Source organism: Symsagittifera roscoffensis, chromosome 4 (genome assembly GCF_963678635.1).
Source record: "Symsagittifera roscoffensis chromosome 4, txSymRosc1.1, whole genome shotgun sequence".
NCBI lineage: Eukaryota > Metazoa > Xenacoelomorpha > Acoela > Convolutidae > Symsagittifera > Symsagittifera roscoffensis.
The window spans coordinates 24,356,611-24,427,661 of record NC_087065.1 but is presented as its reverse complement, the minus strand read 5'-3'; the positions used below and the strand labels follow the sequence as shown (position 1 = coordinate 24,427,661).

Below are 71,051 nucleotides of genomic sequence, written 5' to 3'. Positions count from 1 at the left end.
GCTCCCTAACAATTTCTCAGCAGGCAGTTCTCGCGACGAACTTTTGATAGCGATTTGCAAAAATTCAGGTTTTTTCACAGATGAGGTTCAAAGATTGTAACTCTTTAAGTAATCACAGAAATATTTTAGCGTCAACCAGAGACCAGAAATAGTAGTTTCGTAGCTTGAATTGATTTGCAAAAAAGCTATTGGTCAATAACACGCCGATGAAATTCACGTGGTTTTAAAAACTTGAAACCATTCTCGAGAAGTTAAATTTTTTCAAGCACGGTATTGAGCAACATAACTTTTTGAAAATCTTTAGTTCAAAAAAGCTATTCAAGAGATGCAACTTGTAAATTTTTGAAATACTTCATAAAACGAACCCGTTTACATGAAAATTACTTTCTTTTCCATCTAAGTCATTTTCCTTACTAGTTTAGAAACAAGAAAAATTTACGATCTCTCAAAGAAACTATTGGGCAATGAAGCCTAGTAACGTTTTAAATAGTGGCATAGTTTGAATCGGTTCGCAAGTTAGTTTTCTTTGTCAAGTATGTTATTGAACGATAAAGTTATCTACAGTTTAAGTTACTATATTTCAAGCAAGGCATTGAGCAAAGAAAATTAGAAACACTTCAAATTAGTTTCATAGCTTGGATTAGTTTGTTAATGGGTAAATTTTTAAAGCAGGCTTTTGAGCAAAAGTTTTCTAATAAATCAAGTTGGTTTCTAAAACATAAATCGGCTTGCAAAACGTAAGGGTGAGTCAAGCATGTGATTGACCAATGAACGTAAGAATTTTTTACGTTTTGATACGTCAATATATTTCAAATTGTTTTAAAAGCTGAGTTAAGACTTTTTCAAGCAAAGTATTTAGCAAAAAAAGTTTCAAATATTTCAAATTTCAAACTGTTTCTATAGCTTGAATCTAGTATCCGGAAAAAGGTCTTTTTCAAGCAAAGTTAAGAACCTATGCAAAAAAAACTTTTGGAACCATTTGACGTTGTTTTTAGTATCTCAAAATTCATATTGAAAAATGGAGGTTAAGGGAAGATGAGCTTGAAATGTACCAAATAAAACAATACAGGTCGTATAAAGCCGAGCTAGAATTCTCGTCTTGAAAACTTTCGAAAAGATTTAAAGTTTCAAGAGCTTGCTGATACAACTTTTTGAAGATCCACTTCCGATACGCTATGTAAACAGCTAAAGAACAATTGTAGAAAACCTGTTTTGTTTTCCCTTATCATTCAGAAAAAAAATTAAAGTAAATTTGAGATGTAGCCAGTGTTTCACCAAGTAGTGTAGAGGGAGACAGAATGTGTTGATTTTAGTAGTCTGTGTAAATAAAATTTCAACACAATTGGATTAGGTAGAAAAAACTTAGTAGATAGTAATTTGACGCTTACACTTTCATGAACAAAAATTAGGACATTTTTCTAAATCTGCTAACTTAACGGCAAAAAATAGGGGGTGAGTTTTTGCAATCAAAACATTAATATAGTTCCCGACAAAATAAAAACCTGATAAATCGAAACTTTTACGACAAAAGCTCAAAACGAAATTAACCTGAATAAAAAAACTCCATAACTGGTACGTTTTTTCATCATTAATCATCGCTATGAATCTGAGACTCTTTTCTTCAAGGCTTTTGAGAATGTTTTCCCTTCGCGCCATCGTTGATATATCATGTTGGAGTATTAGAAAATAAGGGTAATAATAAGCCTATGTTTAATCACTTTCCGAGTTTCCTCGGAACAACCCAAATAGCTTTCGCATATGTTTCACCGAGGAAACATTTGAGAAAAGATGCCAACCTTTCAATTTTTCAAAATTTCACATACGTTTGGCATGCCCTTAAAACTACTGCACATTGACACCTCAACATAACTTTACGTTTTTGATGTATTTCACCATAAACATGCTCGTTAAAGGTCCCAAAATCAAGTTAAAATATTTTTGTTATTCAAATTTATGTTTTTTTAATTGAAGATACATCCTAGAGAGCGTTCGAAAGAGTATTCAAAGAATTATTGAAGCATTTCCGCCATTTTAGAGCAAAACTGAGTTGTATTGAAACTGTAGAACCAATAGATTTTTTGCTTCCAATAGATTGCTGTGTCGTGGCAATTCTGGGGTTAGAAATTCCTCGTAGAAGTCGAGAGACCGGAGTCTCGTTAATATGCGTGTACTGTTTCGAGGTTTTTTAGACACTTATCTGCCAATGCTAGGGCAAGTGCTTTGTCTTCTTGTATTTCTCTTGGCGTCTCTCTCTTCACTTTTTTACAAAAGATTTGACTGCAAAATTAAACTCAGAATTTTTTTAAATGCTACTGCATTAGCTCAAACATCCCACCGTTCATGCAAAAAGTGAAGTTTTCAAGTTTTTCTGATGTATAATTGGTGCTGTTTTCAGCAAACAGTATTCCGCATAATTTGAAATCCAAATGATCATCATGTGTTTGCAATTCATCCTTTTCCGCGGAAGAAAACTGGATTCCATATGACAATAAACTGTTCAAATAACTCAAATCAAAAGACTCCGCTTTTTCAAAGGCTGCAGAAACATATTTGAGGCTAACCAATTTCAAGTCTATATTTTGAAACAAAGATTTTCTGAACATTTCAAGATAAGGTTTCATTTGAACTCCACAAACATGCGAATCTTTCAATAACTCATTGTTACCGAGTAGTTCTTCAGACTCAATAACTCGGCTGTAAACATTCAACTTTCGGGGAATAAAATCTGAACTTTTCAAAATGGTTTTCAGGTCAACATAAGATTGCAGAACATCTTGATTTAATTTCCCACTTCTTGGAACTAAGTCAAAATAAGCCAACCGATAACTCAGAGACTCAACTCTGTTAAATGATTCTACAACTTTAAAACAATCGTTAGATAAATTTTTCTTTTCTCGAACGAAGCTCAAACACTTTGAGAAATCTTTCAAAATAGACTGATGAAATCACTGCAAATAAATAACGACTTTGGATACGCTCGAAGAAAGAATCAAATAAACAGGTACCAAACTCGGTTCTGAGAGAACTACTAAAACGGCGTTATCCTGGTTTTCGTTACATTGATCGAATTTGTTTTTCAAAATATGATCCAAATAATGGAAGTAACAAACAGAATTGTTCAGACACGAAATAAAAGATGAGTCTTCTGTCCAAATTAATTCGTTGTTAGTTGAAATAAAATTTCCAAATTCAATTGTTCGAATAGATAAATCGGTCAAATTATCTACTTCAACTACGAACTCCAAGGATTCGTTTGAACGTATGATTCTAGAATTAACACTCGCAGGAAAAATAGCTTGACCCCAACATTTGCAACGTTGATCATCCCTTGGGTTTGTCGTTATTAGGAAATCCTCGCTTAGAAGCACGTCGAAATAAACCATAATTGCATCAAAAGATCCATTATTTTCAATTTGAAAAGATAGCTTTTTGGGCTTTTCAAATTCTTTTAAATAATTAGAGTCTGCAAGTTTCTTAAAATCAATTTCGAATATTTCAAAAAAGCTATTCAAGAGATGCAACTTTTAAATTTTTGAAATACTTCATAAAACGAACCCGTTTACATGAAAATTACTTTCTTTTCCATCTAAGTCATTTTCCTTACTAGTTTAGAAACAAGAAAAATTTACGATCTCCTTAAGAAACTATTGGGCAATGAAGCCTAGTAACGTTTTAAATAGTGGCATAGTTTGAATCGGTTCGCAAGTTAGTTTTCTTTGTCAAGTATGTTATTGAACAATAAAGTTATCTACAGTTTAAGTTACTATATTTCAAGCAAGGCATTGAGCAAAGAAAATTAGAAACACTTCAAATTAGTTTCATTGCTTGGATTAGTTTGTTAATGGGTAAATTTTTAAAGCAGGCTTTTGAGCAAAAGTTTTCTAATATATCAAGTTGGTTTCTAAAACATAAATCGGCTTGCAAAAAGTAATGGTGAGTCAAGCATGTGAATGACCAATGAACAAAAAAATTTTTTACGTTTTGATACGTCAATATATTTCAAATTGTTTTAAAAGCTGAGTTAAGACTTTTTCAAGCAAAGTATTTAGCAAAAAAGTTTCAAATATTTCAAATTTCAAACTGTTTCCATAGCTTGAATCTAGTATCCGCAAGCAAGGTCTTTTTCAAGCAAAGTTAAGAACCTATGCAAAAAAACTTTTGGAACCATTTGACGTTGTTTTTAGTATCTCAAAATTCATATTGAAATATGGAGGTTAAGGGAAGATGAGCTTGAAATGTAGCAAATAAAACAATACAGGTCGTATAAAGCCGAGCTAGAATTCTCGTCTTGAAAACTTTCGAAAAGATTTAAAGTTTCAAGAGCTTGCTGATACAATTTTTTGAAGATCCACTTCCGATACGCTATGTAAACAGCTAAAGAACAATTGTAGAAAACCTGTTTTGTTGCCCCTTATCATTCAGAAAAAAAATTAAAGTAAATTTGAGATGTAGCCAGTGCTTCACCAAGTAGTGTAGAGGGAGACAGAATGTGTTGATTTTAGTAGTCTGTGTATATAAAATTTCAACACAATTGGATTAGGTAGAAAAAACTTAGTAGATAGTAATTTGACGCTTACACTTTCATGAACAAAAATTCGGAAATTTTTCTAAATCTGCTAACTTAACGGCAAAAATAGGGGGTGAGTTTTTGCAATCAAGACATTAATATAGTTCCCGACAAATTAAAAAACTGATAAATCGAAACTTTTACGACAAAAGCTCTTAACGAAATTAACCTGAATAAAAAAACTCCAAAACTGGTACGTTTTTTCATCATTTATCATCGCTATGAATCTGAGACTCTTTTCTTCAAGGCTTTTGAGAATGTTTTCCCTTCGCGCCATCGTTGATATATCATGTTGGAGTAATAGAAAATAAGGGTAATAATAAGCCTATGTTTAATCATTTTCCGAGTTTCCTCGGAACAACCCAAATAGCTTTCGCAAATGTTTCACCGAGGAAACATTTGAGAAAAGATGCCAATCTTTCAATTTTTCAAAATTTTACATACGTTTGGCATGCCCTTAAAATTACTGCACATTGACACCTCAACATAACTTTACGTTTTTTATGTATTTCACCATAAACATGCTCGTTAAAGGTCCCAAAATCAACTTAAACAATTTTTGTTATTCAAATTTATGTTTTAAATTGAAGATACATCCTAGAGAGCGTTCGAAAGAGTATTCAAAGAATTATTGAAGCATTTGCGCCATTTTAGAGCAAAACTGAGTTGTATTGAAACTGTAGAACCAATAGATTTTTTGCTATTTTCCAATAGATTGCTGTGTCGTGGCAATTCGGGGGTTATAAATTCCTCGTAAAAGTCGAGAGACCGGAGTCTCATCAATATGCGTGTACTGTTTCGAGGTTTTTTAGACATTTATCTGCCAATCCTAGGGCAAGTGCTTTGTCTTCTTGTCTTTCCCTAGGCGTCTCTCTCTTCACTTTTTTACAAAAGATTTGACTGCAAAAATTAAACTCAGAATTATTTTAAATGCTACTGATTAGCTCAAACATCCCACCGTTCATACAAAAAGTGAAGTTTTCAAGTTTTTGTGATGTATAATTGGTGCTGTTTTCAGCAAGCACAACTCCGCATAATTTGAAATCCAAATGATCATCATGTGTTTGCAATTCATCCTTTTCCGCGGAAGAAAACTGGATTCCATATGACAATAACAGTATAGGCGACAAACCATCTTCATATTTTACGTTTTTTGCTTTGTATTTCAAGGTCAAATCATCAAAACTGTTCAAATAACTCAAATCAAAAGACTCCGCTTTTTCAAAGGCTGCAGAAATATATTTGTGGCTAACAAATTGCAAATCTATATTTTGAAACAAAGATTTTCTGAACATTTCAAGATATGGTTTCATTTGAACTCCGCAAACATGCAAATCTTTTAATAATTCATTGTTACCGAGTAGTTCTTCAGATTCAATAACTCGGCAGTAAACATTCAACTTTCGGGGAATAAAATCTGAACTTTTCAAAATGGTTTTCAGGTCAACATAAGTTTGCAGAACATCTTGATTTAATTTCCCACTTCTTGAAACTAAGTCAAAATAAGCCAACCGATAACTCAGAGACTCAACTCCGTTAAATGATTCTACAACTTTAAGACAATCGTTAGATACATTTTTCTTTTCTCGAACGAAGCTCACAAACTTTGAGAAATCTTTCAAAGTAGACTGATGAAATCCCTTCAAATAAATAATGACTTTGGAGACGCTGGAAGAAAGAATCAAATAAACCGGTACCAAACTCGGTTCTGAGAGAACTACTAAAACGGCGTTATCCTGGTTTTCGTTACATTGATCGAATTTGTTTTTCAAAATATGATCCAAATAATGGAAGTAACAAACAGAATTGTTCAGACACGAAATAAAAGACGAGTCTTCTGTCCAAATTATTTCGTTGTTAGTTGAAATAAAATTTCCAAATTCAATTGTTCGAATAGATAAATCGGTCAAATTATCTACTTCAACCACGAACTCCAAGGATTCGTTTGAACGTATGATTCTAGAATTAACACTCGCAGGAAAAATAGCTTGACCCCAACATTTGCAACATTGATCATCACTTGGGTTTGTCGTTATTTGGAAATCCTCGCTTAGAAGCAAGTCGAAATAAACCATAATTGCATCAAAATATCCATTATTTTCAATTTGAAAAGATAGCTTTTTGGGCTTTTCAAATTCTTCTAAATAATTAGAGTCTGCAAGTTTCTTAAAATCAATTTCGAATATTTCTACCGCTCTCGATAGCAACTTATAACTACTAGAATTGGAGCTTAACATAACATTCTCGTAAGTAGCTGAGTCCTTTCGTCCAAAACATACAAACGGCAGCTTCACTTCATCCAAAATATCGTTTCGGAAATAAAAGGATCGTCGCACGATATCACTTTCAATGGGTACCGCATAAACAACAGCTCTTCTTGGAACACAGTCAATTTCCTCTATTGTTTTCGACTGTTGGGATAGTAAACTATTCAAAGTTTTGTGCATGATTGGTAATACGTGTTCACCGAAAAAAGCACAATCGAATATTTCGGTGACAATCATGTCAATTTGAGAATGAGGGAGAGACTCGGAGTTCACACAAAGTTGTTCAGCCAGACCACACACGACTTGAAACAAAAAGACGAACTAATAAGTTAAGAAGTGACCTGTTTAAAATTTTGAAGACTTCAAAACATTTACAATTATCTTCTATAAATCAATTCACGGCTTTTTTTAGATAAGCTTGTCAGGCGAGATTATGATTAGCGAGTTATCAGATTAGCTTGAATCAAATTTTCGAAGAAAAAAGATTTCAGAATCTTTAAACAATATACCTGAAATATTTAATTCTCCTGACTGAAATTGGTTTAGAACTTCTCTTGACATAGCACCCATTAGCTGAAACAAAAAAGCACAACTGAAGGAAACCACAAAATCATACTTTTTAATCCAGAAAACACACGGAGGCTGGTCAATGAGCATAATGGTGTCTAAGAGCAGAAAGGGCCCAAGAGCAGAACGGCATAATTATACGGTCTTATCGATAAAAACAGCATAAGAATCGTTAATATTATAAAGAAAATAAACACAAGCGAAACTGAGCTTCGAACTACTTGCGATACGACAACTGTGGAACACTTTAAAAAAGTATTTTGTTTCATGTTTTAATAAATTAAAAGTTTTCAAAGAGGTCCTAGTGCGGTTGACTTTGGGCATTCAAATATTGGTGCTATGAGTGTTATCGATCTCAAAGGTACTACCAGACATTTTAAGGAAAAAAATCGGTAAATAGGCCGACAGAATTATAGCCGACAGCCAATAAGCTGAAACTCAACTGCAAGCTGATCATTTTGTACAAAACTGCATGTCTCGCCCACATAGGATCCACCATAGCTATATATGTATTTTATGCAAAGAGGACTACAGGATTTGGAAACTAAACCGACAGAGCTTACGTCGACAACCTTGAAGCCGAAAAATCATCAGCAGAAAATTATAATCGGAACTCTATAATTATACATAAAATGGTTTCCGTTCAATATATAGAATGTACCAATAGTAACTAGTATCCAGAAGTTAAATTTGTATTTTAAAGAAAATGAGAATGTCAGCATTGATTAGACCGTATAAATCAAAATTGTTCTTTTTCTGCCCTTAGACCCTTTTCTGATCTTAGACCATTCTGCTCAAGGAACCCCTTCCAAAACAAACCTGTGACTTTTCGCACGCAACGATGTTTTTGAACCCCGCAAGAACACAGTATGCAGCTAAAAGTCCTGTCCCGGATCCCAAGTCGAAAACTACTTTGTCAGACGCTCCATTAGATTTGTCAAACACCTAAACGTGTATATTGAATCAAGAATGTGAAAAGAATCAGCGTGTTCGTGTAAGGAATGATTTTATAAGTCAAGAAATATATAGCAAACTTTTCTCAAAAAAAGATCTTTATCACCAAGATATTTTATTATTAAAAAATCTTCGATTTTCTTTGATTCCTTACTAGATATAGCTATTACTTGAATGAAAGAAAAAATACATTAAAAAGAATATAGCTAACATCATAATTACTTGTTTGATGGCTAATTTGTAAGTCAAATTCCTTCGCTTGTCATTCAGCATTCGGAAGAACCACTGATCAATGAAATTATTTCTAATCAAGTCAACCGCTTCTCTTCTCAGTTCTGTTACTTCTTCTGGTTCTGAGGTTCCACTATCATTCAAAGTACAGCATTTCCAGATGAGTTTGAAGGCACCTTCTTTGTCATCGAAGTTTGAGAGAAGGAGCTTCCCACATTCTAGGTTGAGTCTCGTATTGTTGGGGAACAATGATAGTGCCTGAAAACTTTCACAGCTATGAGAACAGAAAATGTACGTAGCGTTTAAAAGCTTATTGTTTTTACTTCCACCTAATCATCTTGGGCCTTTCTTCAGTGGGGTGGATATATAACATCCACTTTTCCGTACCCGGTCGGTCCGGTCCCCCTTTGAGGTGACACTGGGACCCCTTCAACAGTGATCGAAGTGGTATTCGAGTCAAAGACTTTCGTATTAAAGGCCGCGCGAGTTAAGGGCATAAGATCTATGACGTTGCAGCATGAGTTCTCATACTTGTGTGAAGACACCTCTTGAAGTACCCGTATATGTAATGGCAGTCATACAGATTTGTCTGAATCTCTAGTTGTTATCTATTCTCATTCCAGACTATCAGAAACCGTTATTTCTAATAACAGCTGAGAATACATATCAAAGATTAAACACAGGAGCGAAGCCGAGCATCGCATCACTTACGGTACAACACGCACTTAAAAAACATAAAAAGTCGAACAAAAATGAAAAAGATTGAAAAAAACTAGGTCTACCAAATTTTCGTTTGCCTCGATAAAAATTCATTCAAGGAAAACATGCGAAACAAAACACTTGAATATTAAATTAGCAACGGAATAAAACTTACGAAGCGGAAACAAAGCCGGCAATGTTTGAGCAGACATCAGCTGAGCAAAATAAATGATGAGGCAAACTACGCCAAAAAAACTTGAGCAGACAAACAAAACTCGGACAATTCAATTTTTACCGGAAAAATTTTCAAATTCATTCATACTGGGAAATAGCCTAGAAGGAAAGATGTTTACAGGAAAAAAGTCTAGTTCTCGATTACAAGACACTTGCTCTCGCGAGGAATAAATAATCGCGAGGAAACTGACTATTTAAGTCTAAGCAAAACATAATTTTCGCCACTTGAACTCTAAGGCCAGTTTCCCCCCACCTTTCTGAGACATTGTAGAGCGTGGTCTGTTCGGTCATCGTGGCAGAGTAGTTTACCAAAACAACTGGTCACTGTTGAAAACTCATCCTCGACTTCATCATCTGCAGGAGCAACAGATGTTGATGACGAGGATGATGATGGTATTTGACAAGAGTCCAAGGCCACACAGTACCAAGAGAAACTCGCATCAAACTGGTTGCTAAACAGGTAACAGTGAAAGCCTCAAACATTAATTGCAGATAAAACAAATGAAAAAATTGAACAACGTCTGTATTTAACGCTCAGCAGAACTAGTTCTAAAACCACTAAATCACCGGATCATTCAATTGCACTCAAAAATCCAGTAAACTCAGGCCATCAACATTTTCTGATAAAATTGTTCAGCCTCCTTTTACCTGTTCAGTGCAGATCGAGCTCGACCAATCAACTCTTTGTAAACTGAGGTCGAATCACGTGTTTCCGCTTCTCTCATTAGCTCATCCGGGTTCTGCTCATCCTCTTCCGAACTCATCTCTGAATCTTCTTCCGACTCAGAAGGAGGCGTCTGTTCTTCGTTTTCTTCTTGCCCATTTGATCCTTCATCAACACTTTTTAAGCTCGTGAAGTTAGATGAACACATTCGAACAGAAAACAAAGGCAGGTATACTAGAAGAAAAGAGCTCAGCTAAATTTGAAGACCTTTTGAAACCAAGCGACCGAAATAAGTTAAACCAGTAGCGTTTTCAGGGGAGACGCCCCCTCATGAATTCGCGACTCCTCTGACTACTCAAACGGTCTCGCTTTGGTGATATTTCTAGCGTAAGATAAATACTCAGCGGACAAATGTTATGTAAACTCCAGTTGAGCTACAACACAAATTTAGGAAAACATGACACTTTGAAACTCAAACACGCCCCTCCTCCGGAAAAACATAAGAGGATAAAAATAATAATTTTCTTTATATGACGCAAAATTAGGTCACTGATTCGCTCCAACATTAGCCGAATCAATTGAGGTCAAATGAAAATTTTAACCTAAAAAAAGGAAATTACAAAAAATCAGACGAAGTCAACTCACAAATTACAATCAAAACTTTCGATTAAAAAGAAATTGTTTACAGCACAAGACACAGCCGTGATATGTCATCTAAGCTGACAAAACAAACAGACAAACAAAAGGACGACAATTTTTGAAACGTTATATTTGTTTTTTGAAAAAAAAATCCTGACCAATTTTGTTGTCCCAGGCGTAGTCGCTTCCTCTGGATCAGGTGTGGCACAGAAGCTAAGAAGTCTGAACTTATTATAAACCAAGCTATCAAATGATTCAACTGATTTTGTTAACCAAGCTGCTAGCCTAAAAAGTCTGTATCTCAATTTTTAACGCATAATTTAAGCTAGCACAAATTACAGCACCATGCAGAAACATTTATCTCTTGATTTAATTAGTCGCTATTGTAGAAATCATAAGTGCATATATCTCACATTTTCAAGAGCGTTTAAAAAAAAATTTAGAACAAGGCAAGAAAACTCATTTCAAAATAGAAAATATGAAACATGTTTTTTATTTTAAATTGCTTGCCGCAAAAACAAAATTTTTTTTTAAATTTGAACTACTTAAAAACTTCAATTTACTTAATTTCGAATTGCTTGAAAAATTAAATTAACAGCTTTAAATTTTATTTTACCGCTGAATCTCTACAATGATGCTGGGGTTCAAAATGGCGTTGATTAAAATTGCTATGGCTCTCGGTTCCTATGTTCTCAACTCAGCTAGAAAGATACTTCTCTATGACAAACGGACTCTGAAAAAGCGGAAAACTAGCATTTCTTTACCTCAAACTGTAAAAAAACAATAAGAGGTTTTTTTGAAAACCCTGTTCTGCGAGTTATTTTGTCAAGCAAGGCTCTTTTTTAAGATTCAAGGCCGTTTTTACGTCTAGAACTTTCCCGTGGTGCTACTATTGCAGCCGAAATCGATCAAGGCTTTGGTAGATATGAAGCTAGAGGCCAAGAGAGACCTCGCGCTCACATACTATCACTCCATTGGCAGGGTATCGTATACACGATCTGAGGATCCTAAATTGAAAACCTTACCACACCGCTCAGTGCCTATATATGGTCATGAAAACCTAAGCGAACGTAAGGCCTGGCACTGAAAGAAAAGAGCTTTAAATAGATGGTTTGTCGCTGAGAAAAATTAAAGGTTGTCACTATTACAGAAAAATCAGCACTAAGGTACTCAAATCCATGGACGACAGGATAAGATAATTAACGATAAACTAAAACAATGATAGCCGGGTGCTGGGCAATTAGTACAGAACGTTCGACCACATTCATTAACTATTACAAAAAAAAATTTCTTTTTCTTCAAATTAGCGTAGTTTCTTCTGCGTGGTTTGATTATAGAACGATACAAACGCGTTGAAAGATAGGTAATTAGGCATAATTTACCCTAATTGTCTTCAAAAAAAGATCTACGAAAAAGAAAAAAAAATTTTTTAGAAATTCTGAAAATTTTTCTAAATTTTTTGCACTGAAAACTTTTAATTTGTATGAAAATTTTTATGGCAAGAGACCGCTTAGTGAAGCTTCCAAAACTGTTTGTTTTTTAAAAAAGAAATCGAGTTTTTTTTGGCCTAAATTGGCAATATTTATATGTAACGAATGTTAATCGATCGCTTTCCAGTCTCGAAATGGGACTAAAACTCAAAAATTTCAGATCGATTTTTTTTTGACACCCAGAAAAAATTTTGAAATTTTTAAGATCGTTCGAATCATGACTAAATGGGCTTCAACATGATGTATCACTCGACTCATTCCGATGATTATTTGTGGTACTTGATTTTGCCTGGAAAAAAAAAGAACTAAAACTTATCCGAATTCATAGTTCCTCCACATTTTTCAAATGGTCGAAACAATGACCGTTATTCGGAGTTCAAAATTCACAGTTATTCCAACGAAGACGGCAAAAATGTTGCTTAGTTTCGGGGATTTAATTTTCAAAAATGCTTGAATATAGCCGAACTTATAGTTAATTTCGCCACAGTAAAAAAATTTAATCTGACAACTGAAATAAATTACTTTCCAAAAATTCAAAAACCAAAACTGGCAAAAGAAAAATAAAAACTATTCAATTTTATTGGTCAAATGATTTCCGTTTTGAATAATTTTCTGTTTTTAATTTCCTGCGCAAGCTTTAAAACCGATAAAAGTAAAAAAATTAATGGTATTATACTGTTAATTATTAAAATGCAGAGTGCTAAATACAATGAAATTTTTTTTTCAAAATTCTTAAAATTTTTCTCAATTTTTTGCACTGAAAAACTTTTTAGTTGTATGAAAATTTTTATGACAAGGGAACGCTTAATGAAGCTTCCAAAACTGTTTGTATTTAAAACGAAAACGAGTTTTTTTTCGGCCAAAACTGGCAACATTTCTATAAAACGGATGTTAATCGATCGCTTTACAGTCTCGAAATGGGAATAAAATTTGAAATCGATTTTGTTTCGACACCCAGAGAAAATTTTGAAATTTTTAAGATCGTTCGAATCATGACTAATTGGGCTTCAACATGATGTATCACTCGACTCAGTCCGATGATTATTTGTGGTACTTGATTTTGCCTGGAAAACAAAAGAACTAAAACTTATCCGAATTCACAGTTCCTCCACATTTTTCAAATGGTCGAAACAATGACCGTTATTCGGAGTTCAAAATTCACAGTTATTCCAATGAAGACGGCAAAAATGTTGCTTAGTTTCGCGGATTTAGTTTTCAAAAATGCTTGAATAAAGCCGAACTTCAAGTTAATTTCGCCACAGTAAAATATTTTATCTGACAGCTGAAATAAATTACTTTCCGAAAATGCAAAAACCAAAACTGGCAAAAGAAAAATAAAAACTATTCAATTTTATTGGTCAAATGATTTCCGTTTTGAATAATTTTCTGTTTTTAATTTCCTGCGCAAGCTTTAAAACCGATAAAAGTAAAAAAATTAATGGTATTATACTGTTAATTATTAAAATGCAGAGTGCTAAATAAAATGAAATTTTTTTTTCAAAATTCTTAAAATTTTTCTCAATTTTTTGCACTGAAAAACTTTTTAGTTGTATGAAAATTTTTATGACAAGGGAACGCTTAATGAAGCTTCCAAAACTGTTTGTATTTAAAACGAAAACGAGTTTTTTTTCGGCCAAAACTGGCAACATTTCTATAAAACGGATGTTAATCGATCGCTTTACAGTCTCGAAATGGGAATAAAATTTGAAATCGATTTTGTTTCGACACCCAGAGAAAATTTTGAAATTTTTAAGATCGTTCGAATCATGACTAATTGGGCTTCAACATGATGTATCACTCGACTCAGTCCGATGATTATTTGTGGTACTTGATTTTGCCTGGAAAACAAAAGAACTAAAACTTATCCGAATTCACAGTTCCTCCACATTTTTCAAATGGTCGAAACAATGACCGTTATTCGGAGTTCAAAATTCACAGTTATTCCAATGAAGACGGCAAAAATGTTGCTTAGTTTCGCGGATTTAGTTTTCAAAAATGCTTGAATAAAGCCGAACTTCAAGTTAATTTCGCCACAGTAAAATATTTTATCTGACAGCTGAAATAAATTACTTTCCGAAAATGCAAAAACCAAAACTGGCAAAAAAAAATTAAGAATTATTCAATTTTATTGGTCAAATAATTTCCGTTTTGAATAATTTTCTGTTTTTAATTTCCTGCGCAAGCTTTAAAACCGATAAAAGTAAAAAAAATAATGGTATTATATTGTTAATCATTAAATTGCAGAGTGCTAAAAAAAATGAAATTTTTTTTCAAAAAGAACAATAAAAACGCGTTGAAAGTTAGATAATTAGGCATAAATTACCCTTATTGTCTTCAAAAAAAAAGATCTACGAAAATGAAAAAAAAACTTTTTTTTAGAAATTCTTAAAATTTTTCTAAATTTTTTGCACTGAAAATTTTTAATTTGTATGAACATTTTTATGGCAAGAGACCGCTTATGAAGCTTCCAAAACTGTTTGTTTTTTAAAAAAGAAATCGAGTTTTTTTGGCCTAAATTGGCAATATTTATATGTAACGAATGTTAATCGATCTCTTTACAGTCTCGAAATGGGACTAAAACTCAAAAATTTCAGATCGATTTTTTTTTCGACACTCAGAAAAAATTTTGAAATTCTTAAGATCGTTCGAATCATGACTAAATGGGCTTCAACACGATGTATCACTCGACTCATTCCAATGATTATTTGTGGTACTTGATTTTACCTGGAAAACAAAAGAACTAAAACTTATCCGAATTCACAGTTCCACCACATTTTTCAAATGGTCGAAACAATGACCGTTATTCGGAGTTCAAAATTCACAGTTAATACAACGAAGACGGCAAAAATGTTGCTTAGTTTCGCGGATTTAATTTTCAAAAATGCTTGAATAAAGCCCAACTTCGAGTTAATTTCGCCACAGTAAAATAATTTAATCTGACAGCTCAAATAAATTACTTTCCAAAAATTCAAGCCCAAAACTGGAAAAAAAAACTAAAAACTATTTAATTTTATTGGTCAAATGATTTCCGTTTTGAATAATTTTGTTTTTAATTTCCTGCGCAAGCTTTTAAACCGATAAAAGTAAAAAAATAATGGCATTAAACAGTTAACCATTAAAATGCAGAGTGCTAAATAAAATGAAATTTTTTTTTTCAAAAATTCTTTACATTTTTCTCAATTTTTTGCACAGAAAAACTTTTAATTTGTATGAAAATTTTTATGACAAAAGAGCGCTTAATGAAGCTTCCAAACTGTTTGTATTTAAAACGAAATCGAGTTTTTGTCGGCCCAAATTGGCAACATTTCCGTAAACGAATGTTAATCGATCGCTTTACAGTCTCGAAATGGGAATAAAATTTCAGATCGATTTTTTTTCGACGCTCAGAAAAAATTTTTGAAATTTTTTAAGATCGTTCGAATCATGACTAAACTAGCGTTTAACAAACCTCCGGTGTTTCGCAAAATCTCGACAACTCATAAACCTTAATGGGCCTCTGGAGAAATTTGGAGGCCAGATTTGCAACCACTGAGAGCACCCTACTATAGGGTCAGGAATTCAAAATTTTGAGAATTTTTTAAACCTAAGTTTCCCGAAAAAAAAAATTGAAAAACAAACGTCTTATCTCGGAAACTGAGAGGATTTGAGCATTCAAATTAGGAGGCAAGATTTGAGACGCCTGGGTGTACGCTGACAATAAGGTTGTATCTTCGTCAAGTTAGAAGTTTCAAATTTTTTGAATTTCGTTGTAGATAAGTTCTTTGAGAAATTTTGAAAAAAGCAAAAAACGTCACATCTCGGAAACTTAAAGCATTTAAGCAGGCGCATTTAGCAGTCGCATGTGGCAAGATTTGCAACTCTTCAGAGTACCCTGACAACACCGAACTAAAGCGTTGTGAATTTCAAATAATTAATTTAAACTTTCTGAAAATTTTGAAAAAATCACAAAAAAACGTCCTATCTCGAAAACTACAAGGATTTGAACAGTCATATTTGGAGGCAAGATTTGTAATTCCTTAGAGTACTCTGACAGCACGCAACTACAAGGTTGCGAATTTCATATTTTGAAAAAAAACTAATTAAAATTTTCTGAAATTTTTTGAAAAAATCACAAAAAAACATCATATCTCGAAAACTACAATAAACTGAGCAGTCATTTTTGGATGCAAGATTCACAACCCTTGATAGTGTACTCTGACAGTACCCAACTACAGGGCTGGGAAATTCAGATTTTTAAAAATTAACAATAAATTTTTCTGAAAACTTTTGAAAAAATCACAAAAAACTTCATATCTCAAAAACTACAAGGACTTGAACAGTCATATTTGGAGGCAAAAATTGTACTTCCCTAGAATACTCTGACAGCACGCAACTACAAGGTTGCGAATTTCAAATTTTGAAAAATAATTAATTAAAATTTTCTGAAATTTTTTGAAAAAATCACAAAAAAACATCATATCTCGAAAACTACAATGAACTGAGCAGTCATTTTTGGAGGCAAGATTCACAATCCTTGATAGTGTACTCTGACAGTACCCAACTACAGGGCTGGGAATTTCAGATTTAAGAATTAAAAATAAATTTTTCTGAAAACTTTTGAAAAAATCACAAAAAACTTCATATCTCAAAAACTACAAGGACTTGAACAGACATATTTGGAGGCAAAATTTGTACTTCCCTAGAATACTCTGACAGCACGCAACTACAAGGTTGCGAATTTCATATTTTGAAAAATAATTAATTCAAATTTTCTGAAATTTTTTGAAAAAATCACAAAAAACATCATATCTCGAAAACTACAAAGAATTGAGCAGTCATTTTTGAAGGCAAGATTCGCAATCCTTGATAGTGAACTCTGACAGTACCCAACTTAAGGGCTGGGAATTTCAGATTTTTAAAAAATTGTAATTTTCTGTTTTCTGAAAGTTTTCTGAAAATTTTTGAAAAAAATCACAAAAAACGTCATATCTCGAAAACAACAAGGATTTCAGCACTCATATTCGGAGGGAAGACTCGCAATCCTTGATAGTACTCTGAAAGTACCCAACTACAGGGTTAGGAACTTCAAGTTTTGTAAATTATTTTGTTCATTGAAATTTCTGAAAATTTTTGAAAAAACCTCAAAAATCGTCTCATCTCGTTAACTAAAATGATTCGGGCATTCAAAATTGGAGGCCAAATTCGCAACCCCTAACTCGATATTGGGCTGCTTAATTTAAACTCGTTAAAAAACCACTAAAAATCAAATTGGAAAAACGAAACAAAATTCTTAACCATTGGAATATATGATATAGCTTAAACATGCAAAAACAATACGTTGAAAAAGCATAAACATGGCGAGATAGTGAAGCCCGCATTTAAATATATAATAGATGGGCTTCAACATGATGTATCACTCGACTCATTCCGACGATTATTTGTGTTAATTAATTTTTCGTGGAAAACAAAAGAACTAAAACACACCCGAATTTACAGTTCCTCCACATTTTCAAATGGTCGGAACAATGACAGTTATTCGGAGTTCAAAATTCACAGTTACTCCAACGAAGACGGCAAAAATGTTGCTTAATTTCGCGGATTTAATTTTCAAAAATGCTTGAATAAAGCTCAACTTCAAGTTAATTTCGCCACAGTAAAATAATTTGATCTGACAGCTCAAATAAATTACTCTCCAAAAATTCAAAAAACCAAAACTGGCAAAAGAAACAACTAAAAACTATTCAATTTTATTGGTCAAATGATTTCCGTTTTGTATAATTTCCTGTTTTTAATTTCCTGCGCAAGTTAATTTAATTTAATTAAAATGCAGAGTGTTGCTGCTTGCCATGATTGGACAGAAACTGAGCTTCATATCATATCACATGCGATGAGAAATTTTAAAAAGTTAGATAAAGCTTTGGTTTCAATTGAGTGATCAGAATGAACTGACACTCCTAAGTCAAAATTTACAACATAAAATGCTACATTCGAAAAGACATTCGATAAACAACACGATTCTTTCCGCAAAATTAACGAAACTGATCAAATAAGATGAAATTAAACAAATAAGAAACTAACGCAAGTTGCAGCAAAGAGCCAAAAATTACGGATTGATTACATCTGGCGTTATAGTAAAAATGCTATTTAATATAGCCTAGTCACTTAAAAAGATCCAATCTTGCAGAAAACTATTGAGACCCAAAAAGATTCCCAACTCTCCGTAAAAACAATCTGAAATATTTCGAGAAAAATTCAACACATTGATTTTTTCTAAAAACGCTCAAAAACCTTGCCAGTAAATTTTCGACTTCATCTTTTAACTAGAACGAAACACAAATTGTTACTCACAGGCTTTAAAAAATCATGAAACGTAATAACCAGCGACAAACAAGATTTTAAAAAAAAATAAGCCAAAATCATTGAAAAATCTGCAGTCTCACAAACTATTGCCCAAAATTTTTTTTCTTGTTTTCTTTTCCAAAATATTCCTTCCTGAACATTTTACAATAAGCATCGAACCAAGAATAAGAATTTTTGAACATGAAGTTTTTGGAAGTTCTTCATTGGAAGTTTTTGGAAGTCCTTCAAAATTATCAGTCTAACAAAGACAAAATCGAAGATTAAATTTTTAAAAGCTACAACAACATTTTTTTTTACTTTTCGAGCTTCGTAAAAAAGCCTTCTGATTTCAAAAATAATCAAAGACTAACGATTTGTTGATACAACTAATAATCCAATTCTAGAAAACGGAATCCACATGTTTTGTCTTTTGCAAAGTATTGACTGATAGCCGAAATTGATGGTTTCGTCCATGTCGAGAGAACTCTCATATCAGAGGCAAAACGATGATGCATTAAATGATTTTAACAATACTCTCTTAACAGAAATTTTTCCAACAAAAGGTAAGTTTTCTAAATAATAGTAATAAAAATCATAATAGTGAGAGTTAAATCAACTATTTAAAAACTCAATGTGGCATGCAGCACAATGTCTAAACTGATTTCTTAAATTAAATTTCGCGATAACAAAAGACATGCTCTCAATTCTTTTGTAACTTCCAGCCGACAAGTAGTTGGCGAGTCTTCTTTTTAGAAGTGCCTCTAAATAAATGTATGCGACAAAAAGTCATGGTTCCCCATTATACAACAATGGTTCTCCAATGAAAATTGCTTTCTCAAAAAAAGCTCGCTCGCCATATCTTCCAATACTTTCGTCACAATCTGCTTTTTTATGTTGAGAACTCGGTTATAACAAAACTTTCAACAGAGAACTCGGTTATAACAAAACTTTCAATAGAGAACTCGGTTATAACAAAAAGCCTAAAACTCAGTAAAAGTGCCTAATATTTCAGTCTCATCCCCAAAACATCCCGATTTTAACAATTTAATTAAAGCTCTGAAGCGCTTAACAGAATACCAGATATTTCAAATTAGGCAACGAAACGGGCTCAATTGAATTTGAACTAGATTTACCTAAAAACCAGATCAATTTCAAAATTTTATTTTGAGTATGGAATATTATACAACCGTTTCATTGCCTATGTTTCAGATCTTAAACTGCATCGAGTCTTGGATCGCTTTGGATCTTAGACAGCTTCAATCATAATAAAGTATCACAGGAATGGTTTAGTCGAATGCTGATTGAACTGTATTTCAACAGACTCGTTCCATTATTACAAGAACCACGCTCGGGAACAAATCTTCCATCCACTGATACTATGATGGTTCACGAATCCTCTGACTAAACCTTTCTAACGTCTCCAAAACATCAGCTCCAACTTTCTCACATCCAAGAAGTCCTAATTTTTGATGTTAGCCATTTGATTCGAAGCGCGAATTCATAAACGCATGTTGATTTTGCATGTTGGGCTGCTGACGCGCCTGCGAACGCATGAAATCGTTGAAACTAGGACCCGGAACATTCGCTGCATTTCTGTCAAATGTGTTCATATTTCCGAACAGTCCAGCCAGCAGATTATTTCCATCGCTGTCCGAATTCTTTCTTTGGACTGTACTTGGGCTGTTCTGCAAGTTTGCCGACTCGAAAAGCGATTGCGCAATACTAGACCCGGAATTCTGTTTATTCATCATCATGTGTTGCTGCATTCCCATGTTACTGTTGGTGGTTAAGGGTTTCTGAGTATCTAACGACATCAGGTCAGGGGGGTTCTTATTATTTATACCGTTTAGTCCTGCAAATATAGGGCTATTCGACCAAATTGGATCGAAGCTCGGCAAGGAGGTTGGATTTGAACCCTGGCGTTGGAAGTTTCCTCCAGAGTTTCCTGGAAAACTGTCGTTTCGAACCAGTTTCCCTGGATTCGCGATAAAACTCCTTTGGTTCATGTCTTGATTCATAGAATTCTGCCGAGATAATGATTGATTCATAAACTGCGGAAATCTATCACTTGTAATTCTGGAGTCACCAACCGGCTGACTGGGAGGGGGAGGGTTATTCAAGAAAGCGGGAAAGAAGGAGTCGAAACCTGGAGGAGCGTGTGAATCATTTTTACCTTGAAACGAACTCACCGATCCTTCGTTCATTCTTCGAGAGTTCTCGTTATTGGCAAATAAACTTACACTGTTAGCAAAATTTGCGCCGTTAAGATTTTGCCTCTGGTTGCCATTCATCTGGATATTGTTGTTTTTATTCTGCTGTTTCGGGACATTCTGGAAGGACGCATTCATCAACGCGTTCGGAGGAAACGGCGGAAACTGATCATTACTCATCATTCGCATTGGTTTATTTGGCTGCATAGCGTTATTGTTGCTTTGAACATTTGCAGGCGCAAAATTCATAAACGGATCTTCTGAATTATTATTGTTGCTTGCGATTCTTGTCTGGTTTGGTATCGCATCCAACGGCAACGGTGGAGGCGGGAACGGCGGAAACAACCCTGGTTGCAAAACTGCCGATGGGAACAGCGACTCGGACTGGCTGTTATTTCCTCGATTATTACTCGAAACGCCACCCCCACCCCCGATCACTCCAGAATTCGACATATTTAGAAAATTATTGACCATCGGCTCACGCTTTTGTTGCGAATACCTTGGAACACCTGGTGGCGAATGTGCATCTTTCTGTTCTTGCATTTGGTTCTGAGAAGCTGCAGAATGGTTCATGTTTGGATTCATTTGCAGCCCCGGGAAACTCATTGCCATTCTTGGCGACGAGAAACGAGGACCTTGCGCCACCGGAGCACGAATGACTGGCGTGTTAGTAGGCAGCAAGAAACTTGGCTGTCGGTTAAATGAGGACCTGTCTCCTATTCTTTGGTTCATTTCCAAACTCGGGAAGTCTTTGTCAGACATCACATTCACATTCTTAGAAGGCGAAGGAGTACGATCAATAGTCTTGGGCGGTTCCACTCCGAAGGTGACATTTTTTGATCCATTGCTTCGATTTCGATCCAGAGAGTTAGAATTGAATGACTGCTGATTGAGAGCTATTGGTTGATCTACTTCTTGCTCAATTCCTTTTTCTAAAAAATTGGGTTTATTTGAAGATGTCTTCTGAGCTAGCGCGCCATTCGTAGTAGTTGTATTCTTACTAAAATTTGATTGAGCCGCCGAGCTTCCAGATTTCGGTTTGTTTTCACACTTTTGGGGACCTCTATTAACTCTATCTTTGCTGAAAAATCGCTTTCTCGACTCAATTTCGTCTCTGTCAACCGTAGCAGTAACAAGCGTTTCAAAACACAGCTTTCCATTGACATAAACTGCTTCCATCATTTTAGGCCGTAGCTCACAAAATTTCTCTCCATTCAGGCAAATTCTTCTAATTCTCTCTTTGATAGCATCGGAGCCTTTCAGAACACCATTGCTATTACAGGGCAAGGACAACTTGCTCAGTGATTCTCGCAACGGAAGGTATCCTTGCACCTCAAAATCTTCAGGCAAAGGTTTAGAATTCAAAACTTCATCCAAATTCACATTTAGGTCTTCGCTTGCTTTCGAGATTGAGTTGAGAACATTAACCAGAAGGGGCCAGATGAAATCGCGTCTCTCAAACTCTTCGAAACTCATCACAAATGAGTTTTGACTTATCCAATCGGTCAAGATCTTCAATGCGGGCAAAATGGGGCTTCTAACCAACGCTTTTCCTTCGATGGGTACTGATAACTTCTTCAAGAAAACTCCAAAAGTAGAGAAAATAAAATCAAGTGCAATCGATAGAAAACCTTGTTCCACTGAGGGAAGCTCCGCGGAATCAAAACGCCGAGAATCAACTGCAAACTTTGCCAAAATGGAATCTCCAGAATGCAAAATTGACCAAATGTTAAACACCAACACGTAAACTAATCTTACCAGAAACTTCCACGAAACTGTTCCCGAGTTTTCGCTGAAAACTGACAAAAAGTTGGTGGTCATATAATCTTTTGCGTCTTTCGCAAAGCCAATGTCTTGCGAAAAGAAAACCAAAGCATTGAAATAACAGAACACTTGCTCGAAAATATTTAAATCGGGCCCCGACTTTTCTGCTAACAGCTTTTCAGGAACCTCGTATTGAGACATTTTTGTCAACGTTGTCGTCAGATTCGCTACAGCCCCTAGAAAAGCATGTTTCACAGTGAGGCTTCTCGTCAAATAGAAAAACGTGGACAGAAGATCTTCATTTTTAGTTTGCAGAATGATCCCCAGTTGGTTATATGGTCTACCATTCAGCGGTCCCAGCAGAATCGCGTTTTCATAGTAACCCTTCGCTTGTTCTACCAAACATCGGTACCTCGCAATGTCTCCGAGATGAATCAAACAGTCCTGCACTATATATTGACATGAAGATGCTTTTGGTATCTTTGAAACATCATTACCACTTGCGACTTGACAGTCAGATGCAAATAAGCCCAATGTTCTTGAGTCTGCGAAACCTGGAACGTCCTTTAGTTTGAATTTATAGCACATCTCCTGTAACATCAGAACATAAAACCCATTAGAAGACTCCAAAAACGACGTCAAAGCAGCTTGCGCTTCCGCCCTTTTCGGATTCTTGCGATCCTTCGACTTCTGCTGTTTCGCAGTTATGAACTGTCGAAAACAATTGTTCCATAATTCAATGTCAACTTTCCTTCCAATCGCGAAATCAAGGTCATCAAGTAAGACTTGTCTGTATATAAACTGCAACTGATGGCGCAAATTTGTCAAAGCGCTATTTTCAAGCTCCAGCTGGTCTTTCAATTGAATCTTGAGGTCATCTGCATCTTTTAGCAGCTCCACTGTGCTTTTGCTTCTACTTTTTGCCATCGTCTTCAAGCTTCTCGCTTCTTTAATCTATCCCACCTTTCACTTCTCAGAGTTGGATTTTGAGGATCTGAGTCGGCTATCGGAGATCTCTGGGTGCCAATAGCGGGGTTCTGTCAAGGAGGCACTGACGATCTGACCTGGGAAGGGGTTGCGGGCCGCTGACAAGAGGGCCGTCTGGGCAGAAAATCTTGGCAAGTCGTCATTCAAGACATAAATCTGAAACAAAGTATATATTGATGCACTGCAAAAACACCTAAATTAAGTTGAAGCTGTAAATATGAGTCTCACCCGCAATATGATTTAACTTAATTTAGATGTTTTTGCAGTGCATCAATATATACTTTGTTTCAGATTAATGTCAGCGGGTGAGACTCATATTTACAGCTTCAACTCATAAAACCATGAAGGTTCTGATAGCAGTTATACATTGAAACAAATATAACACAAAAGGAATGGCAATAGTTTCCCTTTTTAAGAAGAGCCTCGATAATAGATTAAAAAGTTGTATATGAAAAGTTCCAGATTTCAAATTCCACAAAACGAGAGTCTTATATTCCAAAATTGCAGCTCTATAACACTGTGTATTGAGAGGCAATTGTGTTGAAACCATTGAAGAACGACAAGACAACCCAAGAGAAAAGTTACTTTTTCTGCAGTAAACAAAAGCGAAGTTTTTAATGAAGAGTCTATAGCTCAAAAAAGTAAGTTCTGTCTGGCAGCCTAGTATATCCCGATCAATTGTTCTTAAAATAGGCATCTATCATTTGTAAAACTAAAATTGAAGGACTAAGAACTGAAAAAATTCATCTGAAAACTAAAAACTTAAACCTCAAAACTCAAGTCTTACTTGGACTGCTATATAATAGAAAGGTAACTGACAACAACAAAAAAGTCGAAAAAAAGTTGAAAAAAACTAGGTGAACCAAAATTTTCGTTTGTCTCCATAAAAGACAACTAGAAGCCGAGTCAAACTGGAGGTACGTGTATGATATTTTAGAAATTGTTATACCGATGCGTAACGAGATGCGTTATTTCAAAAATTGGACTTTGCCCAAAACCTTAGTGGTTTCTCTACTAAAATAAGTTAGAAGAGTGAAAAAATTTGAGATATTGAAATTTTCCTCCGGACAAAATTTCTCCTACGAAAATTAGGAGTCGCCGCTTCTGCAGTTCAAAAACTTGAATCACCGAAGTCAAAAACCTTTTTTCTGCAAAAAGCAGGTCTTGACTTCTACACTAGAAAAGATTCCAATTAAAACAGGTTTTCTTGATTGAACAGCTTTCTTTCTCAGCGGCCAATTTATAAAATTTAACTTTTAAAGCATAAATGAAATGATTGAATGAAGAATCAAAAACCATTCTTGGACCATAAAACTACAGAAAAAAGTTAGATAAGACAATAAAATATAAATAGAAACCATTTAGGCCGAATAAAAAGCTTCTAAGTGAAAAAAGAAATGAAAATATACGTCACGTGTAGAAAAGTTACAAATTACAAAAGCAAATCTACAACCCTTGCAACTACAAAAAAAATAGAATTCTGCTCAAAAAAGTTCGTGATGTGGCAAAGGAGCCGACAAAACAGATGACAGAGATAGATGAAAGTATGGCAAATCAATTTTTCTGAAAAAAGTTTAAATATTGAAAAAACAAGGACCGACTGGTACTCGAACTGGAGAGCTTAGGGTTGAAAGGCAATTGCATTACCTCTCGTTTATGTTTTGACTGTTGTTTCAAGGTTCTACAATGGAGCAAACTCAAATTTTTACAGATTTGTAAGATGGGAAGAAAAGTATAGTTACCCAGAATAAAAAAGTTGCTCTCGCAAGTGTATTAGAAATCTTCAATTATCGGAACCTTAAAAATATCAGCATAAAACGATTTGAGGGCTGACTCGCAAGACACGGCATTCACGATAGGTTTGAAAAACTTCAATTGTGTTAATTGATCTAAGAAGTTTTTTTTCGAAACTTTTGAAAAAATAACACAATGTGGATTTCAACAACTTTGAAATATGTTCCTTTCTCTTTTTTAGTCCACTTCATTACAAAATTTCATAAACAATCAACCATTTTCATTGATTACAGTCTAATGCTAGAATATCCATCTACAGGCTCAGGAACTTCGCGGCATCCACCGACTCATGTCACAGTACTGCAGGAAAATTAGGGAAGGGTTTTGTGAACATTTGAAAGGATAGCGATGAATAAGGGGTGCTTGTGAGCATGTTGGTGATGGATGACAAAGAGAACTGTCTAGGCGGTAAAGGTAAGTGTTTAAAAGCATACAGTGAGTGCTTACAGTATTTCTGGAAAAGAATCGTTCTGAAGGGCCAATTGAGGTAGGACGGATACAGATTTGTCACGAGGGATACTGAAAAGTCAAATTTGGGGGAGAGGCTTTGGCATGGAACTTGTTTACCTGCCTTTTGTGGCTACGTTTTAAAATACGTTTAAATTATTTCAAGGGAAGAGACCTTGTTTCGGTCATTAAGATATGGGGTAGGTTTTCATTCAACGGAGGGTCGGATAGAAGTTTTGTAAGTTCTTCCTTGAAGTGATTCCTAACAGATGGACTTACTGGGCGAGTGAGAGAAGGTTAGTGTGAAAAAACTGTCAAGTGGTTGGAAAGGTAAAGGGAGATAAAACTTGAGGGGTTAAAAGAGTGTGGTAGTTTTTGACATTTAGTATTGCAACTTCACTGTGCAAATGGGCAGTGGAACCCATGAAAGTAGAACCAGCAATGACAAGAAGCGCTTGATTTTGGGTTTTTACTGGATAGGTGAGACCAGGAAGCGTAATCAAGTATAGGTCTGATAGGGCATTATAAGTTAAAATTAGTTTCTCAGGTTTGAAACGAGGTTGAGCCTGCGGCAGACGTTTGCAGTGAGAAACAGACTTTGGAATCGGTCAAAAATGAACGCCTGAAATTCTGAGATTTTTGCTCAGCGGTAGAGTCTCATTATTGAGACAACAGCACATTAATTAAGTCTTATTTGTCAGATAAAAAAGGGTTACTGATCCTTCAGAGGACTCAAAAAAAAAATTCGTGTCTAACCGACTATCTAGAAACACCATTGAAGACAAAACTTATTTAAACTGAACTTAATGAGAAATCCAAAGTCAAACCGCAAGAAAATAAAACTTGGAGGTGAAAACATTTTGATGTTACTAACATTTGAACAAAAAACTCAAATCGTCTCGACCAACAAAAATTTCTTCAATTCGTTCATTTCTTGTTGAGTCGTTAGAACAAAAAACTACATAATCATCCATAAACTTATCATTTTTCGAATCTAGGCTCAGTAATTTTTTCATTTCCGTGATCCGTTGTTTTTATGCAAGGTACGGTCCAAGCCAAGTTCATAGGCTCCCCAAAGAGCAATTTTGAAATCATAAATTCAAATTCCTTTGTGTTGCTTATGCCTATGTTTCCACGACAAAAACACATAATAAACTAATTACGATTGACTGTTTTATTGACGGCTCCAAAACAAAATAAGTTTTCATTCAGCCAGATCATTTTAATAAGTTTCATCAACCATGCGTCAACATTAACCAATATCATAAGATGCGAAAACGACAAAAACGAGCAAAAAAATTTAGTGAGAAAAAAAAAAACTTACAAAACATTTTTTCAATTTCTCGGTTGAAAACTAGACTGACAATTATTAACCCTGACTAACTGACATGTTGAAAAACTGGGCCTCATATCGAATGACAAACCTCTAGAGAAAGAAAACCTCTGCTGCTGTAAATTGACCTGAAGATCTAAGTGCTTCTCAATATAAGATTTTTTACTTTATGCATCAGTTTTATGCAGCGTCTTTTCCTCAATGATTGACAGATTTTACAAAACTATTAATTTGTTAACAATCAAAAGAAGGCATTGTTCAAATAAATAAACGCAATCTAGTAATTCAAATCGTCCTCTTCCACATACGCGTTTTGATTTGGATCGAGAGAAACGACATTGTCTTCGCCAGTTTGAAACTGTTCGTTCATCTCTGGTTCTGGCGAATCTTCAAACGGTTCTTTCGGTCCAAGTTCGTCGGCAACTTCTAACTTCTCCTTCATTGACATTTCCAAGTAGACGGTAAAATCTTTCATCATCTTCAACAAATAGTTCGACTTGTTATTCAAATCTTTCGCACATGTTCGATATTCTTCCATAGACTTTTTCAAAGTTTCGAGCTCCTCTGATATTTCAGATTGTCCATTCAATTTAATCTTAGTCTCTAGTTCGTCAATGATGTCCACCAGCTCCAAATACTTATTTGTACAATTATTGTTGATTTTATTCAACTCGTTGTTTTTTTCTTCTATCTTCTTCAACTCCGCGATCCTTGAGGAGTCCTGGTTGAATTTTGTACCTCCTAGACCAAACTTGTTGTTTCGCAAATACTCGCTTACATTTTCAACAGGTTCGACTAAATCAGAACTCATTGATTACTTAATAGAATATTGAACCTTCGAAAACAACAAACAATTATTTTAAACCTTGGAAAAACAAAGAAAACTAGTCCATTAATTGCTGCAGATTTCGCTCCGCTTTCAAAATAACAAAAATAATTTTCTAAAAACGTATTCCCTAGAAAAGACAAAATGTATCAAGGACAGGTTGCTGCGCAAGAAGTACAGAATGTTCCGATTCAAAATGGGAGGTCAGCCTCATTAATTTTTGTCTAATTTAGTCTGAAACACAAAAAAACTCAGCTTAGTTTTTATCGATACAATGTTGATACAATTTTTTGATTGTTTTAAAGAATCCCACTCGCAATCATTAAAACATTCATGTGATAACGAAATACTTACTGAATCTTTCAGACCATTTAAGAATTTCGTTGTAGATATAGAAGCATTCATTCGGGATGCAATCTTCAGATGATATCAGGCCCGAAGAAACATTCATCAACAAACACAATTGTTCAGTATTTATGTCCAAGTTCAGCTTACGGCAAAACACAATAGAGGCAGCCGAAATAATATGATTCAGGTATGTCAAATTATTATTTCTAACTTCTCCCTGAGCTGCTTCGGCGATTACATCGGGTTCCGATTCATCAAAGGATACCTTGCGTGATTTCTCTGATAGCGGCGTCACTCTTCTGAAAACAACATCCGGATGTTTACGTTTCTGGTATTCGTAAATAGCAGCTCCATTGGTTAGATGGAACGCAATGAACTTGAATGCCGAAATCTGCTGACTAAAAATCGGAGAGTCTGGTGTGATGTCTTCCAACGGATTGTGAGCTGGGGGCGGGGCAATAGAGAGAACAGAGTTCACTTTGCAGTTGGGCCATGTCCCAATTCGATCTAGCGCGCAAGCCAATGGGCAGTTCCCTAGAACAGTATCGCAATAAAGCAGTTAACAACTGAACTAAATCCTATTTATGAAGTAAATAAAGTAGAAACATAAAATTGATGCAAAAATGTACAAGAACTATTTCGCAAATCGACTTACAAATAAGAATTGCCGGACAATGACACAAGGGTTCGCGCGTTTTTTTTTTGAAATAAAATAAATAGTTGGCACACAAGTTTTTTAGTGCAAGTGACAGACTAAGAACATTAGTGACGTTTATTGGTTAAAATTATCTGTGCAAATATACCGAAAAAGATATTTGCAATGTATTAGAATTAATAAAATTTGAAGCTTAGGCGAATCGGAAGAGTTTATTGAAGCTTCAAAAATTAGTTTTTTTACTGAACAAACTGCTTCTTGATTTACTCACTGGCTTTACTTGCTCTATTTAGGTTTTTCTGGATAAAAAGTAAATTCACAAAATTGATCGAATCACAACAGAAAGGGCTTTGAAGAATATATCACTCTAACTATTCTAAGTTTTGATGCCGTAAAAAAATACGGAACGAACTCATGACGACAGCATTCCGGCGTTTTGCTCGGCCAGCTAAAAAAAATTGAATCACGCAAAAAAATTGAGGAAGACTTTTTCGAAATTTCAATAAAAACTGAACAGGCTCTCTAAAATAACAACACTTGATCCTGCAGATTTATTTGAGGTACCTATAATCCCGTGGAAAATATGCATAATTTTCAAATTGTCACTGACCGCCACCGAATTGGAATAAATTTTATATTTCAAGTGTTTTGCTTCATTTAATTCATTTTTATTGAATGGCAACTACTTCTTTTTAGAAATTGACTTTCGGCTAATTATGTTTTCGGTCCTTCGCCCATGAGTTTTTTCGCCCAGTCGGTCCTTCGCGCATGAGAATAGCCCCCGTACGAAACTACTACGACCAATTAGCTAGCCTCAATTCAATTGGGAACGATTTTGTTGAGCGGGATAACTCACCACGCATAAATAATTCGCGTTACGCTCTCAGCATTAAGAATAAACTCTTCGAATAGCGCACAATTTAGTCCAGAATATGGCAAATTTGGCGATTTTCAAACCTCCAGAACTTTACAAAATATTATCGGAGGTGAAATATCTTTTTACATTTGAAGGCAGGAAGTCGATATCTTCAATGGGGTTTAAATTTTTGTCGAAAAATATTATTTCGATCGGTGAAAATTGACTGAATAAAAAAAACACACCGATCATAAAAATTCGGAACAATAAAACCGTGCAGGGTAAAACTTGTTTCAAAACCCTTTACATTTTTGAGTTTCGGTTTTTCATAATTTACCTTTTTATAGATATCACGTACGCTTAAAACTGAAACTTAAATTACAGGCGAATAAATTGACAACGAAGCCGATTGTTTCAGCCAAAAACGGAACAAAATTTATTCTAACAGCACGCTCAAAAATTCTCAAAAAGAAGTTGGGGACTGATTTAGCGGACAATTTCTAAGCCCTTTTTAAGAAAGCGTGGAAATAGTCCAGGATTTTTGCAACCAACCAGAACAAAATAATTTACATTTGTAAGAAACAAAACGCTAAAAAGAACTTAGTGAATTGCACTGAGAATAAAGAAATGGGATTTTTCAAAACCAAAGTTCAGCAAACGAGAGGTATTTTAACGTAGTAAAAAACAACTGATTTTGTTTTTCCGAAGTTTTTCGAATGAATATCTGATCGTTTATTTCCGATCTTTAAACAAAGAGGCAGAGCGGCGCTTCGCAGCAATTGTGATTCAAGAAAAACTTAGCATAGTAAGCTAGCAGACATGAAATTAGACAGAATCTACTAAGTCGAAAAAATACATCTACCACCAACTTCACACAATTGCTGTTCAATTAGAAGGAAACATAACAAGACACAATCACTGCTGTTAAAAAAAAGCATTGAAAATCACTTACCGAGCGGCAACTAAGCCGACAAAACTTAGATAGAGGTCACATTCAAATGACGCAAAATGAGGAGGATCCAATTAAGAAAAAACTTTTAAAAAAAGAGTTGGCGAACTTATAACTCGCATAATAATATAGAATATAAAATGTAATAAAGAACTGAACTACATCAAATTAGAGATCTTCAGAGACTTTCCATTTATAACTTTATAACCAAATAATTTATAACTTTTTGATAATTAATAATAACCATTTGATAGAGCTCACCCATTTAACAAAATTGTACCGGATCAGAAAGTAAATCAATCAATGGTAAATTTGAAAAAATCAAAACCTATTTTGTTAATGGCGAGCGTAATTTTTTTTTTGCAACCAGCAATTGGCTTCGAAGTAGGCTACGTCAAAAATCAAACACCTGAATTATAAAAATAAGCGTTAACAACTTTCCAGATTTTTTCTGAATACCACCAAGCCTTAACAAGTGAACACTCAATTAGTGCATTAACACGCAAAGAAAAAGAAACTCTCAAGCAGACCCGTACTTTGATCGCATTTCTACAAGCGATCTTGAGGGCGCACTTTAAAATTACTTGCGACAAAACGGCGGAAGCTCGAAAAGAGAACAAAGAAAAAAAAACAGAATTATGTTTTTCAAAATCAAAAATTATGGCACAGAGACGAGGTCCGCTTTCGTAAAAGAAGCGAGAACTGCAAAAAAGATTGAGAGTACAAGAAAATACAAAAAAAGGAAACTACTCAAACAAATTAGCAAACAAATTTAAAAAAATAAGCAGCAATTTTTTTTAAAATCGTATCTACTTGATACCACCCGCACTTAGATTTAGCATCCCAAATCCTGACACATAAAATCGCTGTTTTTAAATCTAACCACCGAAAAAGCGGATGCAAACCATGCGATTAAATAGATGATGCCAAAACGCTATGCAGCAAAGTTCCACCAAGTTCTTCGGCATTGATTTGGTTGAGTTGCATTGGAAAAAAGGACTGACGGTATTACACAACTATGCCAAGCTCGCTGGCAAAAATAAGTTTCGAACCGACCACAAGCAGAGTCAAATTTCTTCATAATTACGCCAAAGCGCTTTGCTGTCTGGTAACCTTAAAAAGCAGATAAAACTTAAAAGCTAAGCAGCAAAAGTGCTTAATGGTTGATTAGTATTTTAATCAAATTAGCTTGGGAAAAGTAGATTTCTAACATAACAAGCAAGCGTTTGCAAGTGCACTTTGGGAACTAAAATGAAAGAACATGGACAAAAAAGAAACTTTTTCTTGAAACACTAAAAGCTTTAAACGAGTGAGCTGATCCAGTTCATGAGAAGCTGAATTGTGAGACACAGATGCGAAGCGGAGCTTCTCACCACTTGTGATATCACAAACATCATTACATGCTAGCAGATAGAGAACAGGAGGATCCAAACGACGCATCCTTTAAATGGTGGACTCGACTGCCTGGCTCGCGAGGTTGCAAATGGCGTCACACCCCCTCCCATGGGTCGAGTTGAGCTCAGAAGCCTCCGGTTTTTCGGTTACGGAGCGTCTGAAGCCGGTCAGGCTGCTCCGTCTGCAAATACTCAACTTACTCCTTCGCTCGGGTATTTATCCAAACCCTGGTCCCTACAGTTGTTCCCCGTACAACCAAAACATACACCGTAACCAAAAAAATGTCTGGTGTCACATGTGGCTGCAGAGATTTTAAATTCAGCGGCTTTAAAATTTGAAAAGATCATAACCGCGATTTTTACTGCACCCTCTGCACTTCTACGTAAGTTTTACGTCTACCCGGAACCAATTCTCCCGGTAACAATTTTCCCCAATCACATAACATCGAATCTGTTGCCTATACCGGCCCACCCTACTCGCTCCCAGAACCCACCACTGACTAATCCCATTAACTCCTCGACCGTTTCCGTAAACGACACCCAACTGACTAGAGGAACCCTCAGAATACTGCTACAATTCAACTGTAATGGAATATTTGGGAAAGTTTCCAAAATCGCAGCTTTCCGAGCCCAGAATCAAATACATATTGCTCGCTTCCAGGAAAACAAGTTTCAAAATTGCTCGCTTCCAGGAAAGTGGTAACCTCTCCCAAGGTCCTTCATACTCACTCATCTGTAAAGACAGAAACAAAGAGGGTGGTGGCCTCCTCATTGCTATCCATGAATCTATACAGTACGAAAAACTTACTTTGAATACCTACGGTACGCTAGAGGCTATGTGTATTTTTGTTAGCCAGCTTGTCGAAACTTCGTATCAGTGACTTCTACATACCCTCCAGATCTAGTTGTCCTCGCACTTATACCCCATCCCATACTGAACTCCTAGTTCCTGCTGATGGACTGGTACTGGGAGACACCAACGCCTAATCTTCCCTTTGGAATTCTTATGTCGAAGATAAACGTGGTCAAGTACTTTCCAATGAAATTACGGAATCCACTTTTGCGCCATTAAAGGACAACACCCAAACAAAAGTACCTTTTAATTCTGATCCACAACCTTCCTCTGCTGATTTCCCAATCGTTATTTTTTTTACTTACTGCATCCTGGACCCCAATCAAATCCCTAGGCTCCGACCACCTCCCATTATTTATCGAACTACCTCTCGATAACGACATACCTTTTTCTCAGGAAAAAACATACATAAATTTCTTGAAGCTGATTGGCACCAATTTACCAGGGAGAAAGAGGCGGGTTTCCTCGCAGCGGGATTCCCTCTTCAATTGCGGCGGGCGATAACATATTACGGGATCTGGTGCTCAGGACAACACGCCACTACATCCCCGCTGGGCATCACCGCAACTACTTTCTCTTTCTCTGGAGTCCACTTCTCTTGCTGCTCTCGTTGCACATCTTCCTAAATTAACTCGCAACTCATAATTCAGACAGCAAAAGACAAGATAATTAAACAGCGTAAATTTCTCCAGACCTAAATTTATCGCACTGGTGCCAGAATTTTCTGGAGAATGGCACACTCCCTAAACGGATCAAGCCCTGTGGTAGGTAGGTACCCCATTACATTTAGCTCTAGAACTATAAGCTCAAACACTGATATAGCAAAAGCGTTTAATAAGCAATTAAAAATGCTAGGAACTATGTCTCCGACAAATTATTCAGGCTAGCAAAACGCAAACTTTCTCTGTCTGATAGTCCAATTTTCTTCCCTCAACAAACTAAACAAGCCATTGCGGATAGCAAACCCTCACGAGCACTCGCTCCGGATGGTCTCCGCCTTTGTAATTTCCACCTCAAACACCTCGGACCTCTTGCACTTGATTACTTGACTTACTTAAATAACCTTTTCCTGTCTGACAGCATTATCGCCCAAATGTGGAAAAACTTCAAAAGCAAAGTTATCGCCCTGCCCAAACTTGAAGAAGACTAAAATTTCTACATCGTACAGGTCTAATTAACTACGGTGCGCGCAGTCAAAATTTTGGAGAGGCTCATTCATCCCATTTCAACAAAGCATCTCTCAAATGCCACACACCAACACGTGTTCCGCCCACTTCACTCCACCACAACCGCACTAGAATTCTTTATTAGTGATGGCTTTAACCAAAACCGCTCTCCCTTACGTACTGTTCTCGCCACACTTGACCTTTCCAAAGGATTTGATATGGTGTGATACTAGTGGAACACATTCAAGACACGCAGCTGCCGAGAGGTATAGTTCGCTTGCTAAGCAACTACTTATTGTGGTCGAAAAGCCACCACCATTTTTTGTAAGCAAGTATCCCCGCACAGAGTTGTTCACTGTGTTGTTCACCAGTGCTTTGTTTTTATCACCATTTCTTTTTAGATTTCAGCTCCACGACGCCCCTCCGCCACCAAAAAACGTTCACCTCACCTCATACGCTGATGATTTCCACCCCTTCGCCCCGACGTTGAGGCAGCTGCGTGCTCATTATATGATTAAATGCACCGACTTTTTTTTGATTTTTTCACCTCCAGTTAGCATTTGTGTCCTCTTAAGGATAAGTTACCCTGCTTTTGTGATAAAACAAAGATTTCAACAAAACTCCTACTGTCTTTTTAAAAACGAGCCTCTCCCCCCATAAAACTCAAAGGATTACTTTAGATCCAACCCCATGCTTTGCCTCCCATTGCAAGTGATCTGTCACCACACGCCGCCAGCAAAACTTCTATTAGTCACCCGCAGATCACCTAAAATCAAGCCCTCCGTGTTATCAATGGATCAATTCTTATAAGCTCCACTGCACACCTGTGCAATGAAGTCGAATGCCTGGAATTTCCAAAGCATTGCTCCCTTTTAACCTCTCAATTTTTTAAGAAAGAGAAAAGCCACAAAGCCAAAAACAAACTGACACAGATGCAAAACTGAACTTCGCACCACTTCGGATACAACAGGATTAGAACAGCATGCTCTTCAGAATCATCAAAGATAAACTCCAACAACAAAAAAAAAGAACAAGAAAACTGAAAAAAAATTTTTTTTCAAAATTAATTTATTTATCCTTGTTTAGCTGGTTTTGAGCAATCGATAAAAAGCGCTTTACTTCAATGGTTTTAAAAATTGAAACACCCGTATCTGCTAAAACTCCGTGCACACAGAACAAAGCAAATATTTTTAAAAAAAATTGCAGCTATGTCCTCGTTTTTTTTTTACTCAGGTACTTCCACTAGTGGTGTTCAGAAAGATAAAAAAACCAAATCTAGAAAAAGAGTGAGTTCTTGATACGAGATCTATGCCGACAAAAAACAGAAAATTCCAAATTAAAAAAAGAGGTTCCAGCCCGGATTAAAACATCAGACCTTTATCGTCTAAAGCTCGTGTTTTACCTTTACATGAAATGCCCCGGCCGAAAGATTAAATTTGACTTTTTTGTTAACCAATTTGAACAAAGAGGCGAAGCCGAGCTTCGCACTACTTGCGATACACCAGAAAACAGTCACAAATTAAACAAAAATCAGAAATGCCGATATATACCAAAACGAATTTTAAAAGAAGTATCACAAACTTACACTAATACAATATAAAGTAGAAAAAGGATCATAAGAGAAGCTAACCAAGCTGTAAACAAACCGAGAGTACCTGAGAGAAACCCCTTGAGGCCGAAAATTTAAAAAACTTGAAAATTAATAAATGTTGTCAAAACCCCATACCCTTCAAAATACATACACACACAATGTTTTCCACTCATTAAACGACAAAAAAATGGGGCCAAATAGCCCAGAAAAGATAGACTAAAAGGATTATACCGAGAAAAGGAGAAAAAAGAAACATAAAAATTATTTAAAAAAACAAGACTCAAAACTGATAAAAAGCCCATCAACTTCATTACGCACACACATACACATTTTTTTTCTTACGGAACGACGCAAATTGAAGCCAATAAGCCACAATAACATCAGCCCAAGCCAAATTAATCGAGAAATAAATTTTAAAAAACGAAATAAAAACAAGAGTTTGTAAAACTACAACCAACCTTATAAGCAAATTTCGAATAGGACGGATATTTAAAAAGTTCACGTGCTCAAAACAGATTTGCTGCGATTTGCAATAGAGAGACGAATGCCGTATTTCACAGTGCAACATGCTGAAAATGGAGCTCTCGAAATTGGAAGTCATTCTGTTGACCAAGTTTACGGGAAAAAAGTCTAGATTGCAGTACCCGATTGCATTACCCTTGCTTTTTCAAACGAATTTTCAAGAAAATTAGCATGTCAGCAGCATATCAACATAGCAGCAAGTGATTTCATTGATGTAGTTAAACTAGTTGTCAACCCGAAAAAGTCTATATTTTGATTTGATAACGCTTGCTATTCGCAAGCGTAAAAATATTTCAAAAATCCATAATTACAATTATTTCAATGTTTTGCCTAAAATGATCATTAATGAGAAAAACAATTTCAGAAACACTGTCGCCGCCGAGTGTTCAAAATATTTATCGAGCGGTATTTAGGCCAAAAAAAACTGAGAATTCCCGTTGAGTCGAAAAAAAATTGTTGTCATGAAAAATTTTTGAAAGTTCTCAAATTCTAAAATTTAACGCTTCCCCTCCGAAAGCACCAAAAAGGATCAAAATTCTTTCAAATGACACAAATTCAGGTGGCTGAGATGATATCGATACATTTGAGGCTAAATAAACTTATAGCGGAAAAAAGGAAATAACAAGCAAAAAATCAGATTTAAAAAATTAACAATTTACAGGAGTCAATCCAAAATATTTTCAATTACTATGAAAATTATTTAGAGCACAAAAAAAAACTCCGTGATGTGGCAATTAAGCTGACGAAACATAAGCAGACAAACAAGCTCAAACGTTCTTTTTTTCAGTTTGAAAAACAGGTCGTGGTAAGATTCGAACCAACGACATTAGACGTCCCAGTCTCAATTTTTATCTCTAAACCAAGTGCGTTAGAGAAGCTTAGAAGTCTGAATGAGTTCATTATTTACTAATCTTTCAAATGGCTGGCAAATTGTTAAACCGAAAAAAGTCATTATTCCGATTTGATGCAATTTGCAAATAAATAAACCTCTATTTTTCCAGCATTTCAAAATCTTTCATCCAAAATTGCTCCTAACAGAACGAGAAACTCCTTGAAATCCAAGCTTTTCAAATCAGAATACTAGTTTGTTAAGTGGTAGTTCAAGTTGTTCAATAACACAGGCGTTAGACGGATTGCGTAAAAATATGGAAAAACCCTTTATTGTATGAAAATTGGCGTTACAGAGTGCTGTTCCTACCTCCTAATCCACCATCAATGTGATTTTTGCCGTCAATTTGACGTGGGAAATTGAAACACACCGGCGCGTCACACGAGGCAGCTAAAACTTCATACACAACTTGTTTAGGTGTTGAGTAAGAGTCAAGTATTTTCAGGACATCTGGTGTATCAGTGTCTTGATTCAATTCCAATGTTACCGCCCCTGCAATGCACCCATTGCTCTCAATTTGATCAGTAGTTGAAAAATCAAATTGTTTTGCGAGTTCCTCGGCAATACTTTCAATGGAGTAGGGATACAATGGAATACCGAATGAGACGACCTCATTCAATTTCTTCAATGCCCAGTCTCGTTTTCTGCGCTTGTTAGGTGCTTCATGAGCCTGGAAGACGTTTGGAAGGAGCGCTTTATACATTTCGATTACCTCGCTCACTGACATTGGGCATCTTTCTTCATTTTCATAGTTTGACTTCTTCCCTCCGACCAACGCAAAGGCAATCAGGGATCCAGTACTAGTTCCTGAAAACAAACAAGCAACACGTACTTTACATACATTATCAGTCCATTAAGCATTCGGTAACAAAAACCATTAATTACTGAAGCTCCACAAACTCGCAGTATCACAGTTAAAAGCCCTAAATCGGATTATAAGAAAGTTCTGGGTCGAAAAAACACTACGTCTTTTCTTTTCTGTTGTGCTTAATTTTCAAATTGAACTTTCTTTCTAATTAATTTGCGAATTTTGCATATGATTTAACCTATAATTACTTAACTTTCAGAGCTATTAACCATGTTTCTCCCTCTCACTATTTAAAAAAATAAAAAATCACTATTTAAAAAAAAATAAAAATTAGGTTAATTTTGAGGTGGCGCGCTCCGAAAAAAAACAACTTTTTTAAATGAAAACTTTCAACAACCCTGAAACCACCATTAATGATTATTGGACTGTTTTATAAATATTTCTGTTTTATAAATGCGGCTTAAAAATGTTAGCAAAGTAGTGCTTTTGCAAGCTGTTTGAGAGAACAGTCTTTGGTGCTTTTGCAAGCTGTTTGAGAGAATCTAATTGGGAATTCAGAGAAAAAGCCGGAGTTCAATACGCGGATCCCAGATATAAGCAATTTTAAACAGTATGTCAAGAGCGTCCAGACTTCCAATTCAAAATAACATATATAAACTTTTTTTTTGGATCAAAACTCGCTCTTAACAATCAAGACTTGATCTCACGAGCCAAATGATCAAAATTTCAAAAAAAAAAATTCACATGAAACCAAACGATCCAAATAAAGGCATTTTTCTAACAAAAACAAACTAAAACTCTTTTTTTTTTCTGATTGTCCTATTACAAAAAACCGCATCCAGTTTCTTGGAAATGGGTGCTGTCTCGATAACAGCCAGGTGTTATCATAAACACAAATAAGCCTGATTCTCTTTCCCGAACTATTCAAATTCAATATTCCATTTTTCTTCGTAACCAATTTTAAAGTTGAATGAAACACATCAAGAAACTGAATGGATAATAGATTACTTATTTGGTCTCTTGGCAAAACTAGTTTATATGATTGGTCCCACTTATTTCAGTTGAAAAAAAAGAACAAACCGAAAGAGCTGAAAAATTGATGCCTTGCAAACTTGAGCTATATGAATTTCAACCAAAATCTATTTGAGCATGAAATCCTATTATTACTGTATGAAATTTCCCTTCAAACGACGCAAGATGAGTTGAATCAGCCTATCTAATAAAAGCCAAAAACTTCAACTTCAGCGCAAAAAAAATTTCAACCAAAATTTGATAAAAACGGGTATGCATACAGTTCCCGGTTTATTCCAGGTTGCATACCCTTTTCTGTCAAACGATTCCCAGTTGCAATACTCTTTTCTGTCATATGATTCAAATTTTATCATGCCGTATTTTTTAAAATGGATCATCATGGAGGGATATGGTGGATTGAAATCACTTCCGGCAAAAGAAAATATGGGTTTTCATTAAAAACTAAACCTAAAGTAACCATTTGGCATTTTTGGATCGTACAACAAATAACAAAAGAACCCGCATGGGCAGGGGCGCATTTAGGGGGGCGAAGTTTGGTCGGACGGGGTCCCCTTTTGTATTATTTTATGAAATACATTTTAGGCCGACCAACCCTAAAAATTTTCTAAAGGCGCCTTTAACGCCAATGTGTACTAATTTTGAAGGGGGAACGCGCAGAAAAAACGCAATTTTTATCGTCAAAATTTTCCAAAAATGCCAAAAAACTGCAAATTTATTTAATTACTTATGTTAAAGATATTTCCTTTATTTCACACTATGTCAAGGTTAGCCTGAGGCTGCACTAGGTAATCGTCTCGCCGTGAATTTAGGCTTATGTTTTAGACCCTTAAAACAAAAAAAATAAAACAACGTTTTTACAAAATTTTTCGAAGTCTTTGAAAAATCACTCAAATTTCATAAAAAGTACTATTTCTCGAAAACTAAGAAGAACTAGGTGGCATATTTCCAGGATAGATTCGCGAACTCAAAACAGCTTCTGATAGCTATTAATCAAGGATTTCAGTTTTGGTCTTTTGAGGGGAAAAATTTAATGAAATATTCTAGATCACTATAAGATCAATATTCTGTACTACTAGATCACTATTATGCGCAAAATCACTATTGTCAAGAATGTAATTATCCTTAAACTTATGAAAACAAAACGTCGTGATTATTTTTACAGAATAGGTGATCATATGTACAAAAACTCTATTTTCTTGTATTAGGAACTTAAGTTTTAATTAAAAAATGGAGTTCAAAAAAGATGTCGGGTGTCATTATAGAGAATGACCAAAAAATTAGTAAAATATACACGTAGAGCTCATGAACAGCAAGCAAATTATTGTCGATAAATGTTCGAGTAATGCTCTCAAATTTTCTTGTGATGTAAATCATTCGAAGAATTTTGCCAGCATCATTAAAATTTGGTTAAATGTTATAATTTTTACAACCGCAAACCAAAAAGCCATATTGCATTAATGAATTGACGTTTGAACTATTTCCGATTAAAATGTCTCAAGTTGGAAATAATTCCGCAATGTATATCCAATTTTGCTTTTATTTTTTGTATAAGATTGTGAAATGATAAGTTAGTATTTGCAAACTACTCCAGAATTATGAACAGTGTTATTTAGTATTATATTGAGGTAAGAAGCACTTTTACTCTTATCAAAACTAATTAGAGTAGTTTTATCAGAGTTTAACGTCAGCTTGTTGCAATTCAACCATAAAAAAAAATTTCAGAGCAAAAATTCGACAATTTACCTGCAATGTAGTTGAAAACTTCAGTAGGATGAATCAACTGAGCATTTGTGCAATCAGCCTTCTCAATGCACTCCTTGATAAACATTGACCTTTTTGCCTGGTATTCTTTGTATTCATTCAAATAACGTAGTACTTTTTCTGGCTTGTAGTACATTGAAGATGCTAGGTTCATGACATTGTCCAGAATAATGGCTTCCATTAAGCCCCTGGAGCCGCCGCCATCAAAAGCAAGGACATTGATGTCCCCCTCCAGCACTTTCTCACCGGACATTTCAACAAAACTAATGGCTCAATCAACTGATAGTTTTAAATATTCAAATACACGATTTTTGTAGCCGTTTCTTATGTATGGCTTGAAATAAATCTTACAATAACGTGCTTTTTCAACAGTGTTAGATACGTGGCAGATGTTTCCCAGGAAATACAATGGTCTTTAATAGAAAACGTTTTAAGCAATACCTTTGCTAGTAGTTTACTGAATTAAATATATATTACATAAGTTTCCAGAAACGTTACGGGAATGCGACTCTAATTTCCTCACAAGACGTGCGTTTAACAGCATTTTTAAAAGTTTTAAATATAGCTGAATCACCTTTTAAAGCAAGTAAACTACACAATAGAGCAAATCAAATGGTATTTGAATTTGTGTACGTGCGTTCAACTCTACTTCGATTGCGTATAAGACCAACTTAGATCTACAGTAGAGCCAAGCTAGAAAGAAACATATGGTGGCTTAAAAAGACCAAGAGGCAAGGCGTCAATTCAGAGTTCTTCTTATATTATTTTATGACAACCAGAAAGAAAATCATCAATTGATTATATCTTCTCCATTCGAGATTTTGAATTTATCCAAAAATAAAACCAAAAATACTAAGTTTCACCTGTACAGCTTTTTCAAAAATAGGCAGAGCGCAAAAAATGAGACCTAAATCGGTACCAAAATTATAAATTTTTAGAGAGAGGGTGGCCAATTTCTCGCAATATTGCACCCACAAACCCCCGAAATAAGTGGGGTGTGAATTAATTGCACATTTCTGTCGATCTTTGCAAACTTTGAGTCGCTGATATCAATACGGAATAAAAAAGAAATGAAAAAAGACCACTTTTCCCACTTTCTCAACGCCAGGATCTGAGATTCAGCCAGTAAAACATCGACAATAAGCCTACAAAATAACCAACTGTTTCAAAATTTACTTCATATTGTGAAAAAGACGCTATATTTATAGGTCAAAACATCGTACTTCGTCAAAAAAATTATACTCAAAAAATCCAAAACATTAATTGTCAAAAAACATTGTCCTTGGGCCACCTAAACAGTGATAGGGATTAGCATCCCAACTTGGACCAAAAATTGTAGCCTAATTGAAGCAAACCTTTGACGCAAGACATATTAATTTTTTAGTCAACCAACCCGGAGGCCTAACCCGAAGGTTAATTATTTAAATTGAAAAGAGCGCATATAACCAGCACCCAATAAGCTATGACTTTCTTGCAATGGATCACCTCGCAAATTGCCGCGCACGTGCGTTTTGATCCAGCAATCATATGATTGCTGGGCAGCGTCAGTACCGGAGCGCCACAAGGCCACTAATACCAGGAAAAAAGGCAGAAATAAGAGGAGTAAATAAAAGAAATTAAATCAATAAATTCTGAATGAAAAACCAGCCATATTAATATGTTTAAGCAAATATCTCAACAAGCTGCACAGGTTTTTGGTTACAAATAGACTCTTTGTGTTTAAATCACTTAGTGTTCAAATCAAATAAAGGGTCGAAACAAACGTAAATAGTTAGTGTGTTTTTGATCCTTCCCTCAATTTTGCGAAGTAATCCAACTTACACTATTGGCGAACTTTTGGATCACTAAACTTTATAGTCCACGCATACTCTTGACTTACTGATATCTGGATCTGTCACATCTACCTGCCATATCTGGATTTGCGACAAAGCTCAACGACTGGCAAATACAAGGTCATGCTTCCCTAACCACCCATAAAATTCTCTAACCACCCATAAAACAACCGACTAGCTTCGCAAAGAGCATCTTAACTTTTTCATGCATATGCACTTTTTATGATCAGACGACCAGTAAAGCAAACAATTCAATAACAAGGTGTAGTGGTAAAGAAAATTAATTCTCCAAAATATATTTCCTCATTTAGGCACAAATAAATTTCTGAAAAAAGTACATCATTAGAAAAGCGAACATAACAAACAGCACAGCAGTGTAGCATTTATTAAAAAATTGTAATTGACATTTTACTGATTACGTAATATGACATAAATTATCCCAAACCCTAATAATCGTAGCGCCTTCAATCATAAACCTCGTCTTAGATGACAATTTTTTGCTCTTCTGTAAAACATAACTCAGGATTATTGCCTATTCAAGCCTCGGCAACAACGCATGAATACATAAATTTTATTACGCGCTGACTCAAGACTTAAATAGCTTTCAACTTTGACCCTATGGAGCATATCGGTAATTTACTAGGGTCGCCGCAAAAGTGAAATGAGTTAAATGAAGTCGTCAAATTCATCGCCAACAGGATCGTCAAAAGGCTCATCATCGCCATATCCATTGTACTCACTAATAGCATTTCCCACCTGTTTCAGCTGCTTTTTGCTCTTGTTTTTCCCCTTCTTACCCTCTTTTTCCCGTTTCACCTGTAACATAAATAGCTAGCCTAGATCGCTTTTTTCTAGCTTAATGGTATTGTTGTTTGTATAAATCTAATAATAACGATTGGTCGACACTTCGTTAACTAGCGAGAACACGACAAAAAGCAGCTCTTTAAAATGCAATAAAAAAGATAGAAAAAACCTCGAATTAGTAAAAACTCGGGTAGGTCTCGGAATCGATCTTGCAGCCTAAAGATTATGAGTCTCATGCATTATCCAATCAGCTAAGCACGCTTAATACATCACAAACATTAGCAAAAAATAAAGCAGAGAACAGACGTGATTTTAGCAAAAGTGCCATCCAATAAGTGAACACTTTCAATGAACACTTGCTGATCGCTAGTGTAAACAGATAATGTGAAACAAGGCATTGGTAAGTAGCTCCCGCTTGCCCCTCTGCGATTACAATAGGAACGGGTGGTATAGCACACATGAAACATTACTTGCAACTTATTCTACTGTCACGAATTTTCACCTCAAAATATCATTCGTAATCTGTTATTTATCGCCGTGATTTTACATTTTAGTGCGCCTGTTTAAGTGCATATCTAACAGTGGAACAAATCTGCAGAAAAAAAATGCAGCTCATGAGAAAAAATTCAAACCTTAGTTTTTGCATATGATTAAAAAACTACTTATTATTTGCTACAGCGACACACATTTTTTTAATAGAAATTTTCTTCTTATATCGGTTGGCCTAAGTCTTGCATCTGAGCAAGAATTTTTTTCTTTGATGATTTGAATCCACCGGCAAAAATTTATTTTCTCTGCTCAGATTGCCGCAAGTCATGAATTATCGCAAGTGTAAAGAGATGAAAAGCAACAAACTATTTAACTTGATTTTCAAGTTTTCAAGTTAATCAGAAAGAATCGATATGCTATCAATAGATGGTTGGCATAAAAAGCGCTTTCAATTAACTATTTAAAGATAAAACAAGGTAAGATAATAAATAATAATCATTAATTCGTTTCAAAATATTAAACAATTATCGAAAGGCAGTGAGCCTGTCAAGGACGCCTCAAGATTAAAATCAGCATTTATTCTGTGTAACTCAGAAAAGACCAGAAAAAAACGCTCTAAAACAAATCTTTTTAGGTGCAATATATTTAGAATCCACTTGTTTTCAAATTTCACCAGAATAAGTAAAATAAGATCTTGTTGTTTAGCATAGGCAAATCACGAAATTGATGTATCAGTTTCGTCAATTCTTTTTCCTTTAGTTGCTTAGATTGAGTAAACTAGAAAAAAATCGAAACAAAGGCTTATGAATGTTAGAGAAAGGACATCAATTAAGTTAAGAGCAATTATTACAATAAGAAAAAAACACCTAAGCCATTGCGCTCGATGGACCCTTAAACACAACATATTAGTTATTTAACATGTGTCAGGAAAAAAATAGAAACAAATGTTAAAATTCCCTGATGACTTTTAGTAAGTAACCATTCTACTCGAAAAATATCGAAAATTAAAAAAAAATATAATGAAAACGCGTCCGGCAGAAAATTCACAAATCACAATTTTGGTATTTATCAGATGAAAATATGCTATAGTTAAGCTCAGAAAACTAACTGAAACGATTCGGATGTTATGTTTTGAATAAATAAAAAAAAAACATTCTCATTTGAACAACATATTTTATAAACATGTTAGTCTTTAAGATGTCGCTCTTTTTTTCTTTTTTTTTGTTATTGTGAGCTAAAGTTGTGATCCGCTCGGAAAACGAATACAAGACACGAGCGGCTGACTTCCCATCAAAAAAATCTAACCGACGTACTACCCACTGAACTTGGAATGCAGATCCTGCAAGATTGTTGCAAACGAATGCAAATTTTGTAAAAATCTCGCAAGAGTTGCTTTATCAATTCGGCAAATGCAAATCTTGCAAGACACTTGGGCTCGTTTCTATAGCAATTGGGCGAACAAAAAATTACTTGTAAGATCTCGCAGGAGGAGAAAAAGAAAAAATAATAATTTTGTATTACAATGAAGAACTTGCTTATGCTTATTTCTGGCAAATGGGTGCAAATCTTACAAAATGAATGCAAATCTTGCAAGAAAAAGTAAGAATAATGTGATTTCCTGCAATATATCTCTCAAGATTTGCATTCCGATAACACTTGGGTAACTTTTTAGATACAGTGAAATGGTGTTTAACACCATTAATATCTGTTAGTAAACAATGCGCAAAGCACGCTCAAATTCGATTCAAACATCATCATTTAAAAGCTGCTACAATAATCCGATACTGCAAACATCCGCAACACGAATATTCGATATGACAAAAAGAAGATAATAAAATGTCTGTAAAATTCAAGAGCAAAAAATTGAGGATCTTTGGCAGAATAAAAATGGCTTTCGGATATTTGCTTTTTTTTCGTTTGCCCCCAAAAAGCTGATTAGTGAATAATTGGCTTCAAAAGCATAACAGGCAATGGGAAAAATTAATCGAATGATTTTTAGTGTAACGCTGCGCCCCACCAGTAACAAGTCTACAAATTACCTTCTCATTGGACATTGCCAATAGCATAGTGCTCAATTTTCTCGTATCTTCTGAGTTCAAACCACTAGCCAATTCTCGGAAAAGATCTTCTGCAAACAGGTAGAAGTGTGGGGAGTCTTTAAAATTTAACAGCTTATTGGTCAACTGGAAGCGGAATTCCACAAAATCTTCTAACCCTTGGGGGTTGAATTTCTCCAAAAGGCCCTGATTCGGTGCAAGTGATAAATTCTCTACCCCTAGCGCATCCTGTGCAATTAGCAGATCACTTTCTTCCTGCATTTGTCGCTTCTCCGCTTCTGTGTAAATACGCTCGGCTTCCGCTTTTTTCTGCATTAGTTCACGCTGCCTCTCCTCCCGCTCTCGGATTTTGTCTTGTAATGTTTTCTTCTTCTTCACCTTTAAGGAAAACTAATTATGCGTTACAATTTTCCAACACGTCGGTGCTGTTTTTGAACTCAAATCTAATTAAATTTAAGGTTTTTCGAGTCTACGTAACCTTGACACTTAAGCAGATTAACTTATCTATTTAGAATAATTTACTGTTACTCCTCATTCCTTACAGGTTTTGAGGCGTCATCTCCTCCGGGCTGTCCAGCCGAGTCCTTCTCGTCACTGGAGTCGGCATCCCACGCATCCTTCACATCTTCATCCTCTCCGTCCCACGCGTCTTTCGCACCCGCCGCCCCTACCACAGGGGGTTCATAGTCTTCGTCGTCCCAATTTGACATGAAACGCTACCTTCCTCAAATCTCCTTCCCACGCAAAAATATATATAATTCTTACTTTGTGAAACTCAAGATTAGGGCTCTTTAAATTCTACTTCTGGTTTCTGTCAAGAAAATCGGAGACCTGCCACAAGGTCATCTGAAAGTTTGAAAAATATCTCTGATTGAGTTATTATTACAGTGCTCGCAGAGTCATGGTAATACTTAAGAAACACGGATGGACGGTTGCAAATAGCACTGAATGTTCCGACCACAGTGAATTTTGAAATAAAATCAAAAGCAAAGACATATTTTCAGTTTTCTTCCTGTCATTTTTAGAGAAGAGTGACTAAATTAACTGGAAAACTGCAATAATGAAAAATAATGATCGCTAAAATAATTATCAACTTGTAGAATTAACTAGATGCGGCCAGCTTCAGTTAATTTCGTCTAATTTAGTCTGACAATCAAAAATATTAATACCAGTTTTTCTCAACACCGACGATTTTTGAAAATTTTTTAGAATCTAAATCACGACCAACAGGATTTTAGCAGGATACCACACTTGACCCCCAACGAGCTTTCCTAGAGCTAGTGAAAATTTGGCTGGGAAAACGGTTCAAAACAAACCGCGTTAATCCATGGCTCCTATCCACTCTTCGAGAGTGGACAGAGCAATAACACCACAAGTTTAACGGGCCAGTCATAGTCAGTAAACAGGTGGTTCAAATGAGTTTCTAAGCCTCTTTAATGAAAACTAGCGTGTAACGCACCTCCAGTGCTTCGAATTTTTAACAACTCATCAAAACTGCATATAGTCGAAATAAGATCTGAATTCTTTTAGTGTTCCCTGACAGCACCCAATTAAAATGTTCGTAATTACAAAATTTGCAAAATTTTTTATGCAAGTTTTTTAAATAAAATTTTGAGAAACCAAGAAGTTTTGTGGAGTTATGCTTGAAAAGCCATGAAGTTTTGTGAAAGAATACTTAATTCCTTTGAAAAAAGTTAAAATGAACTAGGAAACGTCAAAACTCGAAAACTGAAAGCAACTGAGCAGTCACATTTGGACGCAAGACTTGCAACTCCTGAGAGTACTCTTACAATACCCAACTACAGCGTTGGGAAATTCAAATTTTGAGAAACTTCAAACTGAGCTTTCTAAAACAAGATATATTTTTTGAAAACCAGAAAAAAGTTCACATCTCGAAAATTACCAAAATTTGAGCAGTCATATTTGAAGGCAAGATCCGAAACCTATGAAGTTACTCTGACAGCCCCCAACTATAGGGTTAAGAATTTCGAATTGTGAATAAAGAGTTCGAATTGTGAATAAAGAGTTCTAATTTAAGTTTTCGGAATTAATTTTTGAAAAAAATCACAAAAACGCCATATCTGGATAGCTAACAAGATTTGAGCACTCATATTTGTAGGCAAGATCCGCAACCCCTAAGAACCTGAGAACACTGGCTTTTAAGAAAAAAAAATTAGTTTTCTAGAAATTTTTGAAAAAATCATTTAAAAATCTTATCTGAAAAACTAAAAGTTTTTGAGCCCTCATATTTGGAGGCCAAGATTGCAACTCCTGAGAGAACCCTGACAATGCCTCACTTAAGAGATGGAAACTTCAAATTTTGTGAACTTTTTTTTCATCTAAAATCTTTTAAAATTTTTGAAAAAATCTTAAGAAACGTCAGATCTCGAAAAGTACAAGGACTTGAGGAGCGAGAATTGGAGGCAAGATTCGCAACCCCTGACACTACCCAAGTACAGGGTTGAAAATTTCATGTTTTAAAATTAAGTTTTCTAGAAATTTGAAAAATCTCGAAAATTGCTATGTCTCGTAAACTAAAAGGATTTGATTACTCATATATGGAGGTCAGAATCGCAATACCTGGGATAACGCTGATAGCATCCCACTATTCGGTTGCTAATTTGAAACTTGGTGAAATAAACACTGAAATTAAACTGGAAAAACGAACAAGAAATCTTAACCATTGCAATATACGATATAGCTTAAACGCGCTAGACGTCTTTTGTTAAACATGCGAAAAAAATACGTTGAAAAAGCCTAAACATGGCGAGATAGTTAATCCCGCATTTAATTCTATAATAGATTGCAGAGTCTAAAGATGAGCTCTCACTTGAACATTGGCATTAACTCTATACCAGACTACCTTTGATTGCATTCATGGTACAATCCTAAAAATTATAATGGTAAAACTTTCTGCTCAATTTGGGAGACTTAAGTTCTTATTTCCTGCATATCGTTGTTCTGACCATGACTCATGCGGTGTTTTTTAAGTCTCCAAATTAGGAAATAAAGAACAAGAAAAACCAAGCACGAAATTTTAAAAATGAACTCTGCAGGCGCAACTCACGATACTGAAAAATTCGCAGAGCTCAAGGGAGCGAATCCTCAACTCCGTTCAGAAAATCAACACCCTGCAGAAATAAAATAGATCCAAAACTAATCCAGGCTCGAAAAATAAAGAGAAAAAGCACAAACAAACCTAATATTATCTCTTCAAAATGATCAGAAAATCCACGAAACAAAACCGTTCAAGGTAGGCAGATTGTCGAAAACACAGAGGTACCTTAAATCTATATCAAAGGCAAACGGCGTCCCTTCGGAACTCTGCCTTGAGCAAGAGGTTTCAAAACCCGATCTAGATAAAGCTGAGCTATTCAATAACTACTTTCGATCTGTCTTCTCAGGGTCCAGACGACGCCGCCTTCAAGTGGTGGACCCGACATCCTGGATTGCCAGGTTGAAAATAGCGTCAAGCTCCCCATCCCATGGGTCGGGGAAAACTCAGAAGTCTCCGCGTTTTCGGTTACGGAGCGTCTGAAGCCGGCCAGGCTGCTCCGTCTGCTCAAACTCACCCTACTCCTAAGATCCGGCATTAACCCTAACCCCGGTCCCTACAAATGTTCACCCTGTAACCTAAACATTAGTAGAAACCAAGCCAGTGTCTGGTGCCACATATGTGGCTGGATACATTTCAAATGCAGTCGCCTCAAATTTTTAAAAGAACATAACAGATTTTTACTGCCCTCTTTGCACTTCTACTTTCATTTTACCTCCCCCCGGAACCGAAGCCACATCCACACCCTCTTACCAAGTAACAATTCCCACAAACCAATCCTTGCCCACAGCCCCTTCTCAACCAATTCCCAAACCAAACAATCAAACGGCATCCTTATAATCCTCCAGTTTAATAGTAATGGAATATCTGGAAAAGCTCCTGAAATTGCAGCATTCCTAGCCCAGAATGAAATACACCTAGCCCTATTCCAAGAAACCAAGCTCAAGAAACAAAGCCGTAACCCCTCACTAGGTCCCTTATTCGCAATTATTCGAAAAGACAGGCCCAAAGAGGGTGGAGGCCTCCTCATTGCAATACATGAATCCATACAATACGAAGAAGTAAGTTTAAATACCGACGGTACACAAGAGGCTATGTGTATATCAGTTGTAGCCGGTACGTCGAAACTTCGTATTAGTAATTTTTATATCCCCCCCTAGATCTAGTTGTCCCCCCAGTTATACTGCGTCCCTTACTGATCTCCTGGTTCCAGGCGACGCTCTTGTACTTGGGGATGCAAAAGCCCGCTCTTCCCTCTGGAATTCTAACTTAGAAGAAGATCAACGTGGTCAATTACTCTCAATGAAATTACTTTATCCACTTACGCCCCCCTGAATGATAACCAAACTAGAGTACTTTTAATTCTTTATCCTCTGATGCATATTTCTCCTCACCTGACATCTCCCTAGCATCGCAGAACCTTTTACTTTCTTCGTCCTGGACCCCAATTAAATCTCTAGGCTCCGACCACCTCCCCATACTTATCGAATTACCTCTAGAAAATATCGTACACTTTTCTCCGAGAAAGACTTTCATTAACTTCCTCAAAGCTGATTGGCGGCAATCTACCGAGGAGATTGAGTCGGGTTGCCTTGCCTCGAGGTTTCCTTCTTCAGTTACGGCCGGGGAGAAATTCTTTCGGGATCTGGTACTGAGGGCAGCACGCCACCACATCCCCGCTGGGCGCCACTGCCATTACACCCCGACTTTCTCCAGAGTCAGCCTTTCTTGCTGCTGAAAGAGATCTCGGTCGCCACAACAATCAGCCCATGGAACCTACACAGCACTCTCGTTTCACTCCTTCCCAATTGAACTCCCAACTCCTCAATCAGACAGCGAAGGACAAGAGAAACAAATGGCGTAAATTCCTCCAGACCTGTGATTACCGCAATGGCGCGAGAAAGTTCTGGAAAGTTGTACGCTCCCTAAACGGATTCAGGCATGTGGTAGGAATGCACCCTATTTAATTTGAATCAAAAACAATCTCTTCAGACACGGACATAGCTAAGGCTTTTAATAAACAATTCACAAATGCCAGGATGCATGGGTCAGATAAGCTACTCCGGAAAACCAGGCGCAAAATAGCCAAGCTCACCTTGTTAGATAACCCCACTTTCGTCCCCCTACAAACTAAACAAGCCATAGCGGACAGCAAACCCTCGCGAGCACTTGGTCAGGATGGCCCTTGCAACTTCCACTTAAAACACCTGGGACCCCTAGCTCTTGAATATTTAACCCTTCTTTTTATAATGTCGCTGTCTGAAAATAATATCCCTCAAATGTGGAAAAATTTTAAGATAATCCCCCTACCCAAACCCGAAAAGAACCAAAAATGATCCACTTCTTATAGGCCCATCTCTTTACTCTACCCCGCTGTTAAAGTTTTAAAAAGGCTTATTCATCCTTCTTTAACAAAGTATCTCCCTACCGCCACACATCAACATGGTTTTCGTCCTTTCCACTCTACCACTACTGCGCTTTCCGCAGTAGAATTTTTTGTCACAGACGGTTTTAATCAAAATCGCCCCCCCCCCCCTCCCGCACCGTTCTCGCAACGCTTGACCTCTCGAAGGCTTTTGACATGGTGTGTCATCGTACTCTCGTGGAACTAATTCATGACACACCGCCCCGAGAGGTATTGTTCGTTGGCTGAGTAACTACTTGAACGGCTGACAAGCAAGCACCACACTTTTTATAAACCAAGAATCCCCTCACAAGGGCCCAGGGCTCTGTTCTTTCGCCCACTCTTTTTATTTTTTACGTCCATGACGCCCCCACACCCCCCTATAATGTTCGTCTCACATCTAACGCCGACGATTTCCATCCCTTTTCCCAATGCCCTGATGTAGAGGCAGCATCTCGATCGTTGAATGATTACCTTCATCATCTTTTCAATTTTTTCACGTCCAGGAAGTTATTTTTCGCGTCCTCCAAAGGATCAGTTACCCTTTTTTTCTTCATACAATAAAGATTTTAACAAAACACACGGTGTACTTTTAAACAACGAGCCACTCCCTCTTAACAAAAACCCAAAAATTTTAGGGGTTACTTTTGACCCAACCTTATGCTTTGCTGCACACTGTAAAAGATCCGCCGACAAGGCCCGCCGCAGGATAGGTGTCCTGAAAGCGTTGGCAGGATCCTCTTGGGGACAGACAAAAAAAATGCTCCCCTTAACTTACTAAGCCTTAGAATGCCCCATTTTAGATTATGCCTCCCCTGCCTGGTCACATGCCGCCAGCAAAACTTCCATTAACCACCTGCAAGTTACCCAAAATCAAGCCCTCAGAGTTATTACCGGCTCAAGGCTCATGGGTTCCACTGCCCACCTGCACAGTGGTCGAGATCGGCAATGTTCCAAATCATCACACTCTTTTAACCTCTCAATTTTTTTATCTCGTCATGCCGCTCCCATCACCCAAATAATTTCTACCACTCACACCCCACACCTCCACGTCGAGTTCGACAATCAATTTTAAGCGCTTATAAAGAAGATATTGACTCCGTTTTAACCAATCTTAACCCTTCACTCAATCTTAACAACCCAGAACAACCCATCTTTCACCACCACAAGTCCATTTTAAAACACAACCACACAAATCTAGTAACTAAGTTCCTCGCAGAAATCCCTCCCTCTAAAGTAATTTGTATACCGCCCCCTAAGGTCGACCCCACAGAAAAATCTCTCCCCAGAACTACCCGCTGCAAACTCTCCTAACTCCGGTCTGGTTCCAGTCGACTTTTAAACACATATCTCTCCCGACTAGACAACAAAGTTTCCCCACTATGCCCGGACTGTCACCTAGCACCCCACACTAAATGCCACATTTTTAACTGCCCCAAGAATCCCTCCCCACTCACTCCCACAGACCTGTGGCTTAGGCCGGTGGAAGTTGCGAAGTTCCTTAGCCTGGAGACAGACGGGCCCAACCCGACCAACGTGGGCTAATGAAAAAAAAGATCTGTCTTCTCAAAAAACTACTGCACAGATGAACCACCATATGGAACCAAAGTTGAGATGTATTCAATTCCCTCTTCAAAAAACAAAAACGGCAAATCTTAATCTAAGTATAAACCACGCTAAAGGACTTGACATCAGCAACGCTCGTCTAAAAAGCTTGCCGAATCGATACCTAATCTCGTGATTTTCATTCTAATCGCAAACAAAACTGTTTTTCTACTTAAATGGAGAATTGGTGTTCTAGTGCCACTTGTTAAGGAAGGTGAGAAGCAAAAAAATTCTAACGTCAGACCAAACAGTCTATTGTGTGCGATCTCTCAGCAGTTAGAAAAACTTATCAACAATAAAATATCGCATTCAATTCTCCAAGGCTTTCCCCACACCAACAGGGATTCAGATCAAAAAGATCAACGACCTCTAACCTTATCGAACATCTACATCATATTTTTACTGAACTTAATTCACCATATTGCTCAAATCTGACCGCTTTGTATGTCAATTTCCAGGAACCCTTCGACAAATTATCACATCAACTACTTCTAGAAAAATTCAAATTTTGGCATTGGGCGCAACTGTCTCAATTTAATACAGAGTTACCGAGAACACCGGAAGAAAACGGTCAGAATCAATCAAAAAACTATCTGTGTTCAGTGGATAACCACAGGGATCACTGCTGGTGCCCATCTTGTTCCTGGTACACATGAACGACTTAACGGACAACATCATGTCACCAAACTTTGGCTGTGCGGACGATTTTAAAATCATTTGCGACAACCCCATTAAACTGAACATTGACGAGATAATTTCATGTCAAAAAAATCTAACAAAAAGTAAACTTAAAGCCATCAAAGGCTACTCGATCGTGTCACTTCCCAAATACATGTTCGAAAGAGCTCAAGTAATGAAAGACCTAGGAGTCCTAGTTTCTGAAAACTTATCATGGACTGCTGATGCAAAGAAGAGCCGAAAAAATTAACCATGCACTTACACTTAAACGAAACCTAGCCAGGACCACTTTGGTCATCCGGAAATGTGCTTGCATCTGCTACGTGTTACCAATTATCAGCTACGGTTCAGAGCTATGGAAGTCAAATAAAGGAGACCTAAAATAGAAGAAAAGTGGCAAAGAAAAGTCTTAACCTGGATTTTTGCATCCAAAAACCTAAATTACTAGAAGTTTCTGCCAATTGATAATTTACCTCTCTCGTTATATCAGGAAGTGCACGTGATCCACTTCTAAGAAAATTCACTACGTTCAATAACACTTTAATTTGTTATTGTTCAATAACCCTTCATTCAATCTTTTTTATAATTGCCTGATAAAACTGCCAAAATTCTACTTAAACCCTGAAATGTTTGAATCAAAAGTAAAATTCAAATTCAAGTTCAAGTCAACCATATCACTTTGGCGCATCAAATTTTGGAATGGGTAATTACAGATTTACTACTATCAACATCAATTGCACTTAGTAATTAAAAAAAGCACATGTTCAACCTTTTTACTACATTAAGCAAATTCAATCAAAACTCACTAAACCGTACGTCACGTTTCAATTACACGACAAACAACTTTCAAGCATGTTGCGGCGCATTTTCTTGATCCAATTGTTCGACTTCAGGAATTTTATGCTTTGCGAGATCATTAGCATTCAAATCAACATCACCAATGTTTTCGGTCGACTTCAAAGGCATTTCACCATCCAAACTCTCTTGTTCAACTTTACCAGAGGACTCTTGATGATTGTTTTTCGTCATGCCTGTAACCTCGTGGTTCTCTCTCAACTCAGCGACTCGCAACGATGCGTCCGAATCCTTCTCGTCAAAAGTCAATTCCACTACTGAGTGATCAGTCAAACATGGCGACTGTTGAGGCACTTGTTCACAAGGAGGTTCCGACTCGCAAGAGGAGTTAACTTCGATATCTTCGTCTATATCAAGTTTCTCTTCAGACTCAGATGGAGGAACAAAGTCCGAGTCATCCTCCGACTTGTAGCATTCATCACTTTGGTTCAAGAGATTCACATGGTCAATCTACATGAACGGAAACCAAATTGAACATAGATTCTATCTTCGAAAAATCGGCGAACACCGGCAGGGATCGAAAAATGAAGGATGTGAAGAAAAAAATTCGTATAAGTTTTGACAAAAAATCGCATTTTTCCGTGGCGTGTTTTTCCCTTTTAAAACCATCAGGTATTTGCGCCAAACGCGTCTGTAGAAAAAAATTCAGGGTTGGTAGCCCCAAAATAGTACCAAAAGGGCACTAATGAAAAAGAGTTTCATATGGGAGACCTTTGGTAGGCAAGTATTTCGACCTACTAAGAGGGGAGCGCCCATATCCCCACCTAAGCCCACTACCAAACATGTCGGTTAAACAGAAACTTTGCAAATCACGTTCTCTTCTAAAAAATTGTAGACATCCTTTGCCACTTACTATCTCGTCTTGTTCCGAATCCTCTTCACATGAACTCTCATCGTCATAATCAGCATCACTCTGGGAAGACAGCATCGGCCGCTTACTAGGCGAAATTCCGCTCAACTGTCTAGCCGCATTGGGCGAGTTTCCGAAGTCAAATTTGACTCCATCTTCGGGCGTTACGTTCAAGTCATCGCCTTCCAATGTTTTATCTCCATTCTTCGACTTTCGTCCCGCTGATCGTCGGGTTTTATACTTGCGCTGCACGTTCACAATAGCTCGCTGCTTCACTCCTAAAGCGCTTCCCAGTCCAAATAAAACAAATCTGCACATTTTCAAAGGCAGTCCCAAAACAATTGAGTAAAAAGCAGAGCTTAAAACATTCCCAGACGAAGCCTGTTTGTCAAGAGAGGCAACAGTTCTTTCGACTCTTTCGCTGAGTCGGGCAAGCATTCCACTAGGGGTAAAAAGCGGGTAGTGGGCGGGGGCAGAAGATTTGGCAGCTGGCGACCCTTTTGAGTTTGAGGCTGCAGCTCCAACTTGACGAGAGGAAGACATAGTCAATATAAGCGATCACAAATCTGAAAACCAGAAGATGTAGTACCGCCTCACAAACTGAATGAAGACAGAAAATTGAAACATCGATTTTAGACTAGAACATATCAGACATTGATCTTGGATACCCAAGTACGAATGTCTGCCTGTATGCAGCAGTATCCACGCCATGCCTCACTCACACCATGACTCAACTTCGGACCAACATCTGCAAATGCAGCTATAAACAACAACAGACATCGATCTCAGGTTTCTTATTTTGCGCGGATTTTACTTTAACTATTACTATTTTACTATTAATTTAACATGTTTCAGAAAAATGACTTCATCATAACACGTTTTTATGTCATGTTCAAAAGAACGATATCGAAAAATTTCAGACGTAAACAATTCAGTGGTGACAACTTGAAAGAGGAGTTTACACAGCGGTATTCCTCACATGCAATATTTTCACAGTTGGAAGCCAAAAATTTCGGTTACTTAGTTCACAATACAAAAAAAAACACGTTCGGTAAGCTTTTCTGAAAGAACTTATACAAAAAAAACTACAAGAAAACAATGTCATTGGTGTGACAATTCGCAGCAGCCGACAATGTCACTTCTGAACGCCTATCACTAGGTGGGCTTAGTACATGCTGTATAAAAAGATATTTACACATTTCACGAGAGCTATATAGACAAATCTACACCATCAACAAATCACTAACAAATTTTCATCCTAGTGCAAAGTCAGACCAAAGCCTTTTTTGTTTATTTGGTTGAACGGACGTCAGAACTCCGACTAGCATCTGTATTTTAAATCCCTTTTATTTGATCTCGTCTTGTGGGCGAATTATCAAATGTGAATCATTCCGGTCTGGGGGCAATCAATTACCTAATTTGCATTCTTTTCATATTTCGTACCCACACACACGCACTACCTCTGGGGAATAAATCAGCTATCCGATTGCTTACTGTTACAAAACCGTTACACAGACGAAATCAATTAACATTAATCGGAAAAGTCGCCATCCAAAGAAAAAAACTCCGCCTAATGGTTCTGTTCTATTTACTTGCTCCAAAGGACGTTGGCATTTCTTTTCAAACAGCACGATAAAAATTTCCATTCTTTTTCAGTTTAAGTAGTTTTTTTTCAAACTCAAATACGATCATTCTAAACTGCTTAAATTGAATAAATTGCAATTGTTGCTCAATAAGAGAACAGTCAAAAGTGTTGGGAGTAAATTTGTTTAGCCACTTCCCAATTTAGTGAGCCTAGGAAACACGTGTTTCCTTTAAAGGGGATATTACGCAAAGATTTCTTTTCCTCACATTTACATCAAAAAATGAGTAACAAAATTTTTTCTACTCAATTGCAAAAAAATTCTTTTATCATCTTGTCAGCTTGCAGAGAGAACATGGAATTAATATATAAAAGCATCATCAAAAAACATCGAAATCTCTTTAAATAATTCACTTTCATAAATTTGAATCCTTCCGCGATTACTTTGTCAACAACTATTAAGCTTTATTTAATTCGGTCAAATTTTTAGACAGGACTTCACAGATACTTTTGTACACTTGAATATTTGAAAGTTTACAGATCTGAAGATTACAATTTTCACCCTAGATCATTTACCAATTAACTTGAACTTTATTAACCATTTTTTCTTCGCTTGACCCTTTGTCATTGGAGAATCTGTTCATAGTTTTATAATCAAACTCATACTAAAACTAACGGTAATTCGACGCGTTAGTGACAGTTTTGCACTTTACTTAAGCTCCATTTAGACAGAAAATTTTCATCTTGCTCGTCGAGAAGATTATTTCACTGAAGTATTGAGACAACCCCTTGTGATATCTGACATTTCGATACGATCAAGAAGTTTCATTCAAGTTAATCCCATCATAGTTTGAATCAAACTCGAATTCAACTCAAATCGGGGTTCGATGTTTGATCGACCTCGCGGTTAACATCTCTTTGGAGTTTCAGGCACAAGGTTTTTACACATATTTTACCTGACAAGTTGATTATTTTTGTCGACCTGTATTAGAGCTGCTAACTATTTGGTTGTTGATTTAGCACGAATTAGTAACAAATCTAGTTTATTATTTAACCGATTGATCAATTTAACATGGTCATAGTAAAAACAATCATATTGGATTATCCAAGACATCAAAAGACATATTTACTTGATTCGTTTAGACATGCTTGCAAAAGTTTGAAGATGATTCGCGAAAACAACGACAGGTGAGGCGAAACATAGTTTTGGAATCTATCATTCAACGCCCATAATTAAATTCAAGTTGGAGCCAAAAAGCAATTACATCCAAAAGCGTATACCTAGCTAATTACCATTGTACCACTCATTTATATCGTACTATGCACTGGAGCATCTTTACAATTCATATCTAGTTTACCCTCAAATTGTATAATTGCAGCCATTGATTGCAAAGTCAGGACAGGTGAGCGCAAATGAAGCGTCGTAAGATCTGGATCAATCACCCAACCTTGTCCAGAATCTATTATAAACACAAACTACACTTCTGCCAGACAGTCGCCAAAAAGCCCAATTAAACCATAAAGAATCCAATCATTTCCAGTCGTCAGTAAGACTGAGGGAAAATTGTCCAAACTCACACCAAATGACTTCAAATTCAATCATATTCCGAATCATAATCGTAGAAATACTTCACTTATACCTCTTCACAGTATCAAATGCATTCACCATCAGAGCCCCAGCCCTGAAACGAGACAGCGATGAAATGCCAAAACAAATGAACGTACAGAACAAAGCGACAAAGGAGAGTAAATACCCGACTGAAGATTCATATCGAGTGATAGGACTTGACCAAATTGTTCAAATGCACGATGTGGATACTGGATTATTCGTTACTATCAGAGAAGGCAGCAACAAAATAGTTTTATCGGACCAGAGCCAATCAATAAGATGTATGTTGCATTTACCTTTTACAGACTAACAATATTATGTTGAACACAACTGGAAACAAGCATCAAACTACAAAAAAAAATCTTACAAACTACAAAAAAAACCGTAAAAAGTATATATTTATTTTTCTATTTTTTTTTTGGTTTCAGCGCTATTTGAGATGACTCCCGCAAGTGGCGTTGATGAGTCCTATCCCAGTGACGCGTGGATTATCCGCTCCATGTACAGGACTAACAGATACATCTGCCAGAATAAGAAAGGATCAGTCTACTTGGTAAATATTTCGATACAAAACATCTTCACCTTATGTATTTCACCCATTTACAAAGAACTTAACATTACTGAAAGCCATTTTCCAGGTTTCCACGAAAGAAATGAAAAAAAAAATAGAAAAATAGTATTTAAACAAAGAACTAATTAAACTTGCAAGTATTATAAACTAAACCTTGGTGACCAGTAAATCGTTCTACTGTAACTTATAAAAAAAACTTGACAGGTGTTTTTGTTTTGATTGCAGAGTAAATTGAAGCGTGGCTGTCTGATGCACAAAGTGGTCAACCAGAAGGGAGTCACTTTCTACAACTACAAGAGATGGACCAAACTGGTCGTCAGCAGGTAACCAGATACCACCAACTAAAATTATCACAAAAAAAAACTTAACTGAAAAACTCAGTCTCGGAAAAATTGAACATAAAATTTCAATAACTGGTCATTAAAATCGGCACACTTGGAAAAAACATCTTTTGTCTTTCACTGTCATCTTAACAATGACTAAAATTGCCACAGATGCCTCAAAGTTTTACGAAATGGTAGCTCACATCTTAAATTGATTTTTGTTCAATATAGATCATCGAAATAATCATGTTTTCTTTGTTTTCAGAATCGAGCCAAACCAATTTATCCCTGAGAGCGCAACCACCTCTGGTCAAATGGACATTCTATCAGCACCCTTACCTCTCAAAGCCATGGTCACAGACCTCGCATTCGAACTTTACACCACCGACCTCAAACTATCCACACTGCTTAAACAAAGACTGGACCAGAGCCCAGACCTTGAACTCACTTTGGCTAAGACCCTGGATCCTATTAAAGGTACTGCACTGAAATCTACACGAGTGACACTAACGAAACAAGACTGGATCAAAGCGTCCCTTTTCGACTCCAGTGACGTAGATTGGAAAGCGATGGTGACAAGAGAACTGAAATTTATCAAAGCTCGAGAACCTCTTGGACACTTCCAGGAGTTCCAATGAACCTCATCAAAGCGAGTTTACTTTAGGATCTTGAAGTAATTCATGATTCATACGCAATGACTACAAAGACCCCCAAAAAGTCGTGAACTTTTAATCGTCGACCTACATCGACAATTGAACAATCAAATTATCACATGAACGAAACGGTTACGAGCAAAAGACTCGCAACGAGCAATGAAAGCTGTTTTTATTGACATAACAGAGCAAAATTAGATAATTTTGAGACAAGCCATAAATTTCAGAGGCCGCTACAAAACATACAAGTTGACAAAAAACTAATTAAAAGGACGGCAGAAGATAATGGAGCAGCTTGAAGCTGATTCTCATTAAACTTATTGTACATAAACTCAACTTGTAAATTGGCATTTCCTTTTGACGCATTCCAGACAAGTAGAAATATAATCAATGAATTTATTTGTTTTTATTTTAAGAATTAGCTCAAAACACTAAGCTCATACTAATCTTTTGGAAAACTTAAGGGTAGTTTTTAAAGCCATAGCTAACGGAAAACATGAAAAGACATCAATACTATGAATATTGTCTCACAAGACTTTGAAGGTCCTTGACAATAGATAATCACAACATGAACGCTCATACAATTTTTCAAAAAAAATACTTCTCGAAATTAAACAGCAAACAAAAAAATTAAAAACTGACAAATTAAAAACTGAAAATAAAAAAAACTCAAGAAAATCAAAAAATGATCAAATTTTTTATAAAAATTTTCAAGCTCTTACAATTTCATGAATCTTTAAGGCCATACACCTTTTTTAATCAGACTAACACAGTTCGAAAAAAAACTTGGTCAATAGGTTTTTTCTTCCCCTGTGTATTCTTAAAACTAAGTCGACTTTCGAAAGTAATAGTCATTTTTAAAATAAAATAGCACTGATGCAGTTTTACTACAACATCTCCCGTGAAAGAAGGACAAAGTTTGATCTTGTGGGTTCTCTTCAACACGAAGTTCGGTATGTCAAGACAAAACTTCAAGAACTATCCGGAAAATTCATTGCGACTTGAGGATGCAGAATTAGACATCCAAAACAATCCGATGGCCTTCTTTGAATAGATGCTCTTATAAACAACAGAAAATATTTAAATATATATGTATTTTATAAATTTATCTTACCTGAATACAATATATTACACAGAAGCGAAGCGGAGTTCTGCACCATAGTTAAAATAAAAAATATAGGCTTTCCAAATGATACACAGATGCGAAGGTGCGCTTAGCAAACGCAAGCGAGAGCGCGACTTTATAAAGTGAAAAAAGAAAAAACAGAAATAAGCCTCGAATTAGTAAAACTTTGCTTCGTATTGGCTTCAAACCTGTGACCTCGAGAATTATAGACTCACACCTTACCCTCTCGGCCACGACCGCTCAACAATCGGCAAACACTAGTAAAAAAAATAATGCAGGTGCATGTGCTAATAAATTGGCAATACGATGCAGCAAAAGTGGCTGGACAACCAATTAAGATCAACCAATTCAGATAAAAAAATTTCGAAGCACATGCTATCAAAAAGCCCTAAAGGTGCCACCAAAAGTGGCACCAATTTTTACGACTGAGGCTAGAAAAAATATATAGTCGTATTATTACACTAACGCTCACTAAAGGTCACTAGTGTAAACATTCGCTACACATCATGAAAACAATTTTCTTCCTCAACAGCAAAATGGAAAAGAAACAATAAATCATTTTCGGAAATTGAAAAACTTAGGAAGGCTCCTAGACGGATATGTCCCAAGGAAAAGAATTGCTTGTTTACAAATTTTGGAAAAAAAGTACTACTAACTTGTTTTGTAGTGCACAAATGCAACAGGGAACTGCGCATCAGTTGCAATTCGAAAATGAAGAGCTCAGGCATTTAAAAAATGACGAAAGAAAAGTCAGACATTTTTTCAACTTTTCTCAAGAACATGTAACAGTGTACACACGAACCAAACAGCCAGTAAAAAATATTAGAGGCGACGCGTTAGAGGCAACGCATAATTCGCAAACGCAACCAAAAAACGGCAAAAAAAACTCAAAAAAAGGCAAAAGAGAAACTGCAAAATAAGCAGTGAGAAATTCAGACTTTTCCTAAAGGCCAGATTGGCAACCGACATGCTGATTACGGGCTTCACGTCCTTTTAGTCACTTTAAATTGATCAAATACTACCCACAAATAAGCCGATGGAACAGATACTAATAATTTGCCAATTTTTCTTCTGCAAAAGTTCTACTAAATGAGCACTTTTATTAGTGCATTGGGTAAAAAAAAAGTGGATTCGTAATATAATACTATGCTTGCAAAAATAGCGAGTGCGGTCTGTAAGTACACAACCGCGTATTCATACTCGTCAGTAGGCAGACAAATACTATATGTTGTTGTTGTTGTAGTGGATTTACAGCACAAGGCTGATGGGTGTTGCCGTTTTTCCGTTTTTATTAGAAGAGTGTCCACTTATTTCTGCATTGGTTGCAATCGCACGCAAGTTGCCAAGTGCAAATATTGTTTTCGTTGTACTTTTCATCCATGAAATTCCACATCAGTTGTAGGATTCGGTTCTTGAGTCCAGTTTTGTTTGTGAAATCAACGTGTTTGTCAATTCTGTTTGCAATTCGACTGGTACGTATTGTGAATTCCCCTCGCGGATTCTCTGTTCTGATTTTGGCACTCTTGAAGACGTCCTTAGTTCTGAGATTTGTCTGCGGGCACTGTGATAGATGTGGAAACACATCAGTTCGTCCATCAAGGCTAAAGAGTATTTTGATCCAATTTTGATCCGGAAAGCTGCAGATCGTGTGCTCTGCCTCTGAACACCAGTTGTGAGCATTTATCGAGAGCCAGCGCCATCTTGTTCTCCTTGACCCAGTCATCATTGGACTTCAAGTCCTGTTGCACTTTGATTAGGTCTGTGTTGACTGTCAGAAGTTTCAGATCGTCAGCGTATATGTACGGGTCAGAGAATTTCAGCCGGTCCGGGAGGTCATTGATGAAACTGCAGAACAGAAGTGGGCCCAGGAGGGATCCCTGTGGGACACCACTCGTCACATCTAGAGTCACTGAAAAAGTTTTCTCAACTTTTACATATTGTTTTCGTCCATTTAGATAATCACAAAGAATTTCCAGCAGGCATCCTCCTACACCAATATTTGCGGTCTTTTTCAGCAATTCAAGATGCGGCACCTTGTCAAAAGCTTTTGAGAAGTCCGTATAATAAGCGACAACGTCATCTGTTGGGTTTTCGTCTAGTGCTCTGTAAATTTTACTCAGGAATGATAGCATAATCGTGGCCACTGATTTCCCTTTGACAAAACCATGTTGATGTTTTGAAAGGACACGTTCAAAAAGCGAGTAGAGAGGTCCGTAGATGCATTTCTCTAAGATTTTGCTGTCTATGTTGAGTAGTGAAATTGGACGCCAATTTTCCACATTACGTCTGTCTCCTTTTTTGAATATTGGGGAGATCGCTGCCGTCTTCCAGCAACTAGGTATTTTTCTCAATCTCTTGATGTTCTTGAAAATTACCTGCAAGGCATTTGCCATGTTGGTGGCTGCTTGTTGGAAGAAAATTGGAGGCAGGCCGTTGGGTCCTCTAGACTTGGTAACGTCAATAGTCATCAAGATTTCTGTTATAGTTGTATGAGATATGCTGAAATTTGTGATCTGTGGATTGTCAAATTCAACGTCTTTAATGTTAAACTTTATTTTTTGCGAGAATACTGAGTGAAAAAATTCGTTGAGCAGATTCACCTTTTCTTCCAGGCTGGAAACAGTGGTGTTATCGCTTATCATTATTTTTGGCAGTGATGCAGATTTGTTGAGACTTTTCAGGTGCTTGTAAATGATATCTGTGTTTCTTGTACTCAGAAGTTTGTTCTGATAGTTTAATCGATCATTTTCACTGGACTGGATTACTACATTTTCCATTAGTGCAACTTGACGTTTGCGGTAGCTTGTTGGTTTCGAAATGAGTAGTTTTTTTTTGGGTGTTAAGCTTTTTCATGAGGTTTGATGTGCTTTGGGCTATCCATGATGGTAACTGCTGTCGATGCGCAGTTCTTCAAGGCACATAGATTTCTAACAAATTTTCAAAGTAATCACATAGCTCTTGGCAGGTTTTATCTATATTTGTGTAGCATATTGGATTGAAAACTTTATCAGCCATAGCGTTGTTTATACCTTCGAAGTCAGCTTTACCGAAGCTTCTATATTTGTCAATGACCGGTTTGGCTTCTTGGTGTTCTATTTCGACGTTGAGGTTTATTGATTGATGATCTGAACAGTCATATTGTTTATCGAAGAATTCATCCCTTTGAGCATGTACGAGACAATTTCTATGGAAGGCTACATCCAACAAGTTTTTTCCGCATGTAAAGAAGTTAACTGTTTGTCTGAAGAGTTTTGTGTCAAAGGCATCAACTACCTCCTGTTCCTCTTCACTGGCACTTGTTAGGGACGGCCAATTTGTTTCTGGGAAGTTGATGTCACCACAAACGATAAGGGATGACGAGGTTGGAAAGGCATTCAATATTTTGTTAAAATCTTCAGACAAGTACCTGTAGGTGCTTGATTTAGGGGGGTTATAAAAGACACAGAATATCAACTCCTGGCCGGATATATCAATTTTGCATGAAACACAGCTGTCAGGCAGATCTACAGTAGGTTTTTCACATGCGAATGTATTCTTTACAGCAATGAGACTGCCGCCGTGTTTGTTTGTATCATTCACTCTCTCTGTCTGATCTATAGATATTGTAATCATGTAGCATTAATTCAGAGGATTCTATTTGATTATTTAGCCAGGTTTCACAAATGCAGATTATACTGTAATTACCAGATGTAACAGCAGTAGAGAGTTTGGCTCGACGTTCGAAGTTTATGAGACTTCTGGCATTTATTTGAAGTACGCTTAGAAAGGCCCCTAGTCACGGGCCGCTTTCATTGAGCTCTACTTTTACGTTGTCATTGAACAACTCCAAGTTTCTTATCCGTAACTTCTCTTTTGGAACGCCTTCAGTTATAAGTTCACGTCGCTTTTTGAGGATTTGATTTTCTTTAGCTGCGTCCTCCTTGGTCAGGGCAGGTGAGAGAAAGACTTTCCTTTCAGACAGTTGGGTCCTTTTTTCTAAACTTTTCGCCAGAACTAATCTTGCCTCATGATGGTTGGCCACGGTCAACAGAAGGGTTCTGGGTTTCGTTCGCTTTACATCGAACTTTCCCAGGCGTTTCATTTCAACGATGTTTGGTTGTACATCAACAATCTCTAGAATCTTCTTGACTTCCTCGTTTGTTGGGACAAGGTTCTCAGCATTCGATTTCTGGGGATCTTCGGCAATCCCCTGTATTCGGATGCATTGATTGATGTTGTGATTTGCTCGATTTTGCTGTTCTTTTGGTACAGCATTCTTGTTGTTTCCTGTCAGAACAGTACTATATGTCTTTTCCACTTTCTCACAGGTGTTCCTCAGTGCTTCGTCAACTTTCTTCTCAACGATTTGAGTTAATCTGTTTTCCATGTTCAGAAGTTTTTCATTTATGTCTAATTCTTCCAGCTTTTCGGTCAGTTTGCTTTGTGTGAAGTTCCGAATGAACCGATCACGTACATTGTTTTCATGGCATGACGAACATAGCAGCATTGCCAGCGTTCCTAAATCTTTAATACCATTCACTGCAACCTGTGTTAAGCCTGTGCAGCTAGTGGTCAGATGAAGGTTAGCGCTACAAGCTACGCATTGATAAACAGGATCGTTCGGACCAATTTTCTGCTTACATGACTTACAGTTTTTAGTCATGGTATTCCTTACCTGGACTCTGAGTCAGAGACTCAAGGAGTACACAAGATTTATTTGGAAGTATTAAGAGTTGCCTTGGACTCTGAGTCAGGGACTCGAGGAGTACACAAGTTATGATTTTGGAATTAAGATTTATGGACTAGGGTTTCCCTTGGACTCTGAGTCAGAGGACTCAAGGAATACACAAGATTTGGAAAGATGGACTTACAGTTATGGACTTAATATTTCCCTTGGACTCTGAGTCAGGGACTCGAGGAGTACACAAGGTTTGAAAAGACCGACTTTTAAAACAGGGGTACTGACCTATTGCTCGTTTTGTTTTGCTCGCCTTCTGCTCTTTGAAGGTTTCGGTTGTTTCGATCTCTGCCGTAGGATGAGATTGAGTCTTGGGTAATAGTGAAGAACTACAGCTAATGACCGGAGTTCTTGATCGTGCGATTGATGTAGCTTCTTGTACTTCGCTTTTATGGTGTTGTATATTTGCTCTGTCTTTGTGAGAATATGTTTCGTTACGTCAATGACTGTGATGCTCAGTTCTAGCAGATGCTCGAATATATTTGTTGCTCCCCACCTATGGCAGTAGATGATAGCGTACAAATTGGGTATTGATCTCAGAACAGAGATGAGTTCTGCCGGTGAGAGTGGTTCCCCGTCGTTGTTCTTATAATCGGTGATCGAGTTGTTACTTAGATCGTGCCACAGGACAATGTTCTTGTTGCAGTTTCGTGGGAGATTGATGAAGTTGATCGCCTTTTTGTCGTAGAAGATGTTGCGGAAATTGAGACTGAGTCCAGAGTACGCGTAGACCTCTTTCCTCACTTCTCTATTTTCGTCTTCGTCCAAAGAATCAATTGCTTGGGCTAGGGAGCTGGCTCCAACAATTTGCAACATCAGGTGATGATAAAATTTGAGACAAGAGGCAACCACGGCTACCTCGAAATTCAATAGTTATCTGAAACTATTTAATCAACCAATCAGAATCGAGATGAGCAGGCAAACTTATAAATGAATGAATAATTGCTTCTTGTCTCGATTCTGCTTGATTAATAAAGAATTTGTATACTTACTGACGAATATAAAAACGGGGGTTTCTACTTACCGCTAACAGCAAATAGTTACCAAAATAGAATTCATTTGGCCAGATTACTCATGGGTAAAAAACAGACGATGCAGCTGCAAGGCAATTTCATGTGCTTGCAGCTTTCACGTGCTTCTTAACAAAGTTTCATACGAGAAAAGCTCTAGTGCTCGATAGCAGAACAAAATTCTGGCTAGTTTCAAAGTTATTTGCTAATAAAACTTCGAAGACAACAAAAAGCAAACTGAAAACATATATAACGAAAGAAAGATAGAACAGCAGACGTGAACATGAACATGAAAAACAAATTCTTTGTAGAAGATGCTAGAAAAATATCAAAACTTGCGCATATTCGAAGCTTGAAAAAGAAAACTATGCGGTCCAGAAACAAAAATTTCCTGAGTATGTTGAACTGAGATGTGAGCAAAACTCTTCAAAAACAAATCAAGTCATTAGATAAAAATTTAGATGTAAGTAACCAAAAGCATTAAGCACAAAACATCAAGTTATAGATTTTCTACTTGACCAGAAACGCAGGATCAGATGGCCAAACAATCTCAGCGCATTATCACAATTGTTAGTCCAACTTTCGAAGAAATTAACAGAAAATTTATTCTCATCGTGGTAGTTTTTAGCGTTCTTATACCACAAGATATCCATGCTCTCCCGGAAATTAATTACAGGAGTACACTATAAAACAAAATTAAATGAAAATTTAGGTTTTCTTCTCTAATTTTAGGGATATTTGGAGAACACTTTTCTCCGCGTTTTCGATTGAAATTTAAATCCGCGTTTTTCTGGAAAGGTAATCAGAAGGTCAAAAGTATCATAGTTACCGAGGTTACAGTCAGGAGTACCTTCATCACGTATTCCAGTCAAAATCCTTGGAATTTTCTAGATATAATAATAATAATAATAATAACAAAGGATTTAGGACTAATCCAAGGGTTCGCATAAAACCCAGTGATTGGGAGGTTCAACGTTCGTGTTTCAGTTGTTAAAGTTAAGTTTCTTCAAATCTCTACAGTTGTTGCAGCCACATAATATCCGCCAAGTGCATGAATCTGCTTCGTTGTAGCGGGTTTTGAAGAACTTCGTATAAACTTCCAGCAGTTTAATTTTGCATCCTGGATCAAAGATTATGTCAAATTTGAAGTAATCGTTAAAAAGGTTGGCCAGACGGCAAGCTCGAAACCAGTAATCTGATTCACACTTCTTCAGACGTATTTGTTGGCAGGCAAAATTTCGTGTTGCTTGTGTTCTTCGAGTACCGATGTCTGTGATGGTTACTTGACTACGCCAGTCTATGTCAACTTTTCCGGTTAGTATTTTGGCAAACAAGAGAATAACATGAAGTTCTTGATATAAGGAGATTGGAAGGATATCGAGTTTCAGGAGCTTATCCTTATAGGATATGTTGTTTGTGATGAAGATCCATGATACTGCTTTTCGCTGGATACTTTCAAGAGTACCTAAGTCGCCTTTCGATGGTTTCCAGAGGGCTGATCCGTAGTTTAAAATTGGCACAACATAACAGATATATGCGTTCTTTCTGGTCCAAAACGTCGCTTTTGAAAGATTCCGTTTTATGATGAAGAGAGCGTTCAAGGCTTTTTCGGTCCTTTTCTTTGCATGCAGAGTCCACGAGAGTGTGTCATTTACGAGAATTCCCAGATCTTTCATACATTCAGTTGTTTCAAATTCATGGTTTGGCAGTGCAATAGGAGCTGTACCTTTAATGCAGAGCACTTTACTTTTTCCTAAGTTCATTGACATGAAATTTTCGTCACACCACCGCCACAGTTTTCTAACGTCTATATTCAGTGTTAAAGGGTTGTCGCCTACAATTTTGTAGTCATCAGCATAACCGAACGATTTGGACATGACACATGATGGAAGATCGTTTATGAAAACCAAGAAGAAGAGCGGTCCGAGGATGGAGCCTTGTGGTACACCACTGAATACTTCTAATTCATCTGAAACAGTGTCATTTAGTCTCACAGTTTGCTTCCGTTTATAGAGGTAGCTTCTTAACAGTGTAACAGTCGCCTACTTTAGTCACATATGAGGCTTAAGAAAAATAGGCCCTATAACCATTGGCTCAAGAGTCAGGGACACTATCTCTTGTGTTTTTCCGCCTCAAGAACGGTCGGAGCCAATTCGGTTCGCTTGCGACATGAGACTGGAACCCATTACAGCTTAAAGGCCACTACCAAAATACCCCCCCACTCTAGAAATAAAAACGTCCCCATACTTAGGTCTCGGGATACCCAAAATACATGAACGCCGTTAAAAACCGGGTCGGAACAATCCGCTTAGTTACTTTTTATTGGACAGTGGAACTTTGATCCATTTCAGATGGATCAACCTAAAACTCGCCTTATCTCAACATAACTATCATAAAATGCACTCGAGAAATTTAAATTGGAACTTACATATCGACGCACTTGAGTATGAGGAGTAAGTTATAACTGAGCAGCTTGAGAATTAAGTAATATAACTAAATAAATTTTAAGGCCAATTAGTTTCAATAACAGAAGTAAGTTTTGTCTCTAGAATCAAAGTCTCTGAATGAACCCTTTGGACACTCGAGTTGTCCACTCTTCCATTCAGAGTCCACTCCTTTCCATTCGAATAATTGTTCTGTCTCAAGTCCGTATTCGATTCTCCTGTTTTCAGGACAAGACAGCTCTACTCTCTTGATATCTCGTATCGAGAAATTGCGAATAGCAATTTCCTGCCTTTTTCTTGAGTAGTTTCCCGCAATTGTTAATTCGGGTGTTCTGATTTCTGACTTTTTCATTTTCAGTTGGTTCGAGAAAATTGAGCATGACATGCTCAATTCGAATTTTGCAAAATTAAAATTTCACTCCAAAATTGCGTATTTCTCAAGGTCAAACCCCTAGACATGACCGACTGGCACATACTCCCCGGACTCGAGATCGATGTCCTCATCGTGTGTCGTCATCTGCCAATAAGTCCCAGAGAACCGAGTGTTGCTCAAGATACAGTGCCAGTGGTCATTTACAGAAGTTTGCATCGGACTTAAGTTTATCTACCTTGCAAAATTCACGACCATATAAAATTTTCACACTACCGCTAAACAGCAATCAAAATCTGCATACACCTGCACCCATGAATCCCCGCTTTTTAAGCTGGTAATTTTTAAAATTTCTTTTGTCCTATTTCAGTCAGAGAATTGTCATGCATCAATTTGATTTATATACTAGATCTATCATATTAATAACAATATCTTATTCGTCTAAAATTTCTTTTCCGTGAACCCAGATTTTATCCAAGTTCACGCTCAAGCCCCCTCCCTCTCAAGACTCAAGACTCTAGAATTTCCTTTCGAGCCACTGGCTCACCTCATGTTCTTCGCCTTCGAGGTACCTGATACCGGTGTTCTTGGCACTGTAATTTGTTCCAATAGTGCCTCTTCGTCATCGGAGCTAATCACAATTTCCTCCCAGGCCTTCAGCTGTTCATAGGCTCGCATCCACTCTCTCTGCTCTTGCAACCTTTTTAATTGACTTGGTAGGCCTTTCACCTTCGACTCCCGGTTCAAGCAGAAGGAGTTATGAAGACTCAAGCTCACATTCCTCGCCAGGTCCTCCTCCAGTATCGTTTCCCTCGCTCTAGAATTGTCTCTGGATATTCTGCCTACTCTTTTCCACCCCGCCGTGATTGCGTTTCGATGGGTTAGCAGAGGTCTCTTAAAGGCATCTGGCCCTATTTCAGCTTGGAATTGTCGATATTCCTTCTGATGTTTCCTCATGTGGTTCTTTGTCACTGCATACAACCAGGATGTTAACGTCGCACGAAACCAAGGAAAGAATCTCAGGCGGCTCCATATGTGTCTGACTTGCACTGGTATGGCGAATACCTTGCATGCAGTCTCGAACAACTCCAGTCTCCTGCTGTAATCTATCGCATAAATCGATTCAGCTGTTGGCGCTCTCGATTCTCTGTACTTCGCTATATTCTCCTCAATCCATCTCAGAGCCAGCATCGTGCTTACCA

General features: G+C 36.7%; 6 protein-coding genes across 7 annotated transcripts; 1 reads left to right on the top strand and 5 right to left on the bottom strand.

The window, feature by feature from the left end:
• Positions 1-5,493: 5,493 nt before the first annotated feature.
• On the bottom strand, positions 5,494-11,146 carry LOC134844805 (protein arginine N-methyltransferase 9-like). Its single transcript, XM_063861620.1, has 6 exons — positions 10,168-11,146; positions 9,773-9,971; positions 8,578-8,844; positions 8,221-8,346; positions 7,344-7,407; positions 5,494-7,136 (listed from the first exon to the last, which is right to left on the bottom strand). The coding sequence occupies exons 1-6, from the start codon at positions 10,389-10,391 to the stop codon at positions 5,494-5,496; spliced, it is 2,523 nt and encodes an 840-aa protein (XP_063717690.1). The 5' UTR covers positions 10,392-11,146.
• An 8,662-nt stretch (positions 11,147-19,808) lies between these two features.
• On the bottom strand, positions 19,809-23,743 carry LOC134845283 (nonsense-mediated mRNA decay factor SMG7-like). The gene has a single exon (XM_063862228.1). The coding sequence runs from the start codon at positions 23,529-23,531 to the stop codon at positions 20,103-20,105; it is 3,429 nt and encodes a 1,142-aa protein (XP_063718298.1). The 5' UTR covers positions 23,532-23,743; the 3' UTR covers positions 19,809-20,102.
• Positions 23,744-27,279: 3,536 nt separating this feature from the next.
• Positions 27,280-42,792, bottom strand: LOC134843742 (uncharacterized). The gene is made up of 4 exons (XM_063859998.1): positions 40,798-42,792; positions 37,524-38,021; positions 28,346-28,873; positions 27,280-27,960 (listed from the first exon to the last, which is right to left on the bottom strand). The coding sequence occupies exons 1-4, from the start codon at positions 41,066-41,068 to the stop codon at positions 27,443-27,445; spliced, it is 1,815 nt and encodes a 604-aa protein (XP_063716068.1). The 5' UTR covers positions 41,069-42,792; the 3' UTR covers positions 27,280-27,442.
• Positions 42,793-42,912: 120 nt separating this feature from the next.
• Positions 42,913-46,839, bottom strand: LOC134843743 (eukaryotic translation initiation factor 3 subunit J-like). The gene is made up of 3 exons (XM_063860000.1): positions 46,540-46,839; positions 45,980-46,375; positions 42,913-43,463 (listed from the first exon to the last, which is right to left on the bottom strand). The coding sequence occupies exons 1-3, from the start codon at positions 46,705-46,707 to the stop codon at positions 43,314-43,316; spliced, it is 714 nt and encodes a 237-aa protein (XP_063716070.1). The 5' UTR covers positions 46,708-46,839; the 3' UTR covers positions 42,913-43,313.
• A 7,542-nt stretch (positions 46,840-54,381) lies between these two features.
• LOC134844428 (uncharacterized) lies at positions 54,382-56,006 on the bottom strand. Its single transcript, XM_063861097.1, has 2 exons — positions 55,448-56,006; positions 54,382-55,044 (listed from the first exon to the last, which is right to left on the bottom strand). Exons 1-2 carry the CDS (start codon positions 55,985-55,987, stop codon positions 54,586-54,588), a joined length of 999 nt encoding a protein of 332 aa, XP_063717167.1. The 5' UTR covers positions 55,988-56,006; the 3' UTR covers positions 54,382-54,585.
• A 644-nt stretch (positions 56,007-56,650) lies between these two features.
• On the top strand, positions 56,651-60,581 carry LOC134844573 (uncharacterized). 2 transcript variants are annotated; one of them, XM_063861312.1, is made up of 5 exons: positions 56,651-58,214; positions 58,406-58,916; positions 59,064-59,188; positions 59,432-59,529; positions 59,795-60,581. In XM_063861312.1, the coding sequence occupies exons 2-5, from the start codon at positions 58,610-58,612 to the stop codon at positions 60,165-60,167; spliced, it is 903 nt and encodes a 300-aa protein (XP_063717382.1). In that variant the 5' UTR covers positions 56,651-58,214; positions 58,406-58,609; the 3' UTR covers positions 60,168-60,581. The 2 variants fall into 2 exon arrangements, with proteins under 2 accessions (XP_063717382.1, XP_063717381.1); XM_063861311.1 differs by having other exon boundaries at positions 56,651-58,916.
• Positions 60,582-71,051: the final 10,470 nt, after the last annotated feature.

Excerpts from the sequence above, each read along its gene's own strand:
- LOC134844805 (XM_063861620.1), bottom strand. The coding sequence starts at position 10,391 with ATGTGTTCATCTAACTTCACGAGCTTAAAAAGTGTTGATGAAGGATCA. Across the intron at positions 8,845-9,772 it reads CTCTACAATGTCTCAGAAAG|GCACTATCATTGTTCCCCAA; the intron begins GTGGGGGGAAAC and ends GAAAGTTTTCAG. Across the intron at positions 7,137-7,343 it reads AGGAGAATTAAATATTTCAG|TCGTGTGTGGTCTGGCTGAA; the intron begins GTATATTGTTTA and ends TTTTGTTTCAAG.
- LOC134845283 (XM_063862228.1), bottom strand. The coding sequence starts at position 23,531 with ATGGCAAAAAGTAGAAGCAAAAGCACAGTGGAGCTGCTAAAAGATGCA.
- LOC134843742 (XM_063859998.1), bottom strand. The coding sequence starts at position 41,068 with ATGTCCGGTGAGAAAGTGCTGGAGGGGGACATCAATGTCCTTGCTTTT. Across the intron at positions 38,022-40,797 it reads AGTTTTCAACTACATTGCAG|GAACTAGTACTGGATCCCTG; the intron begins GTAAATTGTCGA and ends GTTTGTTTTCAG. Across the intron at positions 27,961-28,345 it reads TAAATGGTCTGAAAGATTCA|TCGAACCTGTTGAAAATGTA; the intron begins GTAAGTATTTCG and ends GTTCTGATTTAG.
- LOC134843743 (XM_063860000.1), bottom strand. The coding sequence starts at position 46,707 with ATGTCAAATTGGGACGACGAAGACTATGAACCCCCTGTGGTAGGGGCG. Across the intron at positions 46,376-46,539 it reads GAGATGACGCCTCAAAACCT|GTGAAGAAGAAGAAAACATT; the intron begins GTAAGGAATGAG and ends TTTTCCTTAAAG. Across the intron at positions 43,464-45,979 it reads TGGCAATGTCCAATGAGAAG|GTGAAACGGGAAAAAGAGGG; the intron begins GTAATTTGTAGA and ends TTTATGTTACAG.
- LOC134844428 (XM_063861097.1), bottom strand. The coding sequence starts at position 55,987 with ATGTCTTCCTCTCGTCAAGTTGGAGCTGCAGCCTCAAACTCAAAAGGG. Across the intron at positions 55,045-55,447 it reads ATTCGGAACAAGACGAGATA|ATTGACCATGTGAATCTCTT; the intron begins GTAAGTGGCAAA and ends CCGTTCATGTAG.
- LOC134844573 (XM_063861312.1), top strand. The coding sequence starts at position 58,610 with ATGACTTCAAATTCAATCATATTCCGAATCATAATCGTAGAAATACTT. Across the intron at positions 58,917-59,063 it reads CCAGAGCCAATCAATAAGAT|CGCTATTTGAGATGACTCCC; the intron begins GTATGTTGCATT and ends TTTTGGTTTCAG. Across the intron at positions 59,530-59,794 it reads ACCAAACTGGTCGTCAGCAG|AATCGAGCCAAACCAATTTA; the intron begins GTAACCAGATAC and ends CTTTGTTTTCAG.